Source organism: Lolium rigidum, chromosome 6, assembly GCF_022539505.1.
Source record: "Lolium rigidum isolate FL_2022 chromosome 6, APGP_CSIRO_Lrig_0.1, whole genome shotgun sequence".
NCBI lineage: Eukaryota > Viridiplantae > Streptophyta > Magnoliopsida > Poales > Poaceae > Lolium > Lolium rigidum.
The window spans coordinates 300,451,300-300,513,801 of record NC_061513.1 but is presented as its reverse complement, the minus strand read 5'-3'; the positions used below and the strand labels follow the sequence as shown (position 1 = coordinate 300,513,801).

The window sequence follows — 62,502 nt, the reverse complement described above, 5'->3', positions numbered from 1 at the left end:
TTAAGTCAACAAATCGCCCATCTTTTTCTCTCGGCAGCTCCTTAGTCATTTCTTCGATGTCAGCCTTAAAGCCGTAACCCATCATAAGTTGGAAGGCAAGGAGGGCACCATAGGTACGCTTGAATACCTCAATAACTTCCTTGGTGTCGACTGCGAAGGCATCAATCAGCTGCCCCAGAGTTTTCTCCTGCTTGATCTTGGGGAATATCATCGAATGCATCCGCGCCAGAGCACCCTTTCCCTTGTCAAGAAGCTCCCGGGTAAGGCTGGTGGGTGGCAAGAACCATCGACACACCATTTGCCGGGGAATTGCTCGGAACTTTGTCCAAGGCAGTAGCAGGGATGCTGGCGGCTTCTGCAAGAAATTCAATTGGAGGAAATCATTGATGAAGAAACGGATCCATAAAAAGTAATAATCTACAAGAGATGTATGAAAAAGCTTACCAAGTAGAGCCAAGGCAGATTGACGAAGGAGTTCATCCTTTTCTGCTGCTCGAGCTTCCTCCTCCTTCAGCCTCTCTTTCAGCTTGCTCAGCTCATCTTTTAGGGAGTCGACCTCCTGGCGAGCTATGGCAGCCTTTTTAATGGCACCATCTAACTTTGAAGAGGAAGACTTAGCTTCCTCCTGCAGTCGAACCTAGTCCGCCTCTAGAGAGGTAAATTGAGAGGCGAAGGCTTCTAAAGAGGATATCACACCTCGTAGATCCTTGAACAAAGGGAATGTTTTAAGATCATTAGGCAAGACACATTCCAAAAAGATTCCTGTTATATTCGAGAAGGACTTACAGAAGGAGGAGCTATGGTAGCAGCAGGAGCATCTTTCCCTTTGGAAAGGGAGGAAGCAGTCGATGCTTGCGCCGCGGGAGCAGCTTTAGGAGCCGAAGCTTCGGAAGGCTGCGGCGGCCGGCGAAACGGCGTCGGATCTGACCCTCTTAGGCGGAGGCTCGGCGAAAACTTCGTCACTACAAGGAGGATTTGATCGACCAAAGTTATGAGAAAAATATGAGAAGACCAAGGAACTGAATATAGTAAAAAGAAGGAAAACACTTACATGTCAAGAAGATCATCTTCATCGGCAAAGCCGCCGATTGATCTCTTCGTAGGCAGAGCCCTGGTCTCCTCCGCAGCTGCATTAACAAAGGCATCGTGATCAGCGTCATCATCGCGCACTGATCCCTCTGTGTCGCAAGTGTCATCGGCTGATGGAGGGAGATTGGTATGAGCGGTTTCAGAATCTATCGGGTCATCGTGATCGCTTGTTGGGCTTGTATGCTCAACGGTATGAAAGTTAACGGAGTTACGAAGAGCCTCTTCCCTCGGAAATGTCATTTGGCGAGTTATGCGGGTCCCCGGAGGCTACGAGGGTCTGTTGAAGAAAAGACAGATGAGAACAACAGTAATTATGTCAACTAGGAAAATAGTAGCATAACAAGAATTTGAGAAGGGAAGTTACCTTTGGTGGTGGATGATCGGCATCGAAGGGAGTATACGGAGACATCAATGGGATCAAGTCTTCTTGGCTGAAGAAAGTGAGGCGACGGACTTCATCGAGCAGTTCTTTTTCCGACAGTTCGGCTGCGTTAATTCTGGTCTCATCTTTCGGACCCGAATACAACCACATTGGACGAATTCTAGCCATAACTGGTTGGACTCGACGTTTCAGAAACACTGCCGCTACTTCAGTGCCGACCATGGTTTGGCCATCAGCTTCTTTGATCCGAAGAAATCTGGCGAATAACTCATCGGCTGCTACTTTTTCGTCGGGAGAGAGAATATTTTTCCAGGAATTCTTAGGCTTGGCTTCAAGGACATCGATAAAGCGAGGAAGCTGAGATTCGGGTGACAAGGAATCCTTGGCGTAAAACCACTTCAATCTCCACCCTTGCACGGACTCTCTCATTGGGAAATTGAAATAGTTGACATCCGAACGAGCTACAAATCCCACTCCTCCGGTGACAAAAGATCCGTTACTACTGCTGTATCTCTTCACATAGAAGATCTTTTTCCACAACCCAAAATGAGGCTCAACGCCCAGATATGCTTCGCAGAGGGTGATAAACACAGCAACGTGGAGGATTGAGTTGGGGGTGAGTTGCCATAGTTGGATTTCGTAAGTTCGCAAGAGATGGAGGAGCAATTCGTGAACGAGAAGCGAAAGACCTCGATATAAGAACGATAAGAACATCACGGTAAAACCAGCAGGGGGATTAGGTCGGGAAATCGCACCTGGAAAGATCACATTCCCCTCATCGGAGGAGATCAATCCCAGGCTTCGGGATCTCTTCTCGTCACGCCTGGTGACGGTCGAAGCTATCCAATCTCCGGGCCTGGGTACTGAGCCTGGTGGCGCCGGCGGCGCCGGAGCTGGGGGAGGAGCGCTTGGGGCGCTCTCCTTCGGAGGAATCAAGGAAGATTTGGCGGCGGTGCCTCCGCTCGTAGAGCTGGCGGCGGCGCTAGGGTTCTTTTTCTTCACCATCGCAAGATCCGGGAAAAGGCTGGAAAGCGATGGTGGCGGCGCAAGCAGTTGTGAACGGGAGAAGAGGAAGAACAACGAAGGGATGAATGAAGGAAGAGATTAGGGATTTCTATCTCTTGGGAAACTTAAAGAAAGCCTCGTACTGCTAGTGGGTCTTCTCTCCAGTTAATGGTTGCGGAAATCGAGGAGGTGCCTCGTTAATCATGGAAGAGGAGCGGGAATTGCTCGAGAAAAGGGCCGGCAGATCGCGTCTTATCAATCAGAATCGAGGTGTCAGAAAAACGTCATCAATGACGTCATGAGGAATGATTGCATACGAAGAGATAAGAAAGTATCAGGTGATCAACTTGAGTCTACGCACGGATTGCGAGCATCCGCACCTAGACTCGGGGGCTACTCCCATCGGGAGCGCTGGACGCGCACCCGATAGAATGAGGACTCGAAGGAAAAACTTAATCCATCGCCCGTGCCCAGACTCGGGGGCTACTCCCATCGGGAGCGTTGGACGCGCACCCGATATAACTTTTTTTTTTCGCACTCCAGGATCATGCCCGGGGACTTGATTCTGTGTAGGGTAACGTTGTTTTGCCATCGGCAGTTAACCAACAAAAGTTGGGCACGTTATTCGTTATCCCTTGCATAAAGAAAATATATCGGATGGTCTACAATAACTTGCAGGAAAGACTTCGGCAGAAGAAGATGTTCGAGTGGTACAACTTGAGCCTACGCACGGATTGCAAGCATCCGTACCTAGACTCGGGGGCTACTCCCATCGGGAGCGCTGACGCGCACCCGATAGAAGACAGAAGGAAAGCAAGAATGATCGAGGAGAAGAACTTCGGAAGAAGACATGCTTCAGTCTCTACCCGAACTATGTTCGGCTAGACACTCGGGGGCTACTGACGTGGGCATTACCCTTCGTATAACCAATGTTGCTCTACCCTATACGGTCCAACTGGAGGCCCATGAAGGTACCCGATGGCAAGATGGGCCACTAGGACGGTGCGGCGGAAGATTACTTGAAGTACAAGACACCGAAGAAGCCGAACAAGGAAAGATTAGAGATAGATCTATTGTAAACCTACTCGTACTCGATTAGGCCTCTCGAGACCTGGCCACCTATATAAAGGCCAGGAGAGGGGCTATCGGGGGACACAATCAACCTTAGCAATATTAGCCAGCAGAAGCTTAGAACTAGGTTACCCTAGCAACTAGCATCTCGACGAGATCACAGCCGAACTATTCGGCACCCCATTGTAACCTGTTTTCATCATAATCAAGAACAGCCAGGCAGGACGTAAGGGTTTTACCTCATCGAGGGCCCCGAACCTGGGTAAATCGCTCTCCCCGCTTGTCCGTGTACCGATGTCTCGTGTCAGCTTGCAGGATTCCATCAACCCTAAGCCCCTATCGGAGGGCATTGCCGAGGAGCACCCTCGACAATAGGAGCCTTCGTTTTTGTGTTTCTGTCTTTCTGTGGTGCTCTCCTCCCGAGAACTCTTTGGGGCAATATATATAGTCATTTTATTGCAAAATACATCAGTGGGTGAAAGAATCAGGGGAATCAGACGATCGAGGTGCGAACGGAGGTGGGTGGCGTGGCCAGACTTCTGGGCCGTGCCACCTGGCCTCATTCGCTCCTCGTGCCTCTCCAGGTGTGCTCCAAAAGTTCATTATGTTCCTCCCGGTGAAAAAATAATGCTCCAAAAATTCTAGGTCAATCTGACCCCGTATAGGTCTCTGAAAGTGAAAAATACGCGAAACAGAGTTTTCCTGTTCTGCGGGGTTATAAACCAAATAAAGGGGATCATTGGTAAATCCCCATTAATCAATGTAAAATATGGTATTATCATCATATATGTTGCAATTATGTGGGAATTCAATATGATATAAAGGACAAAATTCATGTATGCATTTTGCATGCATCAACATCCCTAAGCTTAACATACGCTCGTCCCAAGCATAAAGGTGATAAAACTAACATGAACTTTGGAGTTTATAATATATAGCTTCTAAATCATGCAAAGTATCACAAGGTTCAATCAATAAAGAATAACAACAAGTAACATGAAATCATAAAGTGATAACTCATACATTCTACATAGCATGCATAAAAGTAAATAACACTGGAAGTAACATGAATGACAAATATTATGAATCATAAAGCATGCTTAAGAAGATCCTATGGAATTGTTGGAAGACTTTATGTCTTCTCTTTTTAGGAATATTTATTTTGACTCTTCAACACAAGAAAGTAAGCAGGAAATGCATGTGCTAAACCTCCAACAAAATAAAAATTATAGAGCATAAACATGGTTTTGAGCTATGCAGTTCATGTCAACAATAATAATAAGGATGGGGTACCAAGTATCTCATGCATAAAGATATCTATGTGTTCATTAGAATCAATTGCATTTTGGATAATGGAAGAAGAATGGTGTTCATTAGAATGAGACTAAGAATACCCAACATGAGCATCCAAGGAAAAAATAAATTTAGCTAACTCTTTAAATGAGGATTCGTCACAAGCAATACTTCCCTTAAGAAAGCTCCGATTTGGACAAAAAAAATTGATACTTCTACAAGAAAGCTGAACAATATCTTTTTGTCAACAAGATCCACATAAACAATCTTGAACGCGTTACCTCTGAATAGAGTGAAATAGCAACTAGAATCCATAAAAGTTATGTCCTTAAGGGAATTGATGATATGGGCTCCATTTTATTGAAGAATACCTAGAAACGAAAACTCCGAACTGAAAGAATTTGAACTTTGAAGCACTTGCTATCACCACCAATACAACACTATAATGGCAAGCCAACGATTCGGCATCCATAAGAAATCATTGGGGGAAAATGATAGAATGGGCGAGATAACCAAAACAAGAACACACCTGAGCCGCGAGCACAATGCCAGGCAAGACGTGCACCCTGGTTGTCCTAGAATTTATGTGGAAGGATGAGAATGAGGCGATGGAGGGAGAAGATAGAGATCCATGGGGTGACTCCTCTTCTTCACCTATGATTTCAGTCAATATTTTTTGTGTGGAAATTAAACATGGAATAATTCCTGATCTTTCACCTATTGGAATGCTCATTGATAGAAAATAGATAATCATTCAAAGAAGTCATTATATATGTGTGCCTAAGTGTATGGAAGCACCGGAATAGAAGCAGTTTGTATGATCCGGACCTTGACATCAGGGAATGTTGTAGGTTCTTCAAAGAATCACTTTTCCTTGCTATGTATAGGTCAAAGCAATACATTAAGGAGGGCATGCCTCAATTGCTAGAGATATTTTGTAATTCCTTTATTTTGATACTATCTTTGTTTGTACTTATTTAAATTTTATACAAAATGACACAGTAGGGGATTTCCCTACTATTTTTTGTCTCAAAAAATGGCATTGATGAATGGTGAGTATTTTTATGCATGGTATGAGTGCAATGATAATGTCTTTGTGTCACATAGATTTTTTTATCAGTACTCTATTGGTCGAACTTAACCCGTCATATGAATAGTTGTAAATCGGATGGAGGGTGTACAACATACGATAGACATTGAAATTAACATGAGTAACACATATCCTTGGTAAATAAAATTAAACCTTAAACCAATTTATTAATTATTTTTCAAGGGTGCCTTTATTTATTCTTAATATAATACACCATAGAAGCCTTGGTTTTCATTTGGATTTCAAATATCACAATGACCAGGTCCCCCATAGAAGAACGCATCAGATATGATATCAGTAACACGATAACATCTAGCAGAAGACTGATGAATCGGTAGATCTTTGTCAATAAATTGGGCATGGCCTTCTGCATCAATAAACTTCAAATCGGTGAAGGAGGCGGCATTTCTCACAGGAAAGAATCCACTTCCCATTACAGGACTTGCTTGTTTAGTTGTGTGACTTGCAAATCCCCCAAATGAAATTATCAACTGTTTCTTTTCCATGTCGCGGAATAAGGATGGTGGAAAGTAACCAATTAATTGCGCGGGACCATTAAATCCATAGTGGACCTGCCAGTTACCAGATGTATTGTCCTAAAATAAAAATAATGAACAAGTTAATTCATAATAGGTATTATATAATTTGTGTGTGCTAATTTAATAGCATGAAAATTCGTGCAATTCTAATTGATTGAGTTACACACACTCAAACTATTTGGAAACATCTATTAGTTTTGGTCTAGTAGTCACAATGGGGATGATACCTTTTACATTCAATAAATTAATTGTTCGCACGTGTTTCTTGAAACAATTGTATTACATTGTATATTGAAATATTTGGCATATAATTATTTAATAACTTCCTAATTATTTTAAATATAACAGTAAATTACCATGTATACCTACCAATGTACTAAATTGATCCACTGTTTTACTCCATGGATGATAAGCTATAGTTACTTGTATAGATCAAGAGTAATACATCTAGTACAACATGAATCCATTTGAGTTCCCATTTTTGTAAAATCATGTTGAAATTTTATGTAGCTAAATATGGGGTTGGGTAGATGGCTTTAATCATTCATCTTTAATTTTTTTTATATCATAATTGTACTAGCATAAATATATAATGAGCTTCACATGTTAGTATCGTGCTATGGGACACAATACTAGATGATTTCTTATTTTTGTTGTAGAGATAATGCTCTATATCCCACTTCAAACCCCATTCCAAGATTAAATACTTATTGTCTGTATGAAACTAATGAGTTCTTTTAGTTTTCTTGGTTTATTTTCGTTAGCACTACCTAAAATAAGGTCTATCAAGTGTTCTATCTAGTTACTTTTATCATGCTTAATTATCTATGCCACCACAAAATGATCTATTCCATCTATATCAGTAAATAGGTACTTTTGGCATTGTTGTATTCGACGAAGAAGAAAAAAAGGATGGGAAAACATCTGTTTAATTTTAGTAGAATATGATTGCAACTTTAGTCATCAATTATTTAATTTTAGTAGAATATGATTGCAACTTTAGTCATCAATTATTCGACGAAGAAAGGAAATAAGTTTTAGGAATAAAATGTTCATCTGTTCTTCTGTGCATGAAAAACAACTGAACTTTATATATCTGAAACTTAAATAAATTTTTTCACCGAGAGACGAACTAAATAATTATATCAATAGTATTAAAAAAACCTTATAAACTACATCTAAGAAATAGCCTATTTTTCGATGGTATATAGGTAATTGAAATTTTTATGATCGACATGTAGGGAATTTCGAATTTTGTTTTATAGCGTACTAATATCTTGAAATATCAAGTATGATAAGAAAATCCATTTGTAATTTTAGTAGAATATGATTGCAACTTTAGTCATCAATTATTTATTTTCTTGAAGAGTTTAGTAGTACTCAAGAGTGTCCTTACTTTTAGCGCGCGTATTTTTATGTATTGCTTTTCACCCTTGAAGCTAGAAACTGGCTTAATCACATCCCCAGGAGCTATAATAGAATTTGTCCGTATATAACCAGCACACTGCATGTTGTAGCAACCATTTGGAGGCGATCCATTACCCTGACAAGAAATAACAATACAAGTCAAAGAGTAAGACTAAAATCGAACTTCAATTCATGTAATTTTGAACCAAGTCCATTGAAAATAATTTTAGCCAACCATCATACATGGTCATAAAGAATCTTTAGTTGTAAGGCCATTCACATTTATCTATTTTGGAGTTTAGGTATCTATTCATGTTTAGGCTAATGTTTTCAAAACCTTATAGTAAATAAATTTATTTAGTATATCAATATAAATGAAAATAAATTATGTAATCACATTAATTTCATAGTAGATAAGATATCAATACTCTTATGACAGAACACCAGTAATAGTAAGTCTACAATAAATTAGTCAAAACAAAAAAATTAAGATTAGTTGTTATCAGAACTTCTATCATTGAATTAACTTGTGTTGATGAAGAGTAAACTTACGGCCCATGTCGTGAAAAAATGTGTTTCCGAATCGTTGTAGAGTTCTGGATAGACCTATAAAGAAACCAACACAATCTTATATATAAATATTATCATGGCATGAAGCCATAGATAGTGAGTCTAGAACATATAATTCAAGAGAAAATTAATAAAATTTGTTGTTATCATAATGCCTATTAATATATGAGGAGTACCATTTCTTGACGTCCACTACCACTAAACGCTCTTCTAACAGTTATAAGGATCAAAGAAGTGTACCCCTTTCTTCCACGTTATTTGATCTATTGGAATACATTAGGCAAACATTTGACTATCAGTTCCAAAAGAAATATCGACCTTGCCAAAAACCATTAATTTATTTCTCACAATGTGTTAAGTTAAGGGCTCCTTGGATGACGTCTATAACTAGAAAAATATGGAAATATACCACCATTAAGAGGGGTAACCTACAAATTAAGATTTATCACCACATTAATTTTATTTGTTCGTCACCAGATGACACCTGACGCTAACATATAGTTAGATATACCCAAAGTAAGTCTAAGAAAAATAGTACTCCCTCCAATCCATATTAGTTGTAACTAATTTGGTACAACTTTGTACTAAATCAACAAAAACTAATATGGATCTCATGTAGTAATCGATGTGTGGGATTCCTACAATTTTTGCGTTGCTCATGTGGTCTATTAGTATTTCTCCTTCGGCATATAAGAAAAGCCTTTCAATTTTCAACCCGTAATGGGATTCTTAATGAATTGGAAACTTTTTACGAAATGTGGTGCTATACATGCGTGGAAGGTTTGTTCCTAGGAAAAGAGTGAGGATCGAGAATCGGAAATGAGGGAAATATAATTCATTTTAAAAATAAGGATATCAACACAAAAAACATATAGACCTTCTTTACTCAACAAACCAATATATATACATAATATGAAAACTTCTTACTTACATGCCATCCAACTGAAAATCCAGTAATAGATTCTCTTTCTCCAATAATATAGATCCAAATTGCAGCCATGCTTTGTTGTTGAGGTTCTAAGTTATATCCATAAACATCCATCGTAGCTTCTAACCCACGATAGTTTTTTCCATCTATACTTGGATTCCATGAGTGAATTGCAAACTGCCGAAACACTATTTGCTTAGTATTATTTTAGATATTTCCATATTAAAACATAAATAATGAAAAACAAAAGATAATAAAACAATAGATACAAGCATAAGACTCACATGACGTAAGTAGTCTACGGAATCATGAAACATGACATGTTCTTCATTGGTAGGATGAATTTGTGGCCATGGAATCGTCCAGTTTTGTCCCTTCATTTTTTCATGAGAGTATAATGTATGAAATAAAGAAAAATAAGCATTATTTCAAAACAAAATTGCAACTAACCACATATATGGAAATGGATCTTGGATATATCTTATGAAAGGATAACATTTACCTGTCCGATGTCAGGAAAGCATCCTCCTATAGTTGCGCTAGCAATAATAAACACACAACAAACTGCGATATGTTGATATGATTTTTTCATTTTTATTGGGGACAAAAGTTGAAACATGATGTATAGCAGTGTATCGCTTAAATAGGCTGAAGTGTTCAGAAGGGGTTAGGTGGGGGCTGGCTTTTGATAAGGAATAAAGTTTTAATAAAGTACAATCTTCAACATCGATACTAAAGTTGAAATAAATAATGAGGAACATTAATACACTTTATGCAATAAGATATAATTGAATTACTGAGATTGGGGTTAGGGAGCATTGGTGGTCAAGAATTAATAAATTGGAGTCTACTTGATATTACTACCTCTATTTCAAGGAATAAGGAGAACACATTCTAAGATGAAATATAACTAGAAAAATTGAGCAACATAATCTTTATTATATTGAACGTAATTAGTATTTTTGGATTCGTATTAAAAACACTTTCTAAAAATGCTAACTTGATAGCAATAATCCTTATATATTTGGAGAAATTCTTAGTCAAAGAAAACACAAAACACAAGGACGCCTTACTCATTGAAATGGAGGGAGTACCATAAATACAACCACCAAGAAAACAAATATTAAGACGCCATTTTATCATGTGAACAACTAGCTAGAGGGTTATGAGGGGGTTGGTGGTTGAGAAGATTTTTTTTTAGAAAAAATATATTTTGCATTAATACAAAAGTTAAAGAACCAAGTAATAAATGTCATTTCATAAATTTAGTAAAACATAATATTTGACATAAATAGTAGATTTGAGCCAAATAATAAGGGTCATTTAAAACTAGGAACAAGTAGTTAGAATAGGGTCAAGTACTGAGAGTGGGGTTACATGCATGTTAGAGGTAGAGGAAGAATAAATGTGAGGGTACATGATAGTGACCATTAATACAACAATTAAATAATTAGTAATATTAATTTTGTTATGAGTACGACTATATATCGGTTTGAAGTACTGATATATGGGTTAGGTGGGGGTTGGTGGTCGATAAAGATTATTTTACCAAAGTATCTTCTTATATGAATACAAAAGTGAAATAACCAACTAATAAGTATTAATGAAATGTAAAGATTGTACAATCTTTAAAAATTAATACTATCATTGAAACATATAATTAGCACCATCTATAGACTTCTGAACAACTACACCAAGTAGGGTCAAATATTAAAAGGGGGGTTACAAGTAGGTTGGGTCTGAGAAGAAATATATTCGACCATCCGTTATATTTACAATAAATAAAACAATCGAATATTCAAATAAGAGGCAGTTGTATATCATAGGTATCTAGTTTTAATTGTGTGAAGTGTTGAGAAATGGGTTAGAAATGGGTTGGTGGTTGACAAGAATGATATTGAAAAATATTTTTTCCCCAAATATAAATTTGAAAGTACCGCGTAATAAGGGACAATTATTAATGGTTGGACAACTAGATAAATATTTACTAGTCACTAACAACAATGAATATATCTCAAATATAAACATGAAATATGTCAAAATATTTTTAATTCACTTATAACATATAAGTTCTTATTTCAAACTAAGTTTCCTATAGTGGATTTTGTTCTTACATGCATGGGTGTGGGTGTTTCCATCACCGTTCATTTATTTCTCGAGGTTCGTGCTCACCATGGTAGATTGAAAGATTTATTTCTCTCTCCTCTTTTTATCCGAATCTCAAAGCCCAACGGATAGCGACGGAAACATCCACATCCATGCATGTAAGTACAATCGTATTTCCCAAAGTGGGATCTTGTAATCTTGAGCATGGGATTTATGTTGAAGATCATATATTATATACTAAGATACGTAGCATCCAACTTTCTCCAAATTTTGAGCTTCGCTGTGATTTTTGTTCGCGTGACACGTAACATTTTGGCGGTCTAGATCCTATGTTCCTTACCAAGCGACTGGCTCGTGCTATCTTCTGCACGTGTGCTGAATTGTTTCTGACCATTGTGTGGTGACCCTGCATACCACTTAATGTTGTAGTACGCCAGTCGTTGGTATAATTTTTTGGAAGTACCAAATGACAAATATTACATCTCTGAGAGTGATACAACAAAAATATAGCTGGTCTTTTATTTACTCACTTAATATTACAAGCCAAATATATACCTCACAGTTGAGATCCTCCAGGTCCAGAGAGGATCACTTGATGACTTAAGTTTAACCTGACCCAACTTGCGAGCAAGAGGTACTAATAAAATTAATACCATGAGTACTCAAACACCGATGTTCTATAGAGTTCGATGTTGTTCGACTACTACTTAAATGTGACATCTACGCTTCTGATTCCTTGTTGGTCTCCTCAAATCCATAGGCTATCATGTAGTCCACCGCCTCAACGACTCCATTCAGGTCTAGTTCTTCGTAGTTGATGTCTTCAGCATAAGGAACCTCCTCATCAGCCTTCAAGTGGTTCAACCAATCTAAGCATGGGGTTCAATGTAGGATGAGTACGAGCGTACTCAGCAAGTTCATGATAGGAAAAAGGGGTTTGATGTACTCAACAAGTTCAGGCAATCTAATCATGGACTAGAAAGTCATAGGCAATGTAGGTTTTGATAAACATTTCTTCAAAATGTTGCTTTTATTCTGAAAACCTATGTCCGTGAGCCTTCAAAGGGTGTTTAGAAATTCATGGAGTTTCTTTCCTAACGCGTTCGTAGTTCCTTCCCCGAATAAGGATTGACAAGCCACAATTTGATACTCTCTAGAGGTGTTTTACTTTTCCCATAAGAGAACTTAGCCATGTTGCACGATCGGGCATACTTTCCCGTCCATACTTCTTTTAGTATGGGGCTCGATCTAAGGTCCTAGCCACTAAACCCTAAACCCTAGTTACTATGTAAATCATATAAATCAAAGAACCCCTCAAATCTCTCTTTTACATTCTTATGCACAAAGATCGAGACAAACGTCATAATATGATTGCATGATGATGACCTAATTTTATGTTTACATATACTTTAAAACTAATGATTTGATTATTGTTTTAGAGATTTTGGGTGTGTATTTTCCATTCCCACGAATCAAACACCTAATTTCGTAAATTCTTGTGCTACAAAACAATCATGTGTCGCTGCACATGCATTAACATCATATATTCTTATATATGATTCCAATTCCTACACCCTAAACCCTAAACCTAGGCCATTAGGGTTTGTGTCCTAGCTACTTATTCCTGAAGATAGAATAAGTCCTCTCCGAAGAACTCTATTATCCGCTCCGATAATGCGTCTAGTGTCGTTGAAGGGTGTCTGGAGGTTGTTAATTCTCCTATGGATCTCGCTGGATTTGCTTTTGTGATCCCTCTGATTTATGCTTGTCGATCTTTCACCATCGGCAATGGTTTGTTGCTCCCCTACGTTGGTTATTTGGGGTCTTAACACGACGACTTCACTTCTTGTATCTACTACAAAAAGCTCTAGTACGACAAGCTTTTTCCGGACTCAAACGAGAGAGGTGTGAGGACTGGGGTGCGCCTTCGATCTCCTCGATCGTTCAGAGTGCTTATAGCAGTCGCTAGTTGGTCCAAGGAACTTTATCATACTTATTAATTACTTCGGGTTTCCTTGTACTATAGTACAGTTTAGTATTATGAATAGATCACCAAACTTTTCATATAATAACAAATTAAAGGGTATAAAATGCCACAGAATCCTAGGCTACTTGCCGCCCGACGGCCCGTCCCGGTCGTTGCCTCCCTCCATCCTCAGCTTCTCCGCCGCCCGCCGTACGACCGCTAGAGCTCGGTGGGTCGCCGCGTCCTCTAGCAGGCGCTACCACAACGTCTTGTTGGCGGCATCCTCGGACTTCTTGAGCGCCTCGAAGAACTCTACTAGAGCCCTCTGCTCCGCCGCCTTCTCCTCCGGGTCAGGCCCGTCGTCAGAGGAACAATCGAATTTGGAGGAGTCATCCTCTGCGGCGGCCACCTCCCTGTGGCGTTCCATCTTGGCGTCGAACGCCGCGTGGGCCGCCCGCTTCTCCTCTACTTCCTGCTCCGCGCCAGCCATGAACTTCACATCCATGGCCGCGTCGATGACGTTGTTCGTGCTTTCGTCGTCCTCCTCCTCCTCGTCGGAGCTCTCGACCGAGGGAGGTGGAGCCGCATGTGGAGACGCAGTAGCCTAGCTGCGCCAGGCGCTGCTCATGGCAAATGCGGAGGGCTGTGTGGAGGCGGCGCTACGGTGGAGGTTGTGTGGCGGCTAGGGTTTGTGTGGGAGGAGATGAGATGTGCGCGCCCCTCTTTATTTACGCCGGAGGCAGCCGAGGGGGTGCGACACGCGTTGGCAGTGGTAGGCGGCGGCCACTCGGCAGGCAAGACATCGCCATTAACGTGGCGCAGACTCGGCGCCAGTATCGGCGTGGCTGAGAAGACGCATCGAGCATAGGTCGCTGCCAAGCGGGCCCGACGGAACGTCCACCAGACGCGAGCGGACACTCGGCGCGCCCACGAAGACACATTCAAGACGCATATTTAAGCTAAGTTTGTGTTTTCGCGGACAGCTCAGTCACGTCGAGCCGCTAGACCTGGTTCCTCACGCATTTTAAGCCCGCGCGAACGCAAAATCGGTGGCGCAGCTCATCCATGGGGCGGTTTGTGCGATTTCGCTAGAGGGGCTAGAGAGACGGGGAGGAGGCAAGTCCATACGCGTACGCAGTGCAGACCGAAACCATGTCAGCGCGAAGCAGCCCACGTCGCCGTGACAGGTCGACGGACGGACGGACGGCGAATTGTCCGTTTCTCCCGACCGCGACACAGAGGAGCAGACGCCGACCTTTTTTCCTTTCGTTTTGTTTCTGCAGTTTGGACGGCAGCAGGCGGCCTCGTGGTGTGAGAGCAGAGGAGAGTGCGGTTGAACTCCCTCCACTCCGTCGCTCCCAAATTTGACGCATTCCTTTCCAGCCCAAAGTTTCCAATTTTCCAACCCAGCGAGCGCTCCAACGAGACCTGCCCCGATTCCAAGTCCAACCACCCCTAAATTTCCACCTTCCCTGCTCCGCACTTGCCCAATTTGTTTGTTTGGGCGATCTTTTTCCGGCCGTCAACTCCTCTGCTCACCGGCGGAGGAGAAAAGGCGGCTCCTTGGCGGCGGGGAGATCGAGTCTCCGGCGCCCAATCTGATCCGCGGTCAACTGAATTGGGAAAAAGCCGCCTTCTTCTTCCTCCTCCTCCACCTCTTCTTTGAGAACGAGGAGCGGCGGGGGCGGTTGCCGAAGAAGCTTTACACCGATCGGTAAGCTTTTCCCCGCATTCATGGAGTCGTTCTCGTTCCAATCTCGCATCTCTGTTCAGCGCCAGTTACCACTACTTTTTAGCATATTCCAATCCGATGATTGACCGTTCAGTTGTGCGGGTAGATTGCGACGGCGCCGTAGCCCCGTAGGCAGGTTATACACTCAGGCTTTCCTCTCTACTACTTTTCCGTGGTCTACAAGGCTCGTAATTCAAGCATTGACCTGGGTGGAGAGGCTCATCTGGGTCATTTTCTTCTTCATGATACTAGTTGCTGCCATGGATTTTATTGCGGGAATGTCTACTTTTCCCCTCTATCTAGAGGCCATCTAGATGCGGGCTGAAAGGTCGGGTGGAACTGAAAGATCTCATAAGTGGGGGTCCTAACCGTCTCATGCTGCTGGTGGCGTATCTTCTTGTGGCCATTAACGGTACCCAAATTGCAGGTGGTGGACAGGTCTGGCATCCATAACCAACAGTGCCCCAAGACCGAAGAGGATGTGTGGGTTGTTATAGGAGCAAAAGATGAGATGAACTTTGGAGGACAGGAGCCAGTGGGGACAAAGGCATAAAGCACCAAAGGTATCTGCTACCATACCAAGGTGCGTGTTTGTTTGTGTGGGATCCTAGAAGGGCAACAAGGAATCAGCTTTGTTGCTGAAGCCTCAGAGAGACGAGGGGGCAGAGATGGCGAAGAGGAGGATGAAGAAGCTGCACGCCAAGGACGCGCTGGAGTTCTTCAACCAGGTCATGGTGGAGCAGCCCTTGCTCCCGTTCCTGATCCCGCTCGGCCTCTTCGCTTGGTTTCTCGAGCGCTGGGTCGTGCCCTTCTCCAACTGGGTTCCCCTCGTGGCCGCCGTCTGGGCGACCATTCAGGTAGTTATTTGATACTTCCCCCATGCTGTTCAAATGAATAGGTTCATAGGTTGCAGTGAGTTCAGCTCCGTTCTGTTTTATGCATTTTGATTTTTTTTAGGAGAATAATCTCTGGATTGGGCATTCAGATGACACTTCGTAATTTAACAAGAATCACTCTTTGACGAAAACGAAGTGTAGTTATTTTTTATTAGAAAAGTGCTGATCTGTTTTGTGCTATTAAGTGCTAACAATTTTGAATATAAAATTAACCGCAAACAACATTTTATCTGTGCCAACTACAGTTTGTTCGTCTTCTTAGTGCTTACCCTTTTGTATGATTAATGCAGTATGGGAGGTTTAAAAGAAATATGGCTATTGAAGATTTGAACAAAAGATGGAAGCACCTGATACTGAACACAACAGTATGTTCTGTTCCCTTTCTCAGTTCACCTTCCTCTTTATTCATGGACATCCAGCCATACTCACTGTACCTCTGTTGTAGCCCACCACACCAATTGAGCCTTGCGAGTGGCTGAACAAACTTTTGATAGAAGTTTGGCCCAATTACATGGAACCGAAACTATCAAGGAAGTTTCAATCTACTGTTGAGGTCAGCCTCTGCATCACTTCTTGATATTACATTTTGTTCTTGGATCTAATTTAGCACTCAGTAGTTCAAAAAGATATAGCAAATCATATCTGGACACACTATTGACTTGTTGTCATTAGAGGATAGACAAGCACCTGACATCTGAGCAGGTTGTCCTTGAGATTATATGCGTTTGATGTGTGGAAGTTGATGGTTCAAGAGTCAAAGCTATTAGCAGATTCCTGCGATTCCATTAATTTTATATAGTCAATATTTATTGCAAATTATGTTGCGTGCTGGTATATATACTGCATTGTTTATATAAGTAGCTGACCTGAGCTCCATAATTTTACAGAGACGTTTAAAGAGTCGAAGACCAAAATTAATAGTAAGTTCTCTCTAATTCGTTTATCGTCTTTTGTTGTTATTCTGGTTGCAGTACTGAACCCTTTTAATGGAGATAATTGCTGTACTAAAACCTTGGTCTTACATCCCCAGGATAAAATAGAATTACAGGAATTCTCACTGGGCTCGTGTCCACCTACCTTGGGAGAACAGGGCATGCGATGGATGACTTCAGGTGAACAGGTCAGTTGTCCATATTATGCAGTTTTGTCTGCAGTGCAGACCTGTTATCCAGTGTTTTAGTTTATTTGCTCATGGATCTTTGTCGAATCCAAAAAATCATATCATGCCAGTGTATATTTCAAATTTATCAATGACAGACTGAAAACTAATTTAGTGAAAAGGTTAATCTTTAAATTCATCAGTATCATTAATGATGTCTTCAGTGATTCGTAAGCGAGAGGCTTAACACCCATCTTATGTCCAAAGCCAAACATAAAGAGTAACTGTATAGTGATTCTTATTATGATTATGTAATATTGTATGCACATACGAGCTGAGAATGAAGATATCCTTAGTTATTTTCAAATATGTTATGTTCTAAGAAGTAGGATGGGTACCCGGAAGCTGTATTTATTTACAGTACATTCATTGGGTGCACAACTTATACCTATAATTTTTTGGAATGTGCAGCAAGTCATGACCTTGGGTTTTGACTGGGACAGCAAGGAGATGAGTGTAATGTTTATGGCGAAATTAGCAAAGCCACTAATGGGCACCGCTCGCGTTGTTATAAACAGCATCCACATCAAGGGAGATGTATGTCTTCTGCTCTCTCCATTGGTTATGCTCTTTCTAACCATTATATCTAATTTGAATGTAGAATCTTTCCAACTTTGTTTAACGACATCAAGAGTCTTACTATTAGCATCAAGGATGAAAAATGTGTTTTGTAAAGCCATTTGAGATTCTGAGTGATTGACATAGGAAATAAAGTTTTAGCATGCATTGAATTTATAAGCACTCGTTGGCTATTAGAGCAAAGACATGGTGTCTTGTATTGTTTCACAGGAAGCATTTTTTGCGAAGCTTTGTGGATTTTGTGTAACTTTTTTTTATGACTGCAGCAGTTTACTTAAAACTGTTATCTGATTTTGTCTTGACTGCAATATATGTATAACAAATCATAATGGATAACAGTTGATTTTCCTGAGTTGCAGCACCATAGGATCGAGTTATTGTACTATCTCTGATTCAAATTATGTTGTTGCAGCTCCTACTAAGTCCCATTCTTGATGGTGAAGCTGTTCTCTATTCTTTTGAATCTACTCCAGAAGTCAGGATAGGAGTAGCATTTGGAAGTGGTGGAAGCCAAGCTGGTCCTGGTACGGAGTTACCGGGTGTCTCAACATGGCTGGTGGGTTTGTATGGACCATTTAGTCCAGGTTTTTATATCTTTACAGATTCATTACGTAATGGTGGTGACCATTTTGTACTGACATTTGGAAGCTAAATTCAGTTGACGTATCTAATGCTTGCTTCGTGAATCATCCAGGTAAAGCTTTTGACTGAAACCATAGCGAAGACAATGGTTGAGCCACGCCGTCTCTGTTTTTCTTTGCCACCAGTAGATCTAAAGAAACAGGCAGTTGGTGGTGTTCTTTCCGTTACTGTTGTATCAGCTAGTAATCTTGGCAAAAAAGGCACAGCCAATGAGTTAGGGAACCGACAAAGCTCAAGTGGAAGCACTACATCTGGGACTGCTGATAACAAGGTAGTACATGCATTTGTTGAGGTAGAAGTTGGCAATTTGATGAGAAAAACCGGTAAATCTGAGGGTCCAAATCCTACATGGAATAGCACATTTAACATGGTACTGCATGGAGAGACAGGTGTTGTAAAGTTTCTTCTGTATGAACTGGATTCTGGTGGTGTTAACTTCAATTACCTTACAAGCTGCGAGATAAAGGTAGGGTAGAGATAATGCTCTTTTTATTTTGCTATACTTTTCATCACTGGATATATTTGAGGATCTTCCCGCATATCCGAGGACACTAAGAAATCGATTTAAACAGGTCAAGTATGTGCTAGATGGTTCGACAATATTTTGGGCTATAGGGCACAATTCTGGTGTGGTTGCAAGGCATGCTGAGAACTGTGGGAAAGAAGTTGGAATGGTGGTTCCATTTGAGGATAATACAGGCGAGGTAATTCACCTATTTCTTGTCATTTCTTCTATAGTACCTATCTGTTATTTTCACATAGTATGTGTTTCCAGACCTGATATAAGTTTGTAACTTGTAATGCATGAATTAGGGCTCCTTTGATTCATAGGATAGGAGAATTATAGGAATGGGAAAAACATAGGATTAATATGTCATGCCTAGTTGAATCCTATAGGAAGATGAGTTCTCTTTGATTGTGCCAAAGGAATTTTTCCATCAGGTATGACCTTATGTTCTTTTCCTATAGGATTTGCACTACAAGATTCCTATAGGATATGTTCCTATGAATCAAACAAGTAGTGTAGGAAAAAATCCCATAGAGTCTAAATCCTAAATAATTCCTACGAATCAAAGGAGCCCTTAGTATTTGCTGGCTAGGGAGTAGTTTAGATTGCCTGGTTGAGTTGTGGCTTAGTGTCCTTTCCTGGCCATGTTGTAACAGTTTTAGCCTGATTTTCCGCTAATTAACTGGACAGCTCTCTTCTTTTTATTTAATGGATGAAGGCAATTCTTTTGCCTCTGCTTCAAAAAATAGTATTTGCTGGCAAACTTTCATAAGCTGTCTAAAGAAATAAAGAATCCATCCCAGTGGCGGAACTACAGCCCGGCATGCCCGGGCTCCGGCACCCGAACTCCTTTGATGCTTTACGAAAATTGCTAGCTTAAGTACTCATTTGTTAGGGCAAACTGTGGTCAAGATGGCCATGCCTTGATCTTGCCCAGGCTCAAAGTTTGAACTAGCTCCGCCACTGCATATGTCTGTTGGAGGTTATCCTTATGCATAAAATTACACATTAGGACCTTGATACCTTGTCCTTCAGATTGTGCGCTACGGTCAACTAGGTCCACGAACTTCATAGCTTACACATCCACAGCCAGGAACTTGTATAAGTGGTTCATATTTAGTCCCACGAACACCCCAACATGGCACACTGGTACAACCTGGCTGCGTGGCACACGTTCTACACTTCTTTCCTTAAAGATTGAAATGTCGAAAGATCTTGCCAGTATGGTGATAACATATTGGCATAATACTAATTATAAATAAGTTCTATGGGTTTTGAATACAAACTGGTTAACTAGGATTGGCTGGCTATGCCATTTCTTGCCTTTCTTGTTTTAGTTTACTATTTACTTATGGATGGTACTTCAAACTGTTTGAAATTCTGCATTTTCTTTTGTTTGCAGTTAACTGTCAGCCTTGTGCTAAATGAATGGCAATTCGCTGATGGGTCTGTTACAGTAAGCAAGTCTCTGAGCAATGGATTTCAGAGTTCTCTTGATGGATCGCCCAAGCTTCAACCTAGGACAGGAAGCACGCTCAGAGTGAAAGTATTGGAGGGTAGGGCCCTTGCAGTAAACAGTAAATCTGGGAAATGTGATCCTTATGTGAAGCTCCAGTATGGAAAGGTTTTTTTTTTTACCTTACTCAACTTTTGTCCAACTACCAAAACTCATATCCAGTTAAGATAATTGTGTATTCTAACCTCGGATTATGTCACTAGGCTCTGTACAGAACAAAGACGCTCTCTCGTACAGCCCAACCAGTTTGGAATGACAAGTTTGAGTTTGATGAGATTGCTGGTGGTGAATATCTGAAGATCAAATGCTATAATTTAGATACATTTAGTGATGACAGCATTGGTAGTGCAAGAGTAAATCTGGAGGGACTTCTAGATGGTGCTAGCCGAGATGTTTGGGTACCACTTGAAAAGGTAGATTCAGGAGAGATCAGGCTCGAAATAGAGCGAATACAAAATGATCAGAATGACAATCTGAAGGTATGCATTTGTAATCATTCATTTTTTGTATTGTGAAAGAGTAGTACCATCTAGGGACCCTAGTAGGAAATTAAATTATGCTCAGTAAACTTTGTACTAAATCCCCGACACTTATTATGGATTGGAGGGAGTAGTAAACATGAAGCCCTTCAACTACTAAGTTGGATATCCTTGATTATTTTATAGTCAGGTAGCCTCATAAGTATGATTTTCTTAGTGGACTGTTTTGTCAACTGCTTTTGTGCCTGTTGAACCTCAATTGTGCTTCGTTTTTTCAGAGATCAAGCAGTAAAGTTGAAGCTGGGTGGATTGAGCTAGTCATAATTGAAGCCAGGGATCTTGTTGCTGCTGATCTGAGAGGAACTAGTGATCCTTATGTCAGGTTGCATTATGGGAATAACAAGAAGCGAACCAAGGTTCGGTGATAAATCATGCTTGTATTTTTGTCAATCAAGCCATCAAGAAGTCTATTGTTTTTCTGATGAAACTGAATCCCCCAGTTCCTTATAGAAAAAAAAACTCTATTCCTCCGCAACCAGATGAAACTGAACAATTCCTTCGATGCAGGTCATCTACAAGACACTGTCTCCGCAGTGGAACCAGACATTTGAGTTTGCGGAGACCGGAGAACCCCTGATCCTGCATGTCAAGGACCATAATGCGGTCCTTCCGACCGCCAGCATAGGCAACTGCACGGTCGAGTACAGCATGCTCTCTCCGAACGAACCCGCCGATAAGTGGATACCACTGCAAGGAGTGCGGAGCGGAGAGATCCATGTGAAGATTGTGCGGAGAGTTGCGGACTCAGGGAAGAAAACCAGCCTAGAGACAGATGTGTCGGCCCTTGGCAAAGGACACAATATATCAGCACAGGTGAGTCAATGCATTCATGTCTCTGTGACATCCATTATTGTTTGTATGTTTGTGTTGATGAACATCCTTTGAAACTCTGAACAGATGCGGGACAGCTTGAAGAAATGTGCGGGCCTGGTTGACGAAGGCGGCGACACGGAGGCGATGTCGTTGGCCTTGACGGAGGTGGAGGGCGTCCAGGACGAGCAGGAAGTGTACATCCAGCAGCTGGAGCGGGAGAAGGCCGCGCTCCTGCGGAAGATAAGCGAGCTTGGTTCAGAAATCGTCAGGTCATCCTCCGGGCCTGCAAGGATGCCCTACTAGTTAGATCGACAATTGTAGTACTCCACGAACAAGTTGGCGAAGTGCTAATGAATTTTCGTAGAACTATATATATGTAATTTATCAGTGGTTTACTTGTAAGTAAGTAGACGGTTAGGAAACAATGGAGAAATTATAACGTGGCGACGCCCTTAAAGTTGTATAAAGTTCATTGAAAATGACTTGTAAATTTTCAAAAAGAATCTCAAATCATTTTGTCGTATTTCTAGTGCTGAAGTAGTAGACCAGTATTTGCAGGCCTTTTGAGAGCTCACTACTGCAAATATTTTGAGAATTGGATCCCTTTGGATTCTTTAATTTGTGTGTTTCCAAAATTCTAAGAAATTCGTCGTATGTGATTCAGACATGAATAAAGAATTTGATGCACCACTTGGTCCCATATTGATTATTTTCATCCATTCTAACAGACTGGCGTGAGCAACTGAATTTACTCATCTCCTAGAGCTCTAAGCTCCCAGTGTTTTGGAGTCATCAGGTATTTCCAGAATGCTAGAGCAATTTGCTACAAGATTTATATACATACAGTTAATTCATATATAGATATGAATATGATCTCAGACAAACATCAAGTCTCGATCGAATGTAAACAAATGGAGATGACGAGACAAACTAAAACATCGCTTTGAACTGTGCTCTTGGATTGGTATATTGTTCAAGCAAATACAGGGGCTATAAATATTACAAATTATACACCAATTGGCTTTTGAATGCTGTGCTATTAATACGTGATCCTTATTACAGAATTTGCGAACTTGCTGAAAGTAGACCAAATAACTTGGTAGCAGAGGCCTGATATAAATCTTTTCTGCATTCTCTGAGTGGTAATTGTAGCCTTACTGTACTTGCAATAACGGTATAGTATCTACTTTCGTGGTCTTGTCAAATATGCGGTTGAGTATGAGCGCCAATCTGATGCCGCCCTGTGCCAATCTCCTCTCAACAACGGGGTACCTGGAGTTGTAATATTCATCTGCATTCCAGAGTGCAGAATGGCCAAACCGTTAGTAGTGGACTCTATAGGCTAAATGCATATATATTGCACTGCACATTTTCCTAGTGGTACTGCGAATACAGGTACTAATAAATTATATACCTCCTAGAACAGTGCCATTCGCTGCGTCCGCGTAGGCGTACTTGCACGCCAATCCTACGCTCTCAACTGCGTAGCTGCACGAGAGATTCGATACAATATATCATGCCAAATTTTGAGGATCAGTTTTTTTTTCGATAAAGGATGCTTTATTACTTTTGGGAAGCAATTACATCCAGCCTCTGCATAACCAGGATGCACACAGCTGTTCAACGAGTCTGTAACCAACAAAGTAAAGGGAAAAACTAGGCGAAATACATATCGGAACGATGAATCATAAATCGCCTAAGGTGTGGGTGGTGCTGCAATCCGTAGACTATGCTGCCACCCATGTAGGGAAAAAGTATCCCTCGCCGTATCCTCCAACCGTGTACAGACCTCCGTAAATAGGTCTCGGTTCTCCATCCGCTGAAGAGGTAACCACAAACGGAGAATACCTGTACATCTGTAGATGACCTGCAACAAAGAACAATTTTTGTCATTAAAAATCTTGTCATTTCTACTTAGCCAGAGTGCCCAGATAACTGCTAGCGCCCCCACCCTAAGAAGCAACTTAAACCTTGAATCGATACCGTGGAGCCAATTACCTTGAGGATCAGTTAGTTGCGACAAGAACCTGAAGCAAAACTGAATAGATTGGGTATGAATCCTACTCATTTGCGCAGGTTGCCTTCTTGTTCGCGCAGTTTTCCCATTGACTTATGTCGTCAGACCATCCATTCTACAGTTCACGGCATACCTTGAACTGGATGAAGAAGCATGAAAATAAAATATTGAATAGGTGAGTTTATTATGTAGTAATATACTTACTGTGAGGTTCGTGTGGAGGGCTTCCACCATGGTGTCCAGGTCCCTGTCGTACAGGTTCTTCATCACCGTCTCGATGATGCTGACATCCCACGTCTGAACATTTGACAAAACTTCAGTTATGGGATACAAGTCTGAATACAGACAGAGGATGTTTTATGGAAGAGGAGAGCAGGACAAACATGGTGCAGGTTTTCCTTCCTCTTGTACCAGCGCACGCTGATGGTGTTCCCGCCCTCGTCTTCCTCGAAGGCGACGTGCAGGGGCTGGTGCACGTCGCCGACAAAATGCGACAGGAACATCAGGCTCTCCGTCAGGTTATCTGAATTAATTGGGAACCAGTCAGTCTTGAGAAACCCTTTGCCTGTTTTGTTTTGGCAGTGTGATTGGATGAAGCTCGTGAGACTTACATGAACTCATTGGTGAATCTCCGTAGGTGAGGAGCTGGGCCGTGTAGTTGTTGATGGCTCCGATGACGCACATTCCTTGCACGCCCTTAGAGTTATGGCAGTCCCCTGAAATGTTACATCCATGAGCTCACCATGTATGTTGTTGCTAGCACGGTAGAAATCATAGCACATTATCATGTCGATCGTCTTATTTCATTCCACCATCGCATACCAATATAGCATGCCCATTTATGATTGAACTCTTAACATGCGCATGTGATTATTGCGTGTCCTCACAAATGGACATACCATGGGAACGTGCATGCCCTTAAGATATTCGGTTATGATGATCTGATCCACCTATCCTATCCTATCCACAAACAAATAACATATCCATCATGCTCGCCCTCGTGCAAATTATTCAAGTAGTTATTATCCTCTAATTTATGAGAGCAATTGTGTGTCGATCCCATCTGATGAGAGTCGTTGGCCGAGAAACAAATAACATATCCATCACGCTCACCCTCGTGCAAATTATTCTAGTACTATATTCGTTCCATAATATAAGCCATTTTGGGGAGCTAAAAGCGGCATATATTGTGAAACAGAATGATAGTAGTCATTATCCTGTAATAATTTATGAGAGCAATTGTGCGATCCCATCCGATGAAAGTCTTAGGCCGAGAAGAACGTGGGTTGGATCACACGGGATCATGTGCATGATGCCTGAAGACTGACAGAAGGCGCATCAATTGGTTGGGGAGGAGAGAGATGCACTCCCTTGTCTAAAATAATAGAATCATACATGTGCCTTATCATGTTGTTTAATTAGCATAACAACAATGAATTTCAGTGTAACATAATCCTAAGTTCCTCCTAACTGAGCTATGACTAGTGAAGAGAACACATTGCATGTGATCGCTGGCCCAAGATGCAATACTTTGTTCTGATCTGATCCAGCAACAGTTTCTAAATGTGTGTATGTATGCCGAGTTGAGCATCACCGTGTGGGCGAAGCGTGAAGCAAGCAACCAAACTCATCAGAGAATGTATATTGGGAGAGTTTTTTTTAAAGCTTTACTCAACCTCCATGTCCTCCCCTGCAAGCAACGTCTACTGATGCTCGATTGGGAAAAACATCACAACAGAACCGAGCAGCGTCTACAACTTTTTGTAGGGAAAGGAAAATCCATCATAGATGCCCCCTTTTGGATGTCAAACTCCTCCTAATTGCTACAGATGGAAGGGAAAATGTGAGCATTTGTGAGACTGACCAGTGAAGGCTCGCGTCCCAGCTAGGCCCTGGGTAACGGGAACAAAGAACTGCACAATTTGGTCATATTTAGAGATGGCTGAAAAAGTCTATATAATTCTAACCAGTTGTTGAAAAGCAAAATTGTCAGCATGCAAACTCTAGTGACATGTATCGGAGTCAAAAATTTGAAGTGCGTTTTCGTGGCGGTTCTGGCTCCTTTGGACATAATAAATGGCGCGCAACTGAAGTGCTGTTTGGTTTACGCGAGGGAACAAGCATTGTGCTTTTTTTTTTTACAGTAACAAGCATTGTGCTAGTACTACACTAGATTTCAGAAAGAGTACTAATAAAGAGGAAAGAAGCTAGCGAGCGAGGAAGAATTAAAGGGGCCGGGAGGGAAGGAGGAGGAAGCACCGACGGGTGGACTTGAAGTTGCAGACGCCGGGCGTGTTGGCGTAGTGGAGAGGGCTGGCCCAGTGGTAGCGGAACCGCACATTGTCCGCCCACGGGCACATGGTCGACAGCTCCCCTCCAGCCGCCTCCGGCAGCAGCTCCTGCACCGCCGCCGCCGCGTCCTCCGACAGGTACCTCTGCACAACGCACGCAACGCATAATTCAGCACAAGAAACTAACGCATTCCTTAATTTATAGTAACTTCCTCGAGCTAACAAACAGCTCGATGATCTAGCTGAATTATCTCAGCGATGAGGGAGAGTGCGCGCGGCGTGCGGACGACGGAATGGACGTACCTCGGCGATCTTGCAGGTTATGATGTGGCCCTCCTTGCCCCACGCGGCGGCGCGGCGAGCTGCGAGCAGAGAGACGAGGAGCAGGAGCAGAAGCTGCTGCGGGCGCGGTGCCGCCATCTCCAACGCTCCTTCTTCCCCTCCGTCCCTCTCTGCTCTGCTCGGGCGGACGACGATGAGGGCTCTCTGTCTGTCAGTCTGTCTCGTCCCGGCGATGGCTCATGGTTGCTTCGGGTCTGGGCTCTCCTATTTATCAGCACCGTTGGTCCGGATGCAACGTAACGTGCGTCGTTGGGGTCTCTCGCTCAGATCGGCCAAGCCCGAATCCTCTATGTGGTCCGGTTCCGCGATGAATGTTCTAGGAGGGCCAAGTCAATTCAGCCCGTCTAATAGCTCTGGGCCTCTGGCGCAATAGTATTCGACCTACAAGTTTTTTTTTAGTTTTTCGACCTATAAATTTGTTGCGATGTGTTCCATAAAAGTGCTTCACAAGTGATGGCTAACCGGCTTAAGTTGATTCTACATTATTTTTGAGGAGTAATATGTCTTTGTTTCCAGGAGATGACAACATCATATCGGCACTTTATGTAGAGAAACATATCGAAAAAGGAACATCTATTGTGCTCTAAAGCTAGGCATGATGAAGTTGTATGATCGCACCGAGTGGGGCTATCTAGAGGCAATTATGATCCGACACTTCAATTTGAACCCCCAAAATCCGCCAGAGCTACTACAGACCAGACTCGTGTGGACCGACTACTGCGGAGAGGTGATACACGAATGCGCCGACGAAATAGGAATATTTTAGGGAATGATGTATATTATTTCTTTCTGTTGGAGCACCTTTTGGAGTGATTTTTGGGAGTTTGAGATTAGGATTTGGAGTCATTTTGTTGGATATGATCTGACAAGTGTATACGTAGAGAGTTCTTGTGGGTGGGGGAGGGGGTGGAATGTTGTACATATCTTTTTCCGGGATTCAAAATTTAAAACAAAGTATATTTAGAACTGCTTGTCCGACTAATAAAAAACTAGTTTCACCATTACGCTATTCATGTCAAGATCTTCAAAACTAAATCTCATGGACCAAAGTGTTCTTATGTGAGGTGTACTACACGCTAGTGTATGTGTACTTCACGTTTTAGTGCACGTGTCATTACTAAGTTGCTATGACTCTATGAGTGCAATTTCCATGTGGAAGTGTGTCCTTCCCATTTGGCAGGACTAGTGTGTAACTTCCCAAGATGGGTGAGTTGTGGCACATGTATTTTTTTATCGAGATTTTTTTTAAATGGAACTGTTCACTCCATCATGTTGACAGGTTTCGGCGATTTTTTTTTTTGTTATGTGAGGTGCATTTCCCACACTGTACATGTACTTTGCATATTAGCATTGTGTAAATGATTGATTCAGACTGGTTATATTTAGCCATTCCATTGGAGTGGCTTCAGTAAGAAAATTTACTTATCAGGAGGGATCCCTAGAAGGCTAAAACAGATGCTCACAAATCAATTCATATATGAATATGATCTCTAACAAACATTTAACTCTAAATCAGATGTCAACAAAAAAAAACAAGATATAATTACAAAATAAACATTGCTTTGCTGGATTGCTGTATTGTTCAAGCAAATAGAGAGGGTTATACATATACAACAATTGTTTTTCCATGTGTGGCAATTATAGCCTCACTGTGCATATAACGGTATAGCATCTACTTTCTTCTTATCAAATATCCGGTTGAGTATCAGCGCCAGTCTGATGCCGCCCTGTGCTAATCTCTTCTCCACAACCGGGTAGCGGGAGAAGTAATACTCATCTGCATTATTCCAGAGTGCATTTAGAATTGCCTACCATCAGTACTGGACTCTGGGGCTAAATTCATACTTTTCATGCACAATTTTACTGAGTATAAAAACTTAATTAATTACCTCCTAGAGTAATGTCTTCCTCTACATCCTTGTAGGCGTACTTGCATGCCAATCCTACGCTCTCAACTGCATATCTGCATGAGAGATTATGATGTAAAATTTTGCCATCAATCAGTTGCACAGGAACATGAAGTAAAAAAATTGGACAGTTTGGATATATGAATCCTACTCATTTGCGCAGGTTGTCTTATTGTTCGTGCAATTTTTCCATTGACTTATATCGTCAGTCCATCCGTTCTGCAGTTCTCGGCGGCATCAGAAACAGGAGAGCTAGCATACTTGGAACTGGATGAAGAAACAAGTAGAGGAATAGCTAAGCCTACTAGTATTACTTACTGTCATGTTCATGTGGAGGGCTTCCACCATGGTGTCCAGGTCCTTGTTGTATAGGTTCTTCATCACCGTGTCGATGATGCTCACATCCCACACCTAGCAAAGCATAACATTTACAAAACTTCAATTCGGAACACAAGCCTGAAATTTTAGACAGGGAATGCCGTATGGAACAGAAGAGCACATACATGGTGCAGGTTGGCCTTAGCCTTGTACCAGTGGACGTTGATGGTGTTCCCACCCTCGTCTTCCTCGAAGGCCACGTGCAGCGGCTGGTGCACGTCGCCAACGAAGTGCGCCAGGAACATCAGGCTCTCCGTCAGGTTATCTGAATTGGTGTAAATGGGGACCAATCAATGTTGAGAACTGTTTTGCCTGTTGTGACAGTGTGACTGGATGAAGTCATGGCATGGCAACTTACATGAACTCTTTGTGGAGTCTTTGTAGGTGAGGAGCTGGTCCGTGTAGTTGTTGATGGCTCCGATGACACACATCCCTTGCACACCGTTGGAGTCATGGCAGTCCCCTAAAATGTAACAGGTAACTCCAGCCATGAGCTATCTAGCACGGTAGAAATCATAGCACACTATCATGTCGATCGTTTTGTTTCATTCACGAATATAGCATGCCCATTTATGATCAAACTGTTAACACGAAAAGGCGATATTGTGGAGACACATGGAACATTATCATGTCGATGGGAACGGGTGGTGGCATCATCGTGTCATGTGCGCAATGCGTGAAGCAAGGAACCAAACTCATCAGAGTAGAGTCGGAGAGTTGTTTTAGCTTTACTCCAACCTCAAGTCCTCCCCTATAAGCAACGTCTGCTACTGATACTTGGATGGAAAAGAAAAAGGTACTACCAGAACAGACCAACGTCTACAACATCTCGTAGGGAAAAGGAAGTACCATTATAGATACCTAATTTTGGATGTCAAACTCCTCCTAACCGCTACAGATGAAAGGGAAAATATGAGGCTCGCATTTCAGCTAGGAGTAGTACAATTGTTTTGGGTTTTGCTAGTTCTCTGCTAGCAAAAGTGCAATTTGGACATATTTAGATGTGATCGAAAGTCTAGATAATTCTGGCCAATTGTTGAAAAAAAGCAAATGCCATCATACTCCAATGTGCATGGTTTTTACTAGAGCCAAAAAAAAAATGCAAGTGCGTTTTTTTCCGATATTAATGGCGCGTAATTGAACTCTGTTCAGTTTACGCGAGAGAAAAAAAAACATGGTTCAATCATTGAACTTCAGTGTGCTACTGTAGAAAGAAAGAAGGAGGAGGAACCGACGGGTGGAGTTGAAGCTGCAGAGGCCGGGCGTGTTGGCGTAGTGGAGCGGGCTGGCCCAGTGGTAGCGGAAGCGCACCTCGTCCGCCCACGGGCACATGGTCGACAGCTCCCCGCCCGCCGACGCCGGCAGCAGCTCCCGCACCGCCGCTGCCGCTTCCTCCGACAGGTACTTCTGCGAGCACGCCAAGAAACCGCGCGATTCAGAATCATTTCAATTCAGCACCGGCATTCCTGCCTGCAGGCCGAGTTCGATCGAACTGCAAGCGAAATCTGGAGTGGGCGGACGGGCGGAACTCACCTCGGCGATCTTGCAGGTCATGATGTGGCCCTCCTTGCCCCACGCTTCGGCGCGGCGGGCGGCGAGGAGCGAGACGAGGAGCAGCAGCAGAAGAAGCTGCTGCGGGCGCGGTGCCGCCATCTCCAACGCTCCCTAGCTCTTTCCCTTCTTCTCTGCTCTGCTCTGCTCTGCTCCGGCGGACGACGGCGAGGTGCTCTCTGTCTCGTCTCGGGATGGTTTGCTTCAGGCCTGGGCTTTCCTGTTAACACCGGACGTAACGTAGCGTGCGAGCGAGTGCGTCGTCGGGGTCGGTTGGGCCAAGCCTGTGCCTGTATGTTTTTGTTTTGAGATTTCTGTGCCTGTATGTTATGTGGGTCGGTTGCACGACGAATGTTATAGGAGGGCCCGGCCGAACCAGCCCGTCTAATAGCTCTAGGCCTCTGGCGACCTGGACCACTCCTTGGGCCGCTGAACAGCTTCATTGTGAAGGCCCATAGTGAAAGCCAAAGTACAACGCACACCAGAAACCCGAAGTACAACTACAATGAAAACCCACGTACGCCATGCAGTCGTTTGGGGAAGAACGGGAAGAGCAGAACACACCTTTGAATTTTTTTAACCATCACATTGCCAGTACACCAAAACCATCTTCAGAAACCGCTGAAATTGGATCGGTCGTGGGTGACTTCGGAGGAACACACAATTTTAACTTGTGGGGTTCTCTGCCTGTTTTCCAAAACTTTTGTGGTGTGTGTTATACTAGGAGAAACTCAACAATTCTCCGACTGCATAACAGTGCTTAGGTATGGTAAACTGACTGTGATTGAAAGTGAACGGAAATCTATGCATAAAGAACCGGCACTTGACAGGGGCTTTGGACTTCCAAATGGCCACTGCGCCGTTATTGTTTTACCATCCCATTGCCAGTTACACAAAAGCATGTCTAGAAACCGCTTAAACTTGATCCAGGGGATGCTTTGTCCGTTTTCACAATACCGGGATAACATACTTCACCTGGGACGAGCCCTTTTGGTAACTTAATTTTCACAATACCGGGATGTGGATCTGCCAAGAGCTGGCATTCCTACTCAGAATTTGCAGTATGGTGCGTGCTAACAAGCAGCAGATCAGTAGAGATCTATCTTTACATGGAAAGTTCAGATTTTAGGTGTCTATTTTCGTGTGTGCTAGATACATCCAGATACGTTTTTGTTTTAATAATCTAAACATGGACTCTTGATGTGCAAGATTAGCTAGTATGAGCTGTCAAGGTGCTAATGTTGCCCATTTTCTCTTCACTGAAGACTGATAAACCAAATTCGAAATACTGCATGTATGTGCTGAATAAAGAACTGAGATCAATTTCTGTTGATGGCTATTTCTTTTCTCGGCTGACTTGTTTGCTACAAATGTTTAGAGAAATTGTTCTACTTTGGTGAACATGCTAGAATAGTATACAAGTGCACGTCATTTGTTTGGGTGTATTAGAAAACCTGACGATCTAGTTTGCAGCCACAAAACATTAAAAGAGAAGCTTTTGGAAATTTGTGTGCATTACAAAACCTGATGGTCTCAAGTCTCAACTTAAATCTGGGTACATATATATATATATATATATATAAATTGTTGATTCTGAATTTTTATGATAATTTTGTGTTTGCATGCATCAGGTTTGTGTGATTTGCATCTATTTGCATCATAGGGATCGAGTTGGCTGGTTGTATGCATCAGGTTTTATGAACCATCTATTTGCAGAGTGCCAACAAAAAGATCTATCCGTGCATCCAAAATTTAGAAATGAAGTATCTTAGCAAAGAAGTTAACTGACCTAAATGTTTGTTCTTACGCACTGGTAGTGATAGGCCATCTATTTCAGTTACATGGATATGAAGTCCTCTTTTTAATGATAATTGATTTTATTTTATCACTTGCACTATAATTGTTGAACCAAGATTGGTTGCCTAGTAGTCTCTTGTTGTTTTGAAACCTGATACTATGGTTCCTTGTTTGGTGCGATGTGTCTCTGCCCAGAGATGGCATTTCTATTTACAATTTTCATTCCGATGTGTGCTAACAACAAGCAGCTCAATACAGAGCTTTAGGTGAAAAGTTCAGATTTTTAGCTACCCATGTCCATGTGAGGTAGATGTACACCCAAATATGTTTTAGTTTAGGCCTCCTCTTAACATAAATCCTGGTGTCCACAGTTAGCTAGTCCTACCTCAGTACTATCTTGTTGTTTTAAAAGAAATGCATTTAGCTGGATAATCATCCTACAAATTGTCAGTATGTGCCTCCACTTAATATACAAGGGCATCGATCAGTCAGATTCCTCTTTTTAAACAAATGCGATGAAGAAAACTGTTGCAATTTGTCTTCATATGCTAGTTTGATGCCTTTCTTCTGTACTGATCATTTGATTTTCTTTTGATTATTTCACAAACACAAGTAATTTGTAATGTACCCTCTTTATGCGGGAAGTGAGATGGCAAGATGCATCGGAGCTGTATAAGGACATTGGAAGCTTGGCTGTAATTTGGAGATGTACAAGGACACTGGCATGCAAGAGGCATTGTAGTTGTACAAGCCGCGACGGCAAGTCCACTACGCCGCAACCGCCCGAAATTTGTGCTATCTCGGTTTCGACTACATTTTTTAGGTGATTCCCTGAGTCGATGTCCTGTGTCTATCCATCAAGTCACTGAACATTTAATTATACGTGGAGCTTTTCTTGTACTGGATTGTGCTGCTGGTGATGTTGTTTATATGCTCCGTGTTTGTATTTGCCGCTAATGTCTAAAATGAAAAAGGGTGTTAGAGCTTATACTCATGTTCCTAAATTTGGTACTACTTTCTTTTTGAACAACTTTTGCTCTATTGCCTGTGATTTCGTCCTACTCACAAGGATCAATTGGTTAAGTATTCCTTTGACCTCTTTCTATGTCTTTAAAAGCTAACACTCCCACACCACACACTTCTAAAAATGCAGAAGAGGTGAAAATAGCTCTATCTTGCCACGAGCAAGGTCCTTCCTCATAATATTTGCGTCTTTTGACGTTCCATTGCTGTTTGGTTCAGTTTTAGTGTATTTATGTTGCTATTAGATTTGCTTCGGAGTTGCAATTAGTAGAGTTGATAATAGTTAAAATTACCTTTTTCTTCAAATGCTAATGCTTAGGCCATGCGGGTGTGCTCTGTTTGCCTTGTTAAATGCTGATGCTTATGCACTTATACATGTTAGCATCAGTGGATTGGTTTGTTCTATTTTGGTACCTATTTTGGTCTAGAGAGCGAAGCGAACCTGATATGTGAGCTCTTGTGTTTGCAGAAGTGAAACAAGAGTATTCGTAAAAGGCTGAAATATAGATGCCATCTTGAATTTCTCATTTTAAGCATGCTACAAGAGGATGTTTTGAGGGATTATGTGCAGAAATGATGCATGTCCTAGTTCGATTTCGCAAGTTTCCATTGATTTTTATAGTCTAGCATGTCTTGACAGCGAGTTGTGTATATTGTATTTTTATTTGTTACTTGAGTTATGTCTATCGAATTTGTTTTCCCAGTACCTATGTATTCTTCACTAATACTGCCCTTCCTTGTCTCAGAGATGCATTTCCAAACTGAAGGAGAGGGTTGCCAGAGGAGGAGATCGTACATAGTTGCATAAACCCCACCAGTGGAAGGTGTCATACCAGAGGTGAATCAAGCACTTCTTTTATTGAGATGTTGGTATGATACTTGGTAATTTAGGCTTTGGCTGACGAGTACTGCTAGCATAGTTCACCATAACATAAAATTGTGATTATTTAGCTCTGTGTAATCAACTCAGTTCCCTATTAGAATTGCAACGCAGGGATGGGGAATTCATTTGGGCACTTCTGTGCTAACATATGCAATTGAATTTACACTACAGGTCACGCGTGGGTTGAAACTGCAGACTATGATGAATCCATGGTCCAACTCTATCGGCTGCTCCTTTGCTCTCACCTCACCCTTGCATGATGTTGGTTCGCGACGACCATCGAGGGAGAGGGTTGCTAGATGAGAAGATCCTACAGAATTGCATAAAGAGCTAGTGGAAGAAGTCATACCAGAGGTGAACCAAGCATGTTATTACTCCCTCTGTCCATAAATAAGCGACTCAATTTTGTTTAGATACAGATGAAACTAGATGCATTTTAGTTATAGGTACCTCCGTATCTACAAAAAGTTGAGTCAATTATTTTTAGAACGGAGGGAGTATTTGCTTACACATGAAAATCTTAGGTGTTGAGGTTAGATGTGCACTTGTCTGGTTCCGTAAGCTGCATTTGAAACATGCTAATCATATCATTGCTCATTGTTTGTTGCAGATGGAGCCACACAGGAAGTCTTAGGGATGGAAACTTCATCGACGGAGTTGGTGAAAGAAGATATACATCCAACACTGGTGGATAGTAACGATGCCGATCCCATGCAAGTGGATTTGCTGAATGAAATATACCCACACAGCTGATGTAAGTCATACTATACTATGATGAACTTTACGTTGCTATTGTCGCCTCTAAGAGGATTCGCTGATGGAGCCACATAGCTGAACGAAATCTGGAGCTTTATGCTCTTTTTTTTGATTCAATAGGATGTGGCTGCAACAAGATGATGGTTTAGGTTTAGTTTTACTGTATTTATGTTTCCTCTGGAGTTGCATTTAGTAGAGCTGAACCATTTTCTAATATGATGTATTGATTCTTATGCCACGAGTGTGTTCTTTCAGCTGGATTGTTTTTGGCATTTGCGATGGACAAAAAATAGAACTTCAGTCTTTCTATTCTTGTTTCCTTTTGCTCTTCTTCAGTGGAGATTTGCTATACGAACTGTTTCTTATTGTTTTTAGTTAGTTTGTTTTGTTGTTGGTATGCTTGGAGTCCTTTAAGCTTTCTTTTATGCTTCTTGATGTTAAGTTGGGGATCAACAGCATTTTGGATTAAAAGCATACGGTTTTGATAATGTAGTACACTTTGGAAACATTATGCTTATAATCCAAAGATAATTCAGCATTGAACAATGACATGGTAGATAACTACTACTTGGCTAGATCATCCTACTAGTACTCACGAGACAACGAATCGGTTAAGTATTTCTATATCCTCTTTCTCTCGTTTTTCCAAACTAACACCCCCACATCACACACTTTAATTCAAATAAGGTGAAAATAGCCCTGTCTTGGTATCTTTGCAATTCCTTCATCATAATACTTGCATCTTTTGGTGTTCCATTATTCTCTTTTTCAGTTTTAGTGTATATATGTTACCATTACCTTTGCCTATAAAGTTGAATTTAGTAGAGTTTATAATGGTTAAAGATTTACCATTTTCTTGAAGTGCTAATGCTTAGGCCTTTTGATTGTTGGTTCTTGAGCCGGACCGTTTCTTGCATTTGTGATGGACAAAAATAGAGCTCCAGTCTTTCTCTATCTTTGCTACCATTTGCTCTTTTGCATTAGAAATTTGCTCTGGGAGCTGATTCTTATGGTGTCTAATTTTTTCTTTTGTGTTTGGGCTACTGGGAGTCCTGTAAGATTTTGGTTTATGCCTCCTAATGTTAAGTTGGGGATCTCCAGCTTTTTGAATTGAAAGCATAATGTTTTCCCAATGTGTACCTCGTTTTTGGCCCTATAATCTTTTGTTTATGTATTGCACTTGGCATCAATGCAGCAATTGCTTGCCTTATTGGATTTACAACCTTCATGATTGCTGATCTGTTTGTAAATGCACTAGCTCTTTTAGCAACCGGGTGGCCATCACATGTTGCTGATCTGTTTGTTAGGTCTCCTTTTTTTCCCCTTTCTCTACATTGCCTGCCTTTCTAATTTGTTGTTTCTTATTGCAGCTGGCCATCAGATGGAAGTGTGGTCTTCTATGACAACATCATTCATGTCTTCCTCTGCTCTAGCCTTGACATCGCGTGCAAGTACGAGGTTATATACAAGTCGAGGTATGGAAACCAAAGACTTTTTCATTTGCTCATTTGTGTTTGTGGATGAACTCTCCACTTTATATCTCACATGTGTGTGTATTTTGCAGGACAATGATGCACCATTGTAGCCCACCACTTGTTTGCACGGTCATACACTGGCAGTGGCATGGATGGTGTCCTCGGTGCAATCGGGGCTACAATCGGTCTCAAGTGAGCTCCTCTTTCTCTCGCTCCGAGATATGTCAATCATGCCATGGCATTCTAGGGATATGGTTTGCATAGGTAGCGTCAGGGCTCAGTCCTCATGTGTGCCATCTTGTGTCATTGATATACCCTGTTTATTTTCCTTCATGTAAGAAGAAGCAAGATATTAATGTTTTCAGCTCTATTCACCGCGCCGTTTAACTCGTGCTAGCATGAACAGAGAACGCCTTTTGAGATTAGTTTCATAATAACAACTTTTTTACTTGGAAAAGCTTCTGAGATGCAGCAATTTTTTTTGCATTTGAAATATTAATGTGATCCTCCAATTTCACAGCGGATGGATGCATTGTTGTGTGTTTCTGGTGTATAGTTTGGGAATTTAAGTTCAACTTGAGCTATAAATCTGCATATCACAAGCTGCTATTACTGACAGGAATGTGGTTAGGTACTTGTTGCTAGGTAACTTGTGATTGTCTAATCTTCAACGATTCTTTACTTGCAGGAAAAGATGTAAATGAGCACACAATTGCGTAGTTGCCACTGGTTTCAGTTCCATGTGTTATGTATGCAACTATACATGAGCTTTGCATTGCATTGCCTTGGGTGGATGATGGTGTTCAGGTAAGGTCATGTGTTAAGAAGTTGTTTTGTTTGCTTGAGTTAGTTGAGAATCCGAGACTGAAATTTTGCTGATGCTTTCGTTGTTGTTGGTTGTCCCTGATCCGACATATAACATGTATGTGTGGTGCCATGAGTTGATTTCTACTCCATTAATAATGCTCTAAAACCAGTATATGCATTTCTGTGCAACTGACTTGTTGCCTGTGAATTTTTTGGTGTGCAACCAATCTCTGTTTGGTACAAGATGTATCTTTTATTTCTGGGTGTCATTTCATGTAGTACAGCAGGCCTAATATAATCTCAATGGGAGAGTAACACATACATATTTACTTTCCCTGCAAGCAAATTAGGATTCTAGTTGCTTATATATTTTTTCTGCAATCTTTTTTTTGCTGGAAGTTAACCTGTGTCTTAACCACTTGCTGATGTGCGACATCAGCGAGCAATGATCTTCCTCTACGTCTACGTGTTTTGGGCGAGCTTCTGCTTCGCCGGTTATCTCCTCTAGGTGCTTGTTCTGTGCTCCGGGGATCAAGATGTTGATATGATACTTGGCAATCTGTGTTTTGGCTGATGAGTATTGCTCTGATTCCTGATATTTAGGATTAGGAGGTGTTCCATTTAGTTGCTAGATGCTGTCCTAATCTTAGTGTACTAATTGCATCTGTGGGTATCTCGTTATGCTGCGCTCGAGGTTTAGAATTTGCTACTCGTAGTAGTATTACCCGACCCGGTACTTATCTTTGCATATGCACCGATTGTTAATTGTTTTCATGTCAACGCCATATTTTTTAAGAGCGGCTCCCTGTCATCGATTTTGTTGGGCAGCTATTAAACACAGTCATCCACTCGAGGCCCCTCTCAGATGGTGAATGTGTATCTGGCAACATCGAGTTTTTCCTACTTGTACTGCATGCATCGCTATCTCTACAGGATATCTAGCTAGAGTTAGTGAATCTATATGATCTGTTATAAATACACTCACTTTGGTTGCCTTGAGTTTACTAGTATTTCCTCATTAATAAATTGATATTTGTGTTGCTTATATATGCTATGTGCATTCCAGGAACCAACCATCAGAATATATACATCCAGGTGGAGGGCCAGGCGGTGGCACCGAGCGAGGAGAGGACCTACTGGCGTTTCACCCAGAAGATGGCCTGCAGCCTCACCGACCTTGTCGCTTGGTCTGGCTGTGCTGGCTGCAGCCTCCTTCCGCTGTCCGAGGTGGTGGTGGCTGGTGGCGGTGTCTTGCTATGACTTTGTTTTTGGACAGAGGAAGTGTCATTGATTCGGTTCTGCTGGTGATGTTTTTGTTATGGCTACAAGTTGAGAGCCTGGTCGTATTTGTGTTGTACGTAATGCATATCGAGTGCTCTGGCTGGTTGGATATGTGGGCTGGTCCATACATGTGCTGCAAATAAAAGTCAGATGCTCTTGTTAGTTTTTGGCGTTGTGATGTCTGAGTTAAGACTTTAATCATATGTATTTGTAAAAATAACTTATCCTAGCAGTTAATTAGGGAATAATCCCTGCTGCTTTAGTCGGTTGATCATGAAGCGATGCTTCTGAGCCGTTGCCTCCTTTAAAGTTAACTATTTGTTTATTGCCTCTTTGTCTTTACATCTAGTTTTAACAGTATTGTTCAATAATTTTGCCATGGTCTAAACGTCCGTAAATGGCAAAGTTTATGCCAGAATTTTAACTTTTTTGTTCCTTAAGTAGCTTAACAATGTATTTTTTGACCAGTGGTATTTATCAAATAATTCCATGGTTTTTCTTAGGAATTTGCTGGTATAAGAAAAACAACCTAGATAGTCTATCTATCCTAAACCTGAACGATAGTTGAGCTTCAGCAGCAGCAAGTGATGTATGCAGACATACTATGTTCAGCTGGGGCTGTAGGCGATGGGAAATTTGCAACCGATCTGAAGTAAACATCGTGTGCCAAGGTACAATCTATTTGTTCTCTGCAAAACTGATGGAGCTGGAGAATATTAAGTAGATAGCTAGGTACTAGTAGAGAGAGTAGATGGAGTTCGTACACCGATACCTCGAACTCATTTGCCCACATGCGTGATTAGCCCCCGTTGACCCGTCTTCCTCCTCTCGCCCACACAGACACAACAAAACACATCCTTATTATGTCTACTGTTTTTACATCTCTTGGAAAAAACTTGATAGATGAAGGGGAACTAATATTGATTTCCCGGTTGATTTGGTCCATCCATCAAGATTATTTTGGTACCAGGAAGAATACATCAAGATTTTTTTGGTATCAAATGAACAGACAATAGTAACACTGCTCAACAACAATGCCCCAGCAGATCTCCAAAACAAACACGCACCAAATTTTCTGCTTGACTCGTCAATAACCTACAAGGAAAGTAAGTAATCAGCGAGGAAGTTTAGGGGGTGGAGTAAATGGTTGGTTAAATTAACTAGAGGAAGTTTCAGGGGCGGAGTAAATGGTTGCCCACCTTTCCGAGGATACCTCGATCCCCTCGCTCTGAATGGACAATTACTCCTGCATGCAAGGAAATTGGTGATCCGCCTCAGCGATCCGTGTCACTTAGCATCCCCGCCGTCCATCAACTCCCCAACAAGCACATCACAACGAGGAACCAAACTAGCAGCGAGAATGGAAAACTTCCCGCCCAACAGTTGTCCCTCGGAACAACCTCTATTTATACAAGTCCATGGTCACCTCGCCGCGCGTCGGCTATCGCGTGACTTGTGACTTTGGACTTTGGCGTCGGCGAGGAGAGGAGAGGAGGCTCACCTGCTGCATCGGTGCCCCTGCCGCCCTAGACGGGTCGTCCGCGAGGTCGATCTTTCCTCGACGATGCCCAGGTGTACGCCTCGTGGAGGAAGTGCTCGGCGGCGAGAGGAGGATGAAGAACCTGCACGCCAAGGACGCACTGGAGTTCTTCAACCATGTCATGGTGGAGCAGCCCTTGCTCCCCTTCCTGATCCCGCTCGGCCTCTTCGTGTGGTTCCTCGTGCGGGGGGTCCTTTTCCAACTGGGTACCCCTCGTGGCCGCTGTCTAGTGACCATTCAGGTAATTATTTTATATTCCCCCATGCTGTTCAAATGAATTGGTTCATAGGTTGTGGTGAATTCAGCTCAGTTCTGTTTTACAGCATGCATTTTACAGTACGCCGCCGCCCAAGGACGCATCTGCCTGAAGCGACGACGCCGGCGCCCTGCACCTTCTGCCTGATATCGTCCACATCCTCCTCTAACCCAGATTACCTCTGAAGGTATCTGACGGCGTTCCAACACTTACTCGTCCTGAATTTCCCGTATTGCTAGATTGGTACAGATATTGTCCGTTCTTCCTTATACTATGCGTGCATATTATTTCCTTCTGTTGGAGCACCATTTTGCAACAGTTTTAGCCTGATTTTCCGCTAATTAACTTGACAGCTCTCTTCTTTTTATTTAATGGATAAGGCAATTCTTCCTTCTGTTGGAGCACCACTGCAAGGAGTGCGAAGCGGAGAGATCCATGTGAAGATTGTGCGGAGAGTTGCGGACTCAGGGAAGAAAACCAGCCAATATTGGTTGCTGCTATGTATAGCAACATTGGTTCTCTTTCCAACGGCGAAGCCAATATTGGCGCGGTAGCTAACATTGTTTTCAGCTCCCTGAACGCTGCGTCCGCCTGAGGGGTCCAGACGAATTTATCGGATTTTCTCATTAAAGCATATAGCGGCAAGGCCTTTTCTCCTAACCTGCTTATGAACCGGCTTAGCGAGGCTAAGCTTCCGGTAAACTTTTGTATGTCCTTCAGATCCTGCGGTATCGTCATTCTCTCAATTGCCCGGATCTTTACCGGATTGACCTCAATGCCTCGGCTTGAGACGAGGAAACCCAGCAGCTTGCCGGCAGGGACACCGAAAGTACACTTTGCCGGATTGAGTTTCATCCGGAACCTTCTTAGGTTATCGAATGTTTGCCGGATGTCATCAATTAGGGTATCTTTTACCTTAGTTTTTATCACGATGTCATCCACATACACCTGCACATTCTTTCCGATTTGATCAAACAGGCATTTTTGCATACAGCGCTGGTACGTTGCACCAGCGTTGCGCAAACCAAAAGGCATTGTGATATAGCAGTAAGCCCCGTGCGGGGTAATGAATGCAGTTTTTATTTGATCTTCCTTTTTCAAGGGGATTTGGTGGAAACCGGAGTACGCATCCAGGAAAGACAACAACTCACACCCGAGCAGGTGGAATCAATCACTTGATCGATCCGCGGTAAAGGAAAAGGGTCTCTTGGGCAAGCCTTGTTGAGGTTGGTGTAGTCGATGCACATGCGCCATACCTTTGGAGCTTTGGCCTCCAGGTTCTCATCTTTCTTCTTTTCGACCATCACCGGATTGGCTAGCCACTCAGTATGCGTGACTTCCACAATGAAACCGGCAACTAGCATCTTCGTCACCTCTTCTCCAATGATCTTCCTCCTATCTTCGACGAACCGGCGCAATGGTTGTCGTACCGGCTTGGCATCCTTCCGAACGTTTAGAGAGTGCTCAGCCAGCTCCCTCGGAACACCTACCAAGTCATCGTGAGACCGAGGCAAAGATATTCCGATTCTCACGGAGGAAGCCGACGAGCGCGCTTTCCTATGCCTCACCGAGACCGGCACCGATACGAACGGTACGCTCGGGGAAAGCCGGGTCCAAGCACGATGTCCTTTGTTTCTTTTGTCGGTTTGAACGCCGGAGCGCTCGGACTTGCACTCATTGCCGCTAAGCTCAACTCGCGATGACCGAGCCGGCGCAAGCTCGCGGTTTGCATCCTTCTTTTTCCTCCGCGATCACCAGCGATTCCGCTAGGTTTGACCCGGCAGATGTCTGTTTCCGGTGAGACCTTGTAGTTTCCCACCACGATCCAGAGGTCCACGAGGTGCCGGCATCTTCATCTTGAGATACGCTGTGTGGGTCGAGGCCATGAAGGCCGCCAGTGCCGGTCTCCCCAGCAATGCATGGTACGGACTATCTAAGTCCACCACTTCAAACTCAAGGTTTTCAACCCGGCAATTGTCACGTCCTCCAAACGACACATCCACCCGGACTTTTCCAACCGGTGCGCAGGACAAACCCGGAACGATTCCATGGAACGTTGTGTGCGTTGGCTGAAGCATGTTTTCTGTTATGCCCAGCCGTATGCATGGTGTGCTTGTACATTATGTTTATGCTGCTCCCATTGTCTATCAGCACTTTGCTGAACTTGACGCGAGTCGTTGGCCCTTTCATGATTGGGTCCACCACGAGAGCGTAGCCACCCGGATTCGGCATGATTTTAGGGTGATCCCGGTATGACCACGAGAGTCCCTGATCCGCCCATGGCATGTATTTTGGCACTGCCGGCATCACTGCGTTCACCTCCATGGAACGACGGCGCAGGCTTTGCTTGTCTGTCGGCTCGGTGACAAACACGACACAGCACACATCTGGGTCCTTATAAACGTTCCGGCCCAAGGGTGTCGGTGGAGGTGGTTGGCCGTAGCCGTCTCCCACCTGATTGACTTGCTGATACCGCTCGCCTGTTTTGTCGAGGGTGTACCGGCAAGGCGTTTGCCCGATAGCGGTGGTGGTGGTGGTAGCCGTCTGCCGACGCGGCATGTCCGGTGGTGGCATCATAGCATTGCCCCCTTGTCCTTGGGTGTCTTTTACCGCCCCTTTTGCATCAAGTACTTGGTCCAGGTACAATCTTTTGTCAAGTGGTTCGACGGGTGAGCCGGATTCGGCGTGTGCCACCGGCAAGGTTGATCCATGGCAGCTTCCATGGTGTATTTCGCGGGTTCTTGCCAGCTCTTTTTCCGGCCCCGTGGTTTCTTTTCGACCCACTCGTTTCTTAGGACCAGCCCATGGCTGCGATCCGGTTCTTTGCCTCCGGCTGCCGCCGGCATCGAGTTTTCCTGCACAAGACAGCAACTTGCTGCAAACCATACCTTCGATCCGGGAAATCTTCCCTCCTTTTGTTGTTCCGGCTGTCCCGGTATTGCTGCTGAGGCGGGTTTGATTGTTCCGGCTCAGCTTGTATCGCCGGTTGCATTGGGTCTCCCAACGCATAGTTTTCCGCCACACGCATCATCTCCGCCAACGTTGTTGGCATGTTCCTCTGTAGCCTTTGCCACAAAGGTGAAGAAAACTGTTGCAATTTGTCTTCATATGCTAGTTTGATGCCTTTCTTCTGTACTGATCATTTGATTTTCTTTTGATTATTTCACAAACACAAGTAATTTGTAATGTACCCTCTTTATGCGGGAAGTGAGATGGCAAGATGCATCGGAGCTGTATAAGGACATTGGAAGCTTGGCTGTAATTTGGAGATGTACAAGGACAACGGCATGCAAGAGGCATTGTAGTTGTACAAGCCGCGACGGCAAGTCCACTACGCCGCAACCGCCCGAAATTTGTGCTATCTCGGTTTCGACTACATTTTTAGGTGATTCCTCGAGTCGATGTCCCGTGTCTATCCATCAAGTCACTGAACATTTAATTATACGTGGAGCTTTTCTTGTACTTGGATTGTGCTTTGCTGGTGATGTTGTTTATATGCTCCGTGTTTGTATTTGCCGCTAATGTCTAAAATGAAAAAGGGTGTTAGAGCTTATACTCATGTTCCTAAATTTGGTACTACTTTCTTTTTGAACAACTTTTGCTCTATTGCCTGTGATTTCGTCCTACTCACAAGGATCAATTGGTTAAGTATTCCTTTGACCTCTTTCTATGTCTTTAAAAGCTAACACTCCCACACCACACACTTCTAAAAATGCAGAAGAGGTGAAAATAGCTCTATCTTGCCACGAGCAAGGTCCTTCCTCATAATATTTGCGTCTTTTGACGTTCCATTGCTGTTTGGTTCAGTTTTAGTGTATTTATGTTGCTATTAGATTTGCTTCTGGAGTTGCAATTAGTAGAGTTGATAATAGTTAAAATTACCTTTTTCTTCAAATGCTAATGCTTAGGCCATGCGGGTGTGCTCTGTTTGCCTTGTTAAATGCTGATGCTTATGCACTTATACATGTTAGCATCAGTGGATTGGTTTGTTCTATTTTGGTACCTATTTTGGTCTAGAGAGCGAACCTGATATGTGAGCTCTTGTGTTTGCAGAAGTGAAACAAGAGTATTCGTAAAAGGCTGAAATATAGATGCCATCTTGAATTTCTCATTTTAAGCATGCTACAAGAGGATGTTTTGAGGGATTATGTGCAGAAATGATGCATGTCCTAGTTCGATTTCGCAAGTTTCCATTGATTTTTATAGTCTAGCATGTCTTGACAGCGAGTTGTGTATATTGTATTTTTATTTGTTACTTGAGTTATGTCTATCGAATTTGTTTTCCCAGTACCTATGTATTCTTCACTAATACTGCCCTTCCTTGTCTCGGAGATGCATTTCCAAACCGAAGGAGAGGGTTGCCGGAGGAGGAGATCGTACATAGTTGCATAAACCCCACCGAGTGGAAGGTGTCATACCGGAGGTGAATCAAGCACTTCTTTTATTGAGATGTTGGTATGATACTTGGTAATTTAGGCTTTGGTCGACGAGTACTCGCTAGCATAGTTCACCATAACATAAAATTGTGATTATTTAGCTCGTGTAATCAACTCGGTTCCCTATTAGAATTGCAACGCAGGGATGGGGAATTCATTTGGGCACTTCGTGCTAACATATGCAATTGAATTTACACTACGGGTCACGCGTGGGTTGAAACTGCAGACTATGATGAATCCATGGTCCAACTCTATCGGCTGCTCCTTTGCTCTCACCTCACCCTTGCATGATGTTGGTTCGCGACGACCATCGAGGGAGAGGGTTGCTAGATGAGAAGATCCTACTGAATTGCATAAAGAGCTAGTGGAAGAAGTCATACCGGAGGTGAACCAAGCATGTTATTACTCCCTCTGTCCATAAATAAGCGACTCAATTTTGTTTAGATACAGATGAAACTAGATGCATTTTAGTTATAGGTACCTCCGTATCTACAAAAAGTTGAGTCAATTATTTTTAGAACGGAGGGAGTATTTGCTTACACATGAAAATCTTAGGTGTTGAGGTTAGATGTGCACTTGTCTGGTTCCGTAAGCTGCATTTGAAACATGCTAATCATATCATTGCTCATTGTTTGTTGCGGATGGAGCCACACAGGAAGTCTTAGGGATGGAAACTTCATCGACGGAGTTGGTGAAAGAAGATATACATCCAACACCGGTGGATAGTAACGATGCCGATCCCATGCAAGTGGATTTGTCTGAATGAAATATACCCACACAGTCGATGTAAGTCATACTATACTATGATGAACTTTACGTTGCTATTGTCGCCTCTAAGAGGATTCGCTGATGGAGCCACATAGCTGAACGAAATCTGGAGCTTTATGCTCTTTTTTTGATTCAATAGGATGTGGCTGCAACAAGATGATGGTTTAGGTTTAGTTTTACTTGTATTTATGTTTCCTCCGGAGTTGCATTTAGTAGAGCTGAACCATTTTCTAATATGATGTATTGATTCTTATGCCACGAGTGTGTTCTTTCAAGCTGGATTGTTTTTGGCATTTGCGATGGACAAAAAATAGAACTTCGATCTTTCTATTCTTGTTTCCTTTTGCTCTTCTTCGGTGGAGATTTGCTATACTGAACTGTTTCTTATTGTTTTTAGTTAGTTTGTTTTGTTGTTGGTATGCTTGGAGTCCTTTAAGCTTTCTTTTATGCTTCTTGATGTTAAGTTGGGGATCAACGACATTTTGGATTAAAAGCATACGGTTTTGATAATGTAGTACACTTTGGAAACATTATGCTTATAATCCAAAGATAATTCAGCATTGAACAATGACATGGTAGATAACTACTACTTGGCTAGATCATCCTACTAGTACTCACAGACAGCAACTGGTTAAGTATTTCTATATCCTCTTTCTCTGTTTTTCCAAACTAACACCCCCACATCACACACTTTAATTCAAATAAGGTGAAAATAGCCCTGTCTTGGTATCTTTGCAATTCCTTCATCATAATACTTGCATCTTTTGGTGTTCCATTATTCTCTTTTTCAGTTTTAGTGTATATATGTTACCATTACCTTTGCCTATAAAGTTGAATTTAGTAGAGTTTATAATGGTTAAAGATTTACCATTTTCTTGAAGTGCTAATGCTTAGGCCTTTTGATTGTTGGTTCTTGAGCCGGACCGTTTCTTGCATTTGTGATGGACAAAAATAGAGCTCCAGTCTTTCTCTATCTTTGCTACCATTTGCTCTTTTGCATTAGAAATTTGCTCGGGAGCTGATTCTTATGGTGTCTAATTTTTTCTTTTGTGTTTGGGCTACTGGGAGTCCTGTAAGATTTTGGTTTATGCCTCCTAATGTTAAGTTGGGGATCTCCAGCTTTTTGAATTGAAAGCATAATGTTTTCCCAATGTGTACCTCGTTTTTGGCCCTATAATCTTTTGTTTATGTATTGCACTTGGCATCAATGCAGCAATTGCTTGCCTTATTGGATTTACAACCTTCATGATTGCTGATCTGTTTGTAAATGCACTAGCTCTTTTAGCAACCGGGTGGCCATCACATGTTGCTGATCTGTTTGTTAGGTCTCCTTTTTTTCCCCTTTCTCTACATTGCCTCGCCTTTCTAATTTGTTGTTTCTTATTGCAGTCGGCCATCGGATGGAAGTGTGGTCTTCTATGACAACATCATTCATGTCTTCCTCTGCTCTAGCCTTGACATCGCGTGCAAGTACGAGGTTATATACAAGTCGAGGTATGGAAACCAAAGACTTTTTCATTTGCTCATTTGTGTTTGTGGATGAACTCTCCACTTTATATCTCACATGTGTGTGTATTTTGCAGGACAATGATGCACCATTGTAGCCCACCACTTGTTTGCACGGTCATACATCGGCAGAGTGGCATGGATGGTGTCCTGGTGCAATCGGGGCTACAATCGATCTCAAGTGAGCTCCTCTTTCTCTGCTCTGAGATATGTCAATCATGCCATGGCATTCTAGGGATATGGTTTGCATAGGTAGCGTCAGGGCTCAGTCCTCATGTGTGCCATCTTGTGTCATTGATATACCCTGTTTATTTTCCTTCATGTAAGAAGAAGCAAGATATTAATGTTTTCAGCTCTATTCACCGCGCCGTTTAACTCGTGCTAGCATGAACAGAGAACGCCTTTTGAGATTAGTTTCATAATAACAACTTTTTTACTTGGAAAAGCTTCTGAGATGCAGCAATTTTTTTTGCATTTGAAATATTAATGTGATCCTCCAATTTCACAGCGGATGGATGCATTGTTGTGTGTTTCTGGTGTATAGTTTGGGAATTTAAGTTCAACTTGAGCTATAAATCTGCATATCACAAGCTGCTATTACTGACAGGAATGTGGTTAGGTACTTGTTGCTAGGTAACTTGTGATTGTCTAATCTTCAACGATTCTTTACTTGCAGGAAAAGATGTAAATGAGCACACAATTGCGTAGTTGCCACTGGTTTCAGTTCCATGTGTTATGTATGCAACTATACATGAGCTTTGCATTGCATTGCCTTGGGTGGATGATGGTGTTCAGGTAAGGTCATGTGTTAAGAAGTTGTTTTGTTTGCTTGAGTTAGTTGAGAATCCGAGACTGAAATTTTGTCGATGCTTTCGTTGTTGTTGGTTGTCCCCGATCCGACATATAACATGTATGTGTGGTGCCATGAGTTGATTTCTACTCCATTAATAATGCTCTAAAACCAAGTATATGCATTTACGTGCAACCGACTTGTTGCCTGTGAATTTTTTGGTGTGCAACCAATCTCTCGTTTGGTACAAGATGTATCTTTTATTTACGGGTGTCATTTCATGTAGTACGAGCAGGCCTAATATAATCTCAATGGGAGAGTAACACATACATATTTACTTTCCCTGCAAGCAAATTAGGATTCTAGTTGCTTATATATTTTTTACGCAATCTTTTTTTTGCTGGAAGTTAACTCTGTGTCTTAACCACTTGCCGATGTGCGACATCGGCGAGCAATGATCTTCCTCTACGTCTACGTGTTTTGGGCGAGCTCGCTTCGCCGGTTATCTCCTCTAGGTGCTTGTTCCGTGCTCCGGGGATCAAGATGTTGATATGATACTTGGCAATCTGTGTTTTGGCTGATGAGTATTGCTCTGATTCCTGATATTTAGGATTAGGAGGTGTTCCATTTAGTTGCTAGATGCTGTCCTAATCTTAGTGTACTAATTGCATCTGTGGGTATCTCGTTATGCTGCTGCTGAGGTTTAGAATTTGCTACTCGTAGTAGTATTACCTGACCTGGTACTTATCTTTGCATATGCACTGATTGTTAATTGTTTTCATGTCAACGCCATATTTTTTAAGAGCGGCTCCCTGTCATCGATTTTGTTGGGCAGCTATTAAACACAGTCATCCACTCGAGGCCCCTCTCAGATGGTGAATGTGTATCTGGCAACATCGAGTTTTTCCTACTTGTACTGCATGCATCGCTATCTCTACAGGATATCTAGCTAGAGTTAGTGAATCTATATGATCTGTTATAAATACACTCACTTTGGTTGCCTTGAGTTTACTAGTATTTCCTCATTAATAAATTGATATTTGTGTTGCTTATATATGCTATGTGCATTCCAGGAACCAACCATCAGAATATATACATCCAGGTGGAGGGCCGAGCGGTGGCACCGAGCGAGGAGAGGACCTACGGCGTTTCACCCGAGAAGATGGCTCGCGAGCCTCACCGACCTTGTCGCTTGGTCCGGCTGTGCCTGGCTTGCAGCCTCCTTCCGCTGTCCGAGGTGGTGGTGGCTGGTGGCGGTGTCTTGCTATGACTTTGTTTTTGGACGAGAGGAAGTGTCATTGATTCGGTTCTGCTTGGTGATGTTTTTGTTATGGCTACAAGTTGAGAGCCCGGTCGTATTTGTGTTGTACGTAATGCATATCGAGTGCTCCGGCTGGTTGGATATGTGGGCTGGTCCATACATGTGTCTGCAAATAAAAGTCGGATGCTCTTGTTAGTTTTTGGCGTTGTGATGTCCGAGTTAAGACTTTAATCATATGTATTTGTAAAAATAACTTATCCTAGCAGTTAATTAGGGAATAATCCCTGTCTGCTTTAGTCGGTTGATCATGAAGCGATGCTTCGAGCCGTTGCCTCCTTTAAAGTTAACTATTTGTTTATTGCCTCTTTGTCTTTACATCTAGTTTTAACGAGTATTGTTCAATAATTTTGCCATGGTCTAAACGTCCGTAAATGGCAAAGTTTATGCCAGAATTTTAACTTTTTTGTTCCTTAAGTAGCTTAACAATGTATTTTTTGACCGAGTGGTATTTATCAAATAATTCCATGGTTTTTCTTAGGAATTTGTCTGGTATAAGAAAAACAACCTAGATAGTCTATCTATCCTAAACACGAACGATAGTTGAGCTTCAGAGCAGACAAGTGATGTATGCGAGACATACTATGTTCGATCGAGATCTGTAGGCGATGGGAAATTTGCAACCGATCTGAAGTAAACATCGTGTGCCAAGGTACAATCTATTTGTTCTCTGCAAAACTGATGGAGCTGGAGAATATTAAGTAGATAGCTAGGTACTAGTAGAGAGAGTAGATGGAGTTCGTACACCGATACCTGAACTCATTTGCCCACATGCGTGATTAGCCCCCGTTGACCCGTCTTCCTCCTCTCGCCCACACAGACACAACAAAACACATCCTTATTATGTCTACTGTTTTTACATCTCTTGGAAAAAACTTGATAGATGAAGGGGAACTAATATTGATTTCCCGGTTGATTTGGTCCATCCATCAAGATTATTTTGGTACCAGGAAGAATACATCAAGATTTTTTTGGTATCAAATGAACAGACAATAGTAACACTGCTCAACAACAATGCCCCAGCAGATCTCCAAAACAAACACGCACCAAATTTTCTGCTTGACTGTCAATAACCTACAAGGAAAGTAAGTAATCAGCGAGGAAGTTTAGGGGTGGAGTAAATGGTTGGTTAAATTAACTAGAGGAAGTTTCAGGGGCGGAGTAAATGGTTGCCCACCTTTCCGAGGATACCTCGATCCCCTCGCTCTGAATGGACAATTACTCCTGCATGCAAGGAAATTGGTGATCCGCCTCAGCGATCCGTGTCACTTAGCATCCCCGCCGTCCATCAACTCCCCAACAAGCACATCACAACGAGGAACCAAACTAGCAGCGAGAATGGAAAACTTCCCGCCCAACAGTTGTCCCTCGGAACAACCTCTATTTATACAAGTCCATGGTCACCTCGCCGCGCGTCGGCTATCGCGTGACTTGTGACTTTGGACTTTGGCGTCGGCGAGGAGAGGAGAGGAGGCTCACCTCGCTGCATCGGTGCCCCTGCCGCCCTAGACGGGTCGTCCGCGAGGTCGATCTTTCCTCGACGATGCCCGGGTGTACGCCTCGTGGAGGAAGTGCTCGGCGGCGAGAGGAGGATGAAGAACACCGCACGCCAAGGACGCACCGGAGTTCTTCAACCATGTCATGGTGGAGCAGCCCTTGCTCCCCTTCCCGATCCCGCTCGGCCTCTTCGTGTGGTTCCTCGTGCGGGGGGTCCTTTTCCAACCTGGGTACCCCTCGTGGCCGCTTGTCTAGTGACCATTCGGGTAATTATTTTATATTCCCCCATGCTGTTCAAATGAATTGGTTCATAGGTTGTGGTGAATTCAGCTCGGTTCATGTTTACAGACATGCATTTTACGATGACGCCGCCGCCCAAGGACGCATCTGCACGAAGCGACGACGCCGGCGCCCGCACCTTCTCGCTCGATATCGTCCACATCCTCCTCTAACCCGGATTACCTCGAAGGTATCCGACGGCGTTCCAACACTTACTCGTCCCGAATTTCCCGTATTGCTAGATTGGTACAGATATTGTCCGTTCTTCCTTATACTATGCGTGCATATTATTTCCTTCTGTTGGAGCACCATTTTGCAACAGTTTTAGCCTGATTTTCCGCTAATTAACTTGACAGCTCTCTTCTTTTTATTTAATGGATAAGGCAATTCTTCCTTCACGTTGGAGCACCACTGCAAGGAGTGCGAAGCGGAGAGATCCATGTGAAGATTGTGCGGAGAGTTGCGGACTCAGGGAAGAAAACCAGCCAATATTGGTTGCTGCTATGTATAGCAACATTGGTTCTCTTTCCAACGGCGAAGCCAATATTGGCGCGGTAGCTAACATTGTTTTCAGCTCCCTGAACGCTGCGTCCGCCTGAGGGGTCCAGACGAATTTATCGGATTTTCTCATTAAAGCATATAGCGGCAAGGCCTTTTCTCCTAACCTCGCTTATGAACCGGCTTAGCGAGGCTAAGCTTCCGGTAAACGTTTGTATGTCCTTCGGATCCTGCGGTATCGTCATTCTCTCAATTGCCCGGATCTTTACCGGATTGACCTCAATGCCTCGGCTTGAGACGAGGAAACCCAGCGAGCTTGCCTGCAGGGACACCGAAAGTACACTTTGCCGGATTGAGTTTCATCCGGAACCTTCTTAGGTTATCGAATGTTTGCTTGGATGTCATCAATTAGGGTATCTTTTACCTTAGTTTTTATCACGATGTCATCCACATACACCTGCACATTCTTTCCGATTTGATCAAACGGGCATTTTTTGCATACGGCTGGTACGTTGCACCGGCGTTGCGCAAACCAAAAGGCATTGTGATATAGCGGTAAGCCCCGTGCGGGGTAATGAATGCGGTTTTTATTTGATCTTCCTTTTTCAAGGGGATTTGGTGGAAACCGGAGTACGCATCCGGGAAAGACAACAACTCACACCCGAGCGGTGGAATCAATCACTTGATCGATCCGCGGTAAAGGAAAAGGGTCTCTTGGGCAAGCCTTGTTGAGGTTGGTGTAGTCGATGCACATGCGCCATACCTTTGGAGCTTTGGCCTCCAGGTTCTCATCTTTCTTCTTTTCGACCATCACCGGATTGGCTAGCCACTCAGTATGCGTGACTTCCACAATGAAACCGGCAACTAGCATCTTCGTCACCTCTTCTCCAATGATCTTCCTCCTATCTTCAGCGAACCGGCGCAATGGTTGTCGTACCGGCTTGGCATCCTTCCGAACGTTTAGAGAGTGCTCGACCAGCTCCCTCGGAACACCTACCAAGTCATCGTAGACCGAGGCAAAGATATTCCGATTCTCACGGAGGAAGCCGACGAGCGCGCTTTCCTATGCCTCACCGAGACCGGCACCGATACGAACGGTACGCTCGGGGAAAGCCGGGTCCAGCACGATGTCCTTTGTTTCTTTTGTCGGTTTGAACGCCGGAGCGCTCGGACTTGCACTCATTGCCGCTAAGCTCAACGCTGCGATGATCGAGCCGGCGCAAGCTCGCGGTTTGCATCCTTCTTTTTTCCTCCGCGATCACCGGCGATTCCGCTAGGTTTGACCCGGCGGATGCTTGTTTCCGGTGAGACCTTGTAGTTTCCCACCACGGTCGAGAGGTCCACGAGGTGCCGGCATCTTCATCTTGAGATACGCCGTGTGGGTCGAGGCCATGAAGGCCGCCGGTGCTGGTCTCCCCAGCCAATGCATGGTACGGACTATCTAAGTCCACCACTTCAAACTCAAGGTTTTCAACCCGGCAATTGTCACGTCCTCCAAACGACACATCCACCCGGACTTTTCCAACCGGTGCGCGAGGACAAACCGGAACGATTCCATGGAACGTTGTGTGCGTTGGGCGAAGCATGTTTTCCGTTATGCCCGAGCGTATGCATGGTGTGCTTGTACATTATGTTTATGTCTGCTCCCATTGTCTATCGGCACTTTGCTTTGAACTTGACGCGAGTCGTTGGCCCTTTCATGATTGGGTCCACCACGAGAGCGTAGCCACCCGGATTCGGCATGATTTTAGGGTGATCCCGTATGACCACGAGAGTCCTCGATCCGCCCATGGCATGTATTTTGGCACTCGCCGGCATCACCTGCGTTCACCTCCATGGAACGACGGCGCGAGGCTTTGCTTGTCCGTCGGCTCGGTGACAAACACGACACGGCACACATGCGGGTCCTTATAAACGTTCCGGCCCAAGGGTGTCGGTGGAGGTGGTTGGCCGTAGCCGTCTCCCACCTGATTGACTTGCCGATACTCGTTGCTGTTTTGCTGAGGGTGTACCGGCAAGGCGTTTGCCCCGATAGCGGTGGTGGTGGTGGTAGCCGTCTGCGACGCGGCATGTCCGGTGGTGGCATCATAGCATTGCCCCCTTGTCCTTGGGTGTCTTTTACCGCCCCCTTTTGCATCAAGTACTTGGTCCAGGTACAATCTTTTGTCAAGTGGTTCGACGGGTGAGCCGGATTCGGCGTGTGCCACCGAAGCAAGGTTGATCCATGGCAGCTTCCATGGTGTATTTCGCGGGTTCTTGCCGGTTCTTTTTCGGCCCCGGGGTTTCTTTTCGACCCACTTGTTTCTTAGGACCAGCCCATGGCTGCGATCCGGTTCTTTGCCTCCGGCTGCCGGCGGCATCGAGTTTTCTGCACAGCGAAGCAACTTGCCGCAAACCATACCTTCGATCCGGGAAATCTTCCCTCCTTTTGTTGTTCCGATCTGTCCCGTATTGCTCGCTGAGGCGGGTTTGATTGTTCCGGCTCAGCTTGTATCGCCGGTTGCATTGGGTCTCCCAACGCATAGTTTTCCGCCACACGCATCATCTCCGCCAACGTTGTTGGCATGTTCCTCTGTAGCCTTTGCCACAAAGGTGAAGAAAACTGTTGCAATTTGTCTTCATATGCTAGTTTGATGCCTTTCTTCGTATCGATCATTTGATTTTCTTTTGATTATTTCACAAACACAAGTAATTTGTAATGTACCCTCTTTATGCGGGAAGTGAGATGGCAAGATGCATCGGAGCTGTATAAGGACATTGGAAGCTTGGCTGTAATTTGGAGATGTACAAGGACAACGGCATGCAAGAGGCATTGTAGTTGTACAAGCCGCGACGGCAAGTCCACTACGCCGCAACCGCCGAAATTTGTGCTATCTCGGTTTCGACTACATTTTTTAGGTGATTCCCTGAGTCGATGTCCTGTGTCTATCCATCAAGTCACCGAACATTTAATTATACGTGGAGCTTTTCTTGTACTTGGATTGTCTTGCTTGGTGATGTTGTTTATATGCTCCGTGTTTGTATTTGCCGCTAATGTCTAAAATGAAAAAGGGTGTTAGAGCTTATACTCATGTTCCTAAATTTGGTACTACTTTCTTTTTGAACAACTTTTGCTCTATTGCCTGTGATTTCGTCCTACTCACAAGGATCAATTGGTTAAGTATTCCTTTGACCTCTTTCTATGTCTTTAAAAGCTAACACTCCCACACCACACACTTCTAAAAATGCGGAAGAGGTGAAAATAGCTCTATCTTGCCACGAGCAAGGTCCTTCCTCATAATATTTGCGTCTTTTGACGTTCCATTGCTTGTTTGGTTCAGTTTTAGTGTATTTATGTTGCTATTAGATTTGCTTCGGAGTTGCAATTAGTAGAGTTGATAATAGTTAAAATTACCTTTTTCTTCAAATGCTAATGCTTAGGCCATGCGGGTGTGCTCTGTTTGCCTTGTTAAATGCTGATGCTTATGCACTTATACATGTTAGCATCGGTGGATTGGTTTGTTCTATTTTGGTACCTATTTTGGTCTAGAGAGCGAACTCTGATATGTGAGCTCTTGTGTTTGCGAAGTGAAACAAGAGTATTCGTAAAAGGCTGAAATATAGATGCCATCTTGAATTTCTCATTTTAAGCATGCTACAAGAGGATGTTTTGAGGGATTATGTGCAGAAATGATGCATGTCCTAGTTCGATTTCGCAAGTTTCCATTGATTTTTATAGTCTAGCATGTCTTGACAGTGAGTTGTGTATATTGTATTTTTATTTGTTACTTGAGTTATGTCTATCGAATTTGTTTTCCCGAGTACCTATGTATTCTTCACTAATACTGCCCTTCCTTGTCTCGGAGATGCATTTCCAAAGCGAAGGAGAGGGTTGCCGGAGGAGGAGATCGTACATAGTTGCATAAACCCCACCGATGGAAGGTGTCATACCGAGAGGTGAATCAAGCACTTCTTTTATTGAGATGTTGGTATGATACTTGGTAATTTAGGCTTTGGCTGACGAGTACTTGCTAGCATAGTTCACCATAACATAAAATTGTGATTATTTAGCTCCGTGTAATCAACTCGGTTCCCTATTAGAATTGCAACGCGAGGGATGGGGAATTCATTTGGGCACTTCGTGCTAACATATGCAATTGAATTTACACTACGGAGTCACGCGTGGGTTGAAGCTGCGAGACTATGATGAATCCATGGTCCAACTCTATCGGCTGCTCCTTTGCTCTCACCTCACCCTTGCATGATGTTGGTTCGCGACGACCATCGAGGGAGAGGGTTGCTAGATGAGAAGATCCTACGAGAATTGCATAAAGAGCTAGTGGAAGAAGTCATACCAGAGGTGAACCAAGCATGTTATTACTCCCTCTGTCCATAAATAAGCGACTCAATTTTGTTTAGATACAGATGAAACTAGATGCATTTTAGTTATAGGTACCTCCGTATCTACAAAAAGTTGAGTCAATTATTTTTAGAACGGAGGGAGTATTTGCTTACACATGAAAATCTTAGGTGTTGAGGTTAGATGTGCACTTGTCTGGTTCCGTAAGCTGCATTTGAAACATGCTAATCATATCATTGCTCATTGTTTGTTGCGGATGGAGCCACACGGAAGTCTTAGGGATGGAAACTTCATCGACGGAGTTGGTGAAAGAAGATATACATCCAACACTCGGTGGATAGTAACGATGCCGATCCCATGCAAGTGGATTTGCTGAATGAAATATACCCACACAGTGATGTAAGTCATACTATACTATGATGAACTTTACGTTGCTATTGTCGCCTCTAAGAGGATTAGCTGATGGAGCCACATAGCTGAACGAAATCTGGAGCTTTATGCTCTTTTTTTTGATTCAATAGGATGTGGCTGCAACAAGATGATGGTTTAGGTTTAGTTTTACTTGTATTTATGTTTCCTCCGGAGTTGCATTTAGTAGAGCTGAACCATTTTCTAATATGATGTATTGATTCTTATGCCACGAGTGTGTTCTTTCGATTGGATTGTTTTTGGCATTTGCGATGGACAAAAAATAGAACTTCGATCTTTCTATTCTTGTTTCCTTTTGCTCTTCTTCGGTGGAGATTTGCTATACTGAACTGTTTCTTATTGTTTTTAGTTAGTTTGTTTTGTTGTTGGTATGCTTGGAGTCCTTTAAGCTTTCTTTTATGCTTCTTGATGTTAAGTTGGGGATCAACGGCATTTTGGATTAAAAGCATACGGTTTTGATAATGTAGTACACTTTGGAAACATTATGCTTATAATCCAAAGATAATTCAGCATTGAACAATGACATGGTAGATAACTACTACTTGGCTAGATCATCCTACTAGTACTCACAGACAGCAACTGGTTAAGTATTTCTATATCCTCTTTCTCTGTTTTTCCAAACTAACACCCCCACATCACACACTTTAATTCAAATAAGGTGAAAATAGCCCTGTCTTGGTATCTTTGCAATTCCTTCATCATAATACTTGCATCTTTTGGTGTTCCATTATTCTCTTTTTCAGTTTTAGTGTATATATGTTACCATTACCTTTGCCTATAAAGTTGAATTTAGTAGAGTTTATAATGGTTAAAGATTTACCATTTTCTTGAAGTGCTAATGCTTAGGCCTTTTGATTGTTGGTTCTTGAGCCGGACCGTTTCTTGCATTTGTGATGGACAAAAATAGAGCTCCAGTCTTTCTCTATCTTTGCTACCATTTGCTCTTTTGCATTAGAAATTTGCTGCGGGAGCTGATTCTTATGGTGTCTAATTTTTTCTTTTGTGTTTGGGCTACTGGGAGTCCTGTAAGATTTTGGTTTATGCCTCCTAATGTTAAGTTGGGGATCTCCGGCTTTTTGAATTGAAAGCATAATGTTTTCCCAATGTGTACCTCGTTTTTGGCCCTATAATCTTTTGTTTATGTATTGCACTTGGCATCAATGCGAGCAATTGCTTGCCTTATTGGATTTACAACCTTCATGATTGCTCGATCTGTTTGTAAATGCACTAGCTCTTTTAGCAACCAGGGTGGCCATCACATGTTGCTGATCTGTTTGTTAGGTCTCCTTTTTTTCCCCTTTCTCTACATTGCACTGCCTTTCTAATTTGTTGTTTCTTATTGCGGTGGCCATCGGATGGAAGTGTGGTCTTCTATGACAACATCATTCATGTCTTCCTCTGCTCTAGCCTTGACATCGCGTGCAAGTACGAGGTTATATACAAGTCGAGGTATGGAAACCAAAGACTTTTTCATTTGCTCATTTGTGTTTGTGGATGAACTCTCCACTTTATATCTCACATGTGTGTGTATTTTGCAGGACAATGATGCACCATTGTAGCCCACCACTTGTTTGCACGGTCATACACTGGCAGTGGCATGGATGGTGTCCTGGTGCAATCAGGGCTACAATCAGTCTCAAGTGAGCTCCTCTTTCTCTGCTCTGAGATATGTCAATCATGCCATGGCATTCTAGGGATATGGTTTGCATAGGTAGCGTCAGGGCTCAGTCCTCATGTGTGCCATCTTGTGTCATTGATATACCCTGTTTATTTTCCTTCATGTAAGAAGAAGCAAGATATTAATGTTTTCAGCTCTATTCACCGCGCCGTTTAACTCGTGCTAGCATGAACAGAGAACGCCTTTTGAGATTAGTTTCATAATAACAACTTTTTTACTTGGAAAAGCTTCTGAGATGCAGCAATTTTTTTTGCATTTGAAATATTAATGTGATCCTCCAATTTCACAGCGGATGGATGCATTGTTGTGTGTTTCTGGTGTATAGTTTGGGAATTTAAGTTCAACTTGAGCTATAAATCGCATATCACAAGCTGCTATTATCGACGGGAATGTGGTTAGGTACTTGTTGCTAGGTAACTTGTGATTGTCTAATCTTCAACGATTCTTTACTTGCGGGAAAAGATGTAAATGAGCACACAATTGCGTAGTTGCCACTTGGTTTCGGTTCCATGTGTTATGTATGCAACTATACATGAGCTTTGCATTGCATTGCCTTGGGTGGATGATGGTGTTCGGGTAAGGTCATGTGTTAAGAAGTTGTTTTGTTTGCTTGAGTTAGTTGAGAATCAGGGACTGAAATTTTGCTTGATGCTTTCGTTGTTGTTGGTTGTCCACGATCCGACATATAACATGTATGTGTGGTGCCATGAGTTGATTTCTACTCCATTAATAATGCTCTAAAACCGGTATATGCATTTACGTGCAAGCGACTTGTTGCACTGTGAATTTTTGGTGTGCAACCAATCTCTGTTTGGTACAAGATGTATCTTTTATTTACGGGTGTCATTTCATGTAGTACGAGCAGGCCTAATATAATCTCAATGGGAGAGTAACACATACATATTTACTTTCCCTGCAAGCAAATTAGGATTCTAGTTGCTTATATATTTTTTCACGCAATCTTTTTTCTGCTGGAAGTTAACCTGTGTCTTAACCACTTGCCGATGTGCGACATCGGCGAGCAATGATCTTCCTCTACGTCTACGTGTTTTGGGCGAGCTTACGCTCGCCGGTTATCTCCTCTAGGTGCTTGTTACGTGCTCCGGGGATCAAGATGTTGATATGATACTTGGCAATCTGTGTTTTGGCCGATGAGTATTGCTCCGATTCCGATATTTAGGATTAGGAGGTGTTCCATTTAGTTGCTAGATGCTTGTCCTAATCTTAGTGTACTAATTGCATCCGTGGGTATCTCGTTATCTTGCTGTCTGAGGTTTAGAATTTGCTACTCGTAGTAGTATTACCTGACCTGGTACTTATCTTTGCATATGCACTGATTGTTAATTGTTTTCATGTCAACGCCATATTTTTTAAGAGCGGCTCCCTGTCATCGATTTTGTTGGGCAGCTATTAAACACAGTCATCCACTCGAGGCCCCTCTCAGATGGTGAATGTGTATCTGGCAACATCGAGTTTTTCCTACTTGTACTGCATGCATCGCTATCTCTACGGGATATCTAGCTAGAGTTAGTGAATCTATATGATCCGTTATAAATACACTCACTTTGGTTGCCTTGAGTTTACTAGTATTTCCTCATTAATAAATTGATATTTGTGTTGCTTATATATGCTATGTGCATTCCGGGAACCAACCATCGGAATATATACATCCGGGTGGAGGGCCGGGCGGTGGCACCGAGCGAGGAGAGGACCCTGCGGCGTTTCACCCGAGAAGATGGCCTGCGGCCTCACCGACCTTGTCGCTTGGTGCAGGCTGTCGTTGGTCGCAGCCTCCTTCCATTGTCCAGAGGTGGTGGTGGCTGGTGGCGGTGTCTTGCTATGACTTTGTTTTTGGACAGAGGAAGTGTCATTGATTCGGTTCTGCTGGTGATGTTTTTGTTATGGCTACAAGTTGAGAGCCTGGTCGTATTTGTGTTGTACGTAATGCATATCGAGTGCTCTGGCTGGTTGGATATGTGGGCTGGTCCATACATGTGCTGCAAATAAAAGTCAGATGCTCTTGTTAGTTTTTGGCGTTGTGATGTCTGAGTTAAGACTTTAATCATATGTATTTGTAAAAATAACTTATCCTAGCGAGTTAATTAGGGAATAATCCCTGCTTGCTTTAGTCGGTTGATCATGAAGCGATGCTTCGAGCCGTTGCCTCCTTTAAAGTTAACTATTTGTTTATTGCCTCTTTGTCTTTACATCTAGTTTTAACGGTATTGTTCAATAATTTTGCCATGGTCTAAACGTCCGTAAATGGCAAAGTTTATGCCAGAATTTTAACTTTTTTGTTCCTTAAGTAGCTTAACAATGTATTTTTTGACCAGTGGTATTTATCAAATAATTCCATGGTTTTTCTTAGGAATTTGCTTTGGTATAAGAAAAACAACCTAGATAGTCTATCTATCCTAAACCACGAACGATAGTTGAGCTTCGAGCGACGACAAGTGATGTATGCGGACATACTATGTTCGAGTTTGAGGTCTGTAGGCGATGGGAAATTTGCAACCGATCTGAAGTAAACATCGTGTGCCAAGGTACAATCTATTTGTTCTCTGCAAAACTGATGGAGCTGGAGAATATTAAGTAGATAGCTAGGTACTAGTAGAGAGAGTAGATGGAGTTCGTACACCGATACCTGAACTCATTTGCCCACATGCGTGATTAGCCCCCGTTGACCCGTCTTCCTCCTCTCGCCCACACAGACACAACAAAACACATCCTTATTATGTCTACTGTTTTTACATCTCTTGGAAAAAACTTGATAGATGAAGGGGAACTAATATTGATTTCCCGGTTGATTTGGTCCATCCATCAAGATTATTTTGGTACCAGGAAGAATACATCAAGATTTTTTGGTATCAAATGAACAGACAATAGTAACACTGCTCAACAACAATGCCCCAGCAGATCTCCAAAACAAACACGCACCAAATTTTCTGCTTGACTGTCAATAACCTACAAGGAAAGTAAGTAATCAGCGAGGAAGTTTAGGGGGTGGAGTAAATGGTTGGTTAAATTAACTAGAGGAAGTTTCAGGGGCGGAGTAAATGGTTGCCCACCTTTCCGAGGATACCTCGATCCCCTCGCTCTGAATGGACAATTACTCCTGCATGCAAGGAAATTGGTGATCCGCCTCAGCGATCCGTGTCACTTAGCATCCCCGCCGTCCATCAACTCCCCAACAAGCACATCACAACGAGGAACCAAACTAGCAGCGAGAATGGAAAACTTCCGCCCAACGGTTGTCCCTCGGAACAACCTCTATTTATACAAGTCCATGGTCACCTCGCCGCGCGTCGCTATCGCGTGACTTGTGACTTTGGACTTTGGCGTCGGCGAGGAGAGGAGAGGAGGCTCACCTGCTGCATCGGTGCCCCTGCCGCCCTAGACGGGTCGTCCGCGAGGTCGATCTTTCCTCGACGATGCCCAGGTGTACGCCTCGTGGAGGAAGTGCTCGGCGGCGAGAGGAGGATGAAGAACCTGCACGCCAAGGACGCACTGGAGTTCTTCAACCATGTCATGGTGGAGCAGCCCTTGCTCCCCTTCCTGATCCCGCTCGGCCTCTTCGTGTGGTTCCTCGTGCGGGGGGTCCTTTTCCAACTGGGTACCCCTCGTGGCCGCTGTCTAGTGACCATTCGAGTAATTATTTTATATTCCCCCATGCTTGTTCAAATGAATAGGTTCATAGGTTGTGGTGAATTCAGCTCAGTTCTGTTTCTACGACATGCATTTTACGATACGCCGCCGCCCAAGGACGCATACTGCTCGAAGCGGCGACGCCGGCGCCCTGCACCTTCTGCACGATATCGTCCACATCCTCCTCTAACCAGATTACCTGCGAAGGTATCGACGGCGTTCCAACACTTACTCGTCCTGAATTTCCCGTATTGCTAGATTGGTACAGATATTGTCCGTTCTTCCTTATACTATGCGTGCATATTATTTCCTTCTGTTGGAGCACCATTTTGCAACAGTTTTAGCCTGATTTTCCGCTAATTAACTTGACAGCTCTCTTCTTTTTATTTAATGGATAAGGCAATTCTTCCTTCTGTTGGAGCACCACTGCAAGGAGTGCGAAGCGGAGAGATCCATGTGAAGATTGTGCGGAGAGTTGCGGACTCAGGGAAGAAAACCAGCCTAGAGACAGATGTGTCAGCCCTTGTTCAAGTGTGAATGTATGTAGCTTAAGGTTCTAGGCGGAAGTTCAACTTAACAGTCTCCGCTGAAACACTGGTAGGTAAACAAGCAGCGAGTATTGGTAAATCTCTAATGGGGATTTGAGATATGGTGGGGGATTGTTGAAATATTGGGCCTACCTTTAATGGCCCAAATTAGATTTCAGATTTCCCTATAAATCTCAAAGCCCACTTAGTGGCAGCCTTGTGAGTTTGAGCCCAAGTTGGTGGTAGCTCACTAGGGAGTGGCAAGAGGTGGGAAGTTTAGTCTCACATGGAAAGTTGGGAGGAAGTTAGATCACCTTATAAGGTGGGTTGTTCCACCACTAGTAAGTGAGTGAGAATAGTAGTGCTACACGCGCGCTCCTCCTCCTCCTCGCTCGTCTCGACTCGACACGACGCGCGCGCAGCGCTCGTGGTGAGTGGATTGAGCCTCGAGCCGAGACTTTCCTTACTTTTTGCAGCTCAGGAAAACGAACAGAGTCCTAGACGGACGCATCACAGTTAGTCGGTTCGGGTCGCTCCCGGATCGTGGGCTATCTGTAACCGACTCGAAGCGACGTGGGCGTGGCCCACGTTGCCTAGGGTTTCCCGAGCCTATATAATCTCTTGCCCGGCTACCGCAGAAACATATTGAATACACGAT

General features: G+C 43.0%; 3 protein-coding genes and 1 long non-coding RNA gene across 4 annotated transcripts; 2 read left to right on the top strand and 2 right to left on the bottom strand.

The window, feature by feature from the left end:
- The first annotated feature begins 14,738 nt into the window (after positions 1-14,738).
- On the top strand, positions 14,739-22,353 carry LOC124659019 (extended synaptotagmin-1). The gene is made up of 15 exons (XM_047196988.1): positions 14,739-15,160; positions 15,606-16,035; positions 16,365-16,439; positions 16,520-16,627; positions 16,962-16,994; positions 17,105-17,194; positions 17,645-17,770; positions 18,225-18,368; positions 18,507-18,920; positions 19,027-19,158; positions 20,365-20,586; positions 20,682-20,957; positions 21,236-21,373; positions 21,525-21,830; positions 21,915-22,353. Exons 2-15 carry the CDS (start codon positions 15,847-15,849, stop codon positions 22,131-22,133), a joined length of 2,472 nt encoding a protein of 823 aa, XP_047052944.1. The 5' UTR covers positions 14,739-15,160; positions 15,606-15,846; the 3' UTR covers positions 22,134-22,353.
- A 604-nt stretch (positions 22,354-22,957) lies between these two features.
- On the bottom strand, positions 22,958-26,569 carry LOC124659018 (endonuclease 2-like). The gene is made up of 8 exons (XM_047196987.1): positions 26,442-26,569; positions 26,111-26,282; positions 24,459-24,563; positions 24,231-24,370; positions 24,052-24,144; positions 23,895-23,962; positions 23,245-23,318; positions 22,958-23,121 (listed from the first exon to the last, which is right to left on the bottom strand). The coding sequence occupies exons 1-8, from the start codon at positions 26,556-26,558 to the stop codon at positions 22,985-22,987; spliced, it is 906 nt and encodes a 301-aa protein (XP_047052943.1). The 5' UTR covers positions 26,559-26,569; the 3' UTR covers positions 22,958-22,984.
- A 1,485-nt stretch (positions 26,570-28,054) lies between these two features.
- LOC124659020 (endonuclease 2-like) lies at positions 28,055-30,418 on the bottom strand. The gene is made up of 8 exons (XM_047196990.1): positions 30,299-30,418; positions 30,001-30,172; positions 29,124-29,228; positions 28,891-29,030; positions 28,706-28,798; positions 28,539-28,606; positions 28,370-28,443; positions 28,055-28,257 (listed from the first exon to the last, which is right to left on the bottom strand). Exons 1-8 carry the CDS (start codon positions 30,416-30,418, stop codon positions 28,127-28,129), a joined length of 903 nt encoding a protein of 300 aa, XP_047052946.1. The 3' UTR covers positions 28,055-28,126.
- Positions 30,419-32,770: 2,352 nt separating this feature from the next.
- On the top strand, positions 32,771-36,251 carry LOC124659021. The gene is made up of 5 exons (XR_006989416.1): positions 32,771-32,936; positions 33,883-33,974; positions 34,191-34,373; positions 34,630-34,773; positions 36,146-36,251. It is a non-coding gene; the product is annotated as an uncharacterized LOC124659021 (long non-coding RNA).
- The last annotated feature ends 26,251 nt before the right edge of the window (positions 36,252-62,502 follow it).

Bases quoted from the DNA above. Each gene is read 5' to 3' on its own strand.
- LOC124659019 (XM_047196988.1), top strand. From the start codon at position 15,847: ATGGCGAAGAGGAGGATGAAGAAGCTGCACGCCAAGGACGCGCTGGAG. The intron at 16,440-16,519 runs GTATGTTCTGTT...CCTCTGTTGTAG, and splicing joins ACCTGATACTGAACACAACA to CCCACCACACCAATTGAGCC. The intron at 20,958-21,235 runs GTATGCATTTGT...TCGTTTTTTCAG, and splicing joins ATCAGAATGACAATCTGAAG to AGATCAAGCAGTAAAGTTGA.
- LOC124659020 (XM_047196990.1), bottom strand. From the start codon at position 30,418: ATGGCGGCACCGCGCCCGCAGCAGCTTCTTCTGCTGCTGCTCCTCGTC. The intron at 29,229-30,000 runs GTCGGTTCCTCC...GTTACATTTTAG, and splicing joins CTGCAGCTTCAACTCCACCC to GGGACTGCCATGACTCCAAC. The intron at 28,799-28,890 runs GTATGTGCTCTT...ATGCTTTGCTAG, and splicing joins CTAAGGCCAACCTGCACCAT to GTGTGGGATGTGAGCATCAT.
- LOC124659018 (XM_047196987.1), bottom strand. From the start codon at position 26,558: ATGGCGGCACCGCGCCCGCAGCAGCTTCTGCTCCTGCTCCTCGTCTCT. The intron at 23,963-24,051 runs GTAAGTATATTA...CGTGAACTGTAG, and splicing joins CCCTCCACACGAACCTCACA to AATGGATGGTCTGACGACAT. The intron at 23,319-23,894 runs GTAGGATTCATA...TCTCTCGTGCAG, and splicing joins AAGGCAACCTGCGCAAATGA to CTACGCAGTTGAGAGCGTAG.